Below are 72,089 nucleotides of genomic sequence, written 5' to 3'. Positions count from 1 at the left end.
TGCCGCCGTGGTACCTGTGCGGCAATGAATCATCGAAGCAGCTGACTATCTATTTGCGCATCGATAAGGAGTGAGTGAACATAACACTACCCTCAATCTTATTGGGACGATGCTAATGCGGATTTAAGTAATGCTGAATTAATTTGTTTTTCTTGTGACAGGGCGATTAGCAAGGAGAAGAGGATCTCCGTGCACAGCTAGCGACCTATATCTCGGCGTCCACCAAGTGTCCCCGAGTAGGAGATCTTGTTACGCCTCTTCTTTTGATGTTTATATTGCTTCATCAGCGTAAAAGGAAGGGTGTGTCTGGGGCTTCCTGCTTCAAAGTACTCGCACAAGGACTAAAAGAGACGTTTTGCTGATGGTTCTTGTCAGACGGCCGTAGTGTTGGAGGTGGTCATCTACTTCGGTGGGGAAGGACTACTTAGACCTTTATCTAAAAATGTTGAGGGATTGGATGTATTTTATGTTTACCATGAATTAGTCTATGTAATATGTAACCCAATTCGCCGATTAATGCAACTCTGGATCCTTCACAGTCATACGACTACTAAAACAAAATAAATAAATAGGCATTTTAAGTTTAATGCACATTTAATCAAGCCACATAATGTTGGCGTACTTGTAAGCAATCAGGTTTACTATTGTTGGCATGTGTGGTACAATTTCATGGGGCAATACCCAATCTAGCTTGTTCAATTACATTACATGAAGTAATTAAAATATGGATGCCTAGAATTATTCACTTCCGTACATTGCGATGGCTTATAGCGATTTCTATGACCAATCTACATCACAAATCTAGTTCAAATTTGATCTATTTTTATGAACAAAATTGGAAACTCTACTTGGCATTTTCGTTTACTATGACCAGATTCACATATGTAGTGATTCATTTTCTTTTCAAATCGCCATACCATTTCCTCGTGAACTCTTCATCTTTTTTTTGGTTTTAATGAATTTCCTTTGGTTGCATTCAATTTGCTTCAAATTCACCGGCTTCACCATTCGTACAAATTGTTCATCTTTTCTTTGTATTTTTTCATGCATGAAGCATAACACCTTACCATGGTAAAATCTGCATATTTTCTACCAAAACTCGTGCCGAACTTTAAAGAACATGCAATTTTAAATTGACTAAAATTGGTTAAAACCCAACATAAGTCCACACATATTACAAACTCGAGAAATAATCAACATATATATCACCTAAATGGTCATCTTATGAAGTATGCCATGTTTCGAAATTGTTACCTTGAAAATTTGGCCCTTCTCTCAGGCAGCCACTTCACAATAAAGCTCACATAAAGCTCTTATTTTACACTAATAAAGTAGAATGTATTTTTGTGTGAAATGAAGTTGAATAAAATATATGTAAACGGTAAGATGCACATTGCTGCCAATATTTGGGATAATTATTAGTAAGTTCATACTAATATACAATGCAATCAACATGACCACACATGTGTAAGCAAGAAAATAAATCTTTCTTAAATTACCTTAAGGTTGTAAGTTTGTTATTTTTATAGCAATTTTATCTCATACGATGACTCAAGCTAGCACATTTTTTTTTTGAATTTGCTTCAATATTCTAGGACCCACCACATTCGTAAAATGGTAGTGCCAATTTTACGTATCGTAGTGCACAAAAGACACACACACACACACACACACACACACACACACACACACACGCACGCACACATATGCTCACTTATTTCAATATTTAAACTATATTTTCTTCATTCAAATTTTCCGACCTGGCAATTTGAACATGTAGTTGAATTTTGAGTAAAACCGCTCATACAGCAAACATGAATCCAAATAAGGTACAATTCGAGAAAATCTACACATCACATTTTGGCCAATATACATTGTATAATGCTTGTGAAAATGTAGACTATGAAATAGTCAACGCCACCTTTTTAGGTCATGAATGTCTTGGGCATCGACCAAAGTCTGGTAGGATGGTAAGGCATGAGTTACGAACATCCTTCTTCTCCTCTCACCCCCATTTGAGAGAGAAAGAGTGTGTGTGTGGGGGGGGAGGGGGGTGGGGTAGAAAGCCATGTTAATAAATTAACTCATACATGAAAGCAAGAAATCAAACTTGATTTATATAAATCACTCTTAGGATTGTAGTTTGTTATTTTTATACCATCTATATCTCATATGACGACACAAGCTAGTCCACATTTTTAATTTCATTGAAGTTCTTTTTGTTGCACTCAAATTACTTCAACTTTTAGGACCCACCATCCATACAAGGGTAATGGAAATTTCTATGATCTTAGTGCAAGGCTTCACACAGAGACACTCAAAGTATTTCAATATTTTAAAATTCATTTTCTTCCCTCAAAATTGCCGACCGTCCATTCGTAACATGTAGTTCAATTTTGAGTAACATCACACATATGTCAAACATCAATCTATTTTTTTTGATATTTCGAGAAAATCTTCATATCCCATTTTGGCCATCATATAAGGTGTACTGCGTGTGAAAACATAGACAGTGAAACTTTCAGCGTCACCTTTTTTAGGGCCCTTTTGTTGTGGTTTTTTTTTTGGCTTTTTGGCTTTGGCAAAAGCCAAAGCACCCAAAAAAGCACCTAAATAGGTGCTTTTTTGGATTTTGGATTTTGGAAGCCAAAAACAAAGATCCTATTTTTTTGGCTTCCAAAATCCAAAAGCCAAAAAAGCACCTAGCTTTTGCCAAAGCCAAAAAGCCAAAAAAAGCCACAACAAAGCTGGTGGGACGGTGAGGCCCGAATTAATAAAGCCACCACCATCCTTCTTCTCCACTCGCCCCTCCCCTCCCCTCCCCATCAATATCCTCTTCAAAGCAGATTAAAGAGGATGGAGTGCCCCCACGACGGGGGCGGGAGCGTGGTCGCCTACAACGAGCTCCACGACCACGAGCTCGCGTGCCCGCACGGCCCGTGCGACTGCACAGAGGCCGGCTGCGACTTCTCCGCCTCGCCAGCAGCGCTCATCGCCCACCTCAGAGAAATCCATTCGATTTGTGTGGACATGATCCCGTACGGCACCGCGATGGCGTTCATCACGGTGCTGGCACCGCCAGAGCCAAGACGTCCGGTCATCTTCTACGGGAACGATGGTACCGTGTTCGTCTGGCACACATATACGCAAGTCCAGCCGAAAAATGGATGCGTGCTGGCCAGCCTATCCGTTGAGTGCGTTAGGTCGGCGGCGTGCGTGTGGCCGGAGTACAAGGTGAGTATGTCGTCGCACGGCAAGCCATTACTTAATCGCTCTGAGATTGGTTTAATGCTCCCCAACTATACGGCCACTATTCTGGCGAACAGCACGACCACGCCGGGCGCCGCCAAATGGTCGAAACTAGAGCGGTCGTTGCAATGGTATCAACCGTGCACGGAGCTGACTATCTGGGTTCGCATCGACAGGTGATACATGCGCCTATCTTAATCTTCGTGTTTATCTAATTGAAATTGCGGTTTATGCAGTACTGAATTAATTAATTTTTGTTGTCAGAAAGTTCTCGTCGGACGGAAGTTCCTATTCGGAGCGGCGGGTTTAGGTTGCCAACTATGGGCTTTTTTCATTCAGAGGATTCACCAGGGCGGCCCTAACGACGATATATGATCTTATTTGGCGGAGAGGGACTTGCTTGCGTTTCCTATCTTGATTAGGGCCCTTTATGTAAACACTAAGCGCTTGATTGTATTCTGTTTTTATGTTCACATACTATATGGTTTAAATTACTATGGAATCCCATGTCCGATTAAATGCACCTCTCGGACCCCGCCAGGCATTTCCCTTGTTATCTTTTCTTTTTACACATATCGTAACCATTGTTCAACGCGCAGTCCATCGGCTTGGGTGCTAGATGCTTCCTCGGTAAGTAACCCTATCTTGCCAATTTTAGAACACACGTCCCTATAATTGCTCGAAGCCCCGCGAGGGCACGATGGTCTTTTACGGGTGTATGTAAGATTTTAGCCTTGACCAGCCCTCCGCCCTTCTTCTCTTTCTCGTTCTCCGTGGTAGCTAGTAACTAGCCTACACCAGCCCTCCACCCTACCTACCGATTAGTAAAGTACTACGTACCTCGCAAGCCATGGCTCCATTGAGCCGGGCGGCCCGGCGGCAGGATATCCTAGGGAAGACGATGAGGACTAGGACCGCCGAGAAAAACTCATCTAGCCAGCTAGCGCGTCGTTGTATGGCCACTTATGATCGCCTGAGCATTCTCGCAGAGCAGTCTATCCTCTATTCGATGGAGAGCGAGCCAGTGGGCGAGGGTTCGTCCGGGTAGGTTTCTAGTGGCGTGTCCTCCAGTTCATTCTTATTTTCTAATAACTATTTTTTCCATTTATTTACATCTCACAGGGCCGGCGGTTCAAACGTCTACCCGGTAACCCCCACGACGGTGGCGCCCCAAGTCTGGTCGTCGGAAGCTGAGTTCGGCCCCGTTTCACGGCCAAGCCAGTTAGGCTGTATGCCTCTATCCACTTTTTTTTTTATACTCCCTCCAATCCATTTTAATAGACTCAGATTTAGTACTCCCTCCGATCCATTTTATTTGACTCAAATTTAGTACAACTTTGTACTAAATCCGAGTCAACTAAAAGGGATCATAGGGAGAATACAACTTTACTAAATCCGTTTTACTACTACTACTAAAAGGGATAGGATGGAGTAGTTTATGTAATCACGGCTTTCCTTTTAATTATGTGTTGATGAACACTGTGATATTTGTGGAGCGTCCAAGTGATGTCCATTCCTGTATCAAGATCTGTGCTAGAAATTAGTAGTACTCCTATTTTTTTGCGTGTAATTACTCATATATGAATTGGTTGGATTCTTTTTTGTTCCATACAATGATCGTGCCAGCAAATGGAGGTGAACATGGCCCACATAGGCAGCCAGCTAGGGAATGAACTCTCCCTCACCCCAGAGTTTGAGCCTGTTCACGTAGATTTGGCGTCCGAGAACAAGATCTACCATAATCTTCAGCAAGGCATCAATACCTTTACTGCCGAGCTCGACAGGCTTAATGAGCAGAACCGCGTTTGTGTGGAACTGCATAACCAGAGCGTCACATTGATGAATGATGATGATGCAAACACCACCATCAAGGGCGAGGGTTCGTCCGGGTAAGTTTCTAGCGGGGTGTCCTTCAGTTGATTCTTATTTTCTAACCGTTTTTACATTTATTTACATCTCATAGGGCCGGCGGTTCAAATGTCTCCCCGGTAACCACAACGACGGTGGCGCCCCAAGTCCGGCCGTCCGAAGCTAAGTTCGGCCCCGTTTCCCGGCCAAGCCAGGTAGGCTGTATGCCTCTGTCCACTTGTTTTTTTTATAGTTTATGTAATCACTGCTTTCCGATTATTATGTGTTGATGAACCCTGTGGTATTTGTGGAGCGTCCGAGTGTTGTCCATTCCTTTATCAATATCCATGCTAGAAATTAGTAGTCCTATTGTTTGCGGGTAATTAATACTCATATATGAATGGGTTGATTTCTTTTTTTTCATACAATGATTGTTGTAGCAAAAGGAGGAGAACAAGGCCCACATAGGCAGCCAGCTGGAGAATGAACACTCCCTCACCCTGGAGTGTGATCGTCTTCACAGAGTTTTGGCGTTTGAGAAGGAGATCTCCTTTCATCTTGCGCAATGCGTCGACATGCTTAAGCAGCAGAACGCCTACTGGGTGGAACTGAACAACAAGAGCGTCACATGGATGGATACTGGAAGCAACCTCATCAAGTATCTCATGGAACAGAAGTTGAAATTAAAGCTCAAGAGGCAGATCTCGAGGGTGCTAATGTGCGGACAAACCGCCGTCCTTAAGGCGATTATCAAGGAGAAGGAGGATCTCCGTGCACAGCTAGCGACCTATATCTCGGCGTCCACCAAGAGCATCCCTGAGTAGGAGATCTTGTTCTGCTAGTTAACTGCTTCATCACCTTAATATCGCCATGTGCTCGTAAAACTGCTAGTTAACTTTCTGTTGGTATGTTGCACATTTGATCTGAACTTTGTGTTTTGCAATGCACAATTGATCAACTACTAGTAAGTGTATATTAAAATGGCGGGATACTCTTTTTAGCGGCGAAAATTTTCCATTTGTTGCTATTGTAGCGAATCTAAGCCCTTCAGAATCTTCCCTATCGTCAAGAAAACTTTCCAAAAACATAAGCATTTTGGAGGGAAACCTTGATGATATAGGCTATGAGGATGATCCTGGGTTGTGGTTCTTAGCATGATCTGTAGATGGCAATATGCTTCTTGTTCATACCTGAGGCTTTACTGAGGCTGCAAGATGTTCTCTAAGGACACTGTCAGTTATGTTCAGATAAGCTAGGGAAGAGATTACTGGTCTTGGAGCATATTGTCTTTTCATGGGATTGAATTATCCGCTCACATTGCAGTAAATCATGCATATTTCGATTTATATTTTGGTGGAGTTTCATTCGATTTGAATCATAGGTTTGTGAGAAAATATATATTTAGTTTAAACTAGTGCTCGAATACGTAAGAAGCTATTTAATCACAAGCTAGTCATCCGAATGGGATGAAATATGCATAGATTTTAAAACAAGGCATCTACATATTACTGGATTTTTTTCAAAATTTTCTGAATAGTTTTTTCTTTTTTAGCTTCGAAATAACAGATAGTTTGGAACGTTGGATCTCGAATGATGGTAGATGGTGGCACCTAGTCACAATGAGACTTGGAAGCATCAAGTCACTGAAGCTCCGTCCGGTTTCCAAACCAAGCTAGGAAAGGCATTGAAAATGAAGTTCTGCTCTAAAACATCTCTCATTTCATTTTGGTGCTCGTGCGGTTGCATGCTGCCCACGTGTTAAGGTACGTGTCTCTGGCATAGAGTACTACGATTATCGGCGAAAAATATATCGTAATGGAAACTATAAAAAAAAACCCTCTCTGCTCAAGCTGATGTGACGAGACATCACTGCACCAAACGTCGTCGCAAATTTATAGATGGGTGGCGTGCTAGTCTACCATCTACCAACTGTCAAATCGGCGCCCAGTCGCAGCAGCAGCAGCCTAGAGTACTGCCTAGGTTTTGCCCCTTGCATGTCTATCATCTTTTTCTTCACCCTCCCAGAATCACGCGCACGCGCAGGATCTCGATCCCCACCACGCCACATCGTTCCTTCCATAGCGCTCGCCCTCTCCTCCGAAAACCCCAAGCGCAGTTGCATCCGCCATCCACCTAAATCCATCTTCACGTGATGGAATATTCTAGGCTTTGCCGGGGCGGCGGGGACGGCCACTTGGAGGCTCTCACCGGCGACAACATCGACCTCATCGCTGCGCATCTGGACGTTACCTACACCGTCCGACTTGCCGCATGTTCCAGGGAGCTCTACGACCGGATCAGCAAGGATGAAGGTAAGATGCACCATTGGGGTGAACCCTGCCTCGCCGATGCCTCCGCCTGCTTATTGGTTCGATGAACACTGGGATTGGGCGACAGCATCTCGTCTGCATGATACCGTGTACGACCTGGTGCCCCTCGACCATCCTAGCCGTTCTGTCGCCCTGCCGTTCATGCACGACAGAAAATGGCTTGGCGCGAACGGCGACTGGATCGCCGCCGCCGATCATCATGGGTACCAGTGGTGCCTCGTGAACGTCTACACCGAGCGACATATCCCCCTTCCATCCCTACCTGCTTCGAAGATCGATCATAGTAGTTTTTCATATCAACATGCATACTCTTTTAACTGGGGTCCAGCAATTGATTTGTTGAAGATTGTAATCTGCCAAGTGCCCACAAAAGGTGGGAGGTACGCAGATTACAAGCTCATCGCCTTGTTCGACAAAACGATTTTCTACCTTGAAGGGGGTGGCGATCGGAGAATGCCCATGCCGGAGGCCCTTACACCTGCACCTGATTATCCAAATTACTGTGATGCCATTGAACTCGGTGGCCACGTTTTTGCGGTGGACGAAACTGACGGCTCCACGTACTTCTGGGACATCGCAAATGGTATTTTTTCAGTCCTTTTGCATTGCATGATACACTGCCTTAACCAATGAAGTTATTAATGAACTACCTTGTTTATATTTTACCTTTCTTAAATGACTTAATGATCACACCCCCTTTTGCTGAATATGAATGAACCGTTGCTTGCAATGAATTAGTAGTACTAATTAGCCACCAACAAACATAGTATGCTCAGTATGTGATTGCATTCCTGAATTAGTAACTCTACGCCAATGCAGAATATGGATGTAATTAACCAGTATCTCAAAAGATAACGCAGCACTATGAAGGCACCCTTTTTGATAACCTTTTACACCCATTGTTTCATATATAATCGATTGATTTTGCCTCCAAAAGGAGGACGAGAGACCTCGCCATCTGCATCAGAGAGATGCATAAGGGCTTTCATAAGTATATGACTTAACGATCACATCCTTTATCTGAATATGAATTGACCGTTGCTTGCAATGAATTAGTACTAGTCAGTCATCAGCAAACATAGTATACTCCGTATGTGAATGCATTCCTGAATTAGTAACTCTATGCAACTGCAGAATATGGATGTAATTAACAAGTATCTCAAATGTTAACGTAGAAACAGAAAAATAGAAGAAAATCGTTTGTAATTACATGCGTAGCTTATATTTTCTAGAGATCGGGGAAAAAGCGTTGATTGGATGTACCTACATGCAGATCAAACAGTTCTTTGTTTATATCGGTGAACAATCTGCAAAATGGTATAATTAATTTTGTGTTTGATACATTATTTCTCCCATTTTCTTGAATAGATTTCAGTTTCCCACAATTATCTTTGATTAGTGATTGTGACGTCCCCTCATTCAAAATAACTCAGGTTATCTTTTTCCTAATCAAGTGTTATTTAAGTTTGAGTAAGTTTACGACTAATATCTACAACCTCATATATATATAATATTTAGCACCTGCAGGCCTAGCAAAGTTAGCTGCCTGTAGTCCCCTGTATAGTTCTTTCTTTTTGCTTTCTCAGTTTTTCGTAGCCTTGCTACAACCCTGTATGCTCTAATATATAATGATGCACGACTAGGCATGTGTTCGAGAAAAGAAAATCTAAATATCTTTTGTAATATTTGAGCCTATATTGATGTTTTAGATGTTGGTAGTATAACTTTCGATAAACTTGAACAGACTTAAATCAGTTTAACTTAGCACAACCATATGGCGTACCTTTTTTAGAACGCGAAAATGAGGTAAAGAAATATCCTGTGTACCCTTAACTATCAATAGTAGAGAAGAGATTATGAACCTTCAACTCTAAAATGCAAATTCTTCTACTGAATGGATAGCTGCATCTGATACCTATTTTGCAAATGTTACCAGACTTGGGGTTAGCTATAAAAAGGCATTTCTTTCTTGTCAAGCTTAATGCACTACCAACACAACCAAAAGTCCGAACTGATCGCAAGGGCGGCAATTTTAGGATAAATTGCGAAAGCCAGGACTCGAATTCGAGACCCTGGCTCTGACACCATGTCAAGCTTCATCGACTAGCCAACGCAACCAAAAGTCCGAACTGATGGAAAGGTCTAGGCAATCCACTTATACAGTTAAACATTTCTTACCCTTCGGGTGGTCACAGGGAAGCTCTCTAATAGATCACTTAAGACAAAGGGAATTAACTACAACACAGGACTTAAACTTAAGATGATATATATTTGTCAAAATTTGAATCTATCTATATGCTTTCACTGTCTAGATACATCTGAATTTGGACAAATCTCAGACACTTTCGGTGGGATAGAGGTAGTATATAACTCGTGTATACACTAACTAGTGTCTAGTTTTGGCATCAATAATAACCTAGATGACACAAATGCTAAAACCGCAAGAATGCTCGATGTCGATCACGAAACATTATTGCAGTAACACTTTAGTATGTAAACATCAGTCGAAGTAACAGAAAGACTCAAATAGAGTTAGCTACTGAATTCATTCTTATCCTGATGTAGAGTTATTTTCTATATATTATTGAGACGTTTCTGATGCTTAGTTTCCTGTTGGGCTTTTCATCTGGACAAATCATTAGCTGAAATGGGCAGCTACTATTTTTAGATTATATCAACTAAGGCAGCTGTTACTTTTCTCTGTTCTTACTAATTACTGTTCATGAAACTATAGTTCATATTACATGTGTCAAGGTGAGACGATTGCTAAAGTAGAATTATCTGCATTTACTTTGCCGTGCTTTCCCTGAAAATAGTCTGTTGATTTTGGCTACTAATTCATACGCTCACATCTTCACATGTTAAATATGGATGTACACTAGACCAGCTTAGATGAGGCAATTGTCCACTTTTGTTGGTGTAGCAATTTTAGTATTTCATCTTACACTCAATTACTTCAGGGTAGCCGTCTTTTGTTTTCAGATGTCTTTTAATAGATCAAATTCTGAGAAGGATGCAATTACCTTCCCACGGTCAGTTTCCTACATGGGGTAGCTAGCTGAGCATTTGGCTAAGTATATGAACTTTTACTTTCACAACTGGAGACATGAACCATCAGTATTAGTAGATGGCCTAGCAATTTAACCGATACTGCACAAGATACACACCAAGGAGTGATAACAAATGGCATCACAAAATTGTGTTCTGTAAAAAATAATCCTGAAGTTGTGTTGTGATCTATTTATGAGTTGCAGCAATATGTGCAACGGATTCGTTCTCTACACATCAGGATTAGACAGTTTTGTTAAATTAAATGTTGATCTCTTCACAGTTGAGATTGTTTCAGACTTCCGGATAGCATGATGTTTGATTGCGTTGTCTCAGGGCTTAGGGAAAGTGGGTATGTGCCTAATATCAGCTCCCTTAACGTTGTAAGGGCAGTTTGAGAATCGGTGAGTTTGAGCATCATTTATTCAAAAAAAAATTATGCTACAACTGCTAAACTTCACTTCATGTTGTGCCATCATCATTGCTGATGAAAAGCCCATAAATATTTACAACTGCTAAACATTTACTCCATCTCATAGCTTAAGGTGTAAATAAATTGGCGCTACAGTAGGATTAAGTAGGGTTGGCGTGGAAATTAGCTTCCATACTTGCCCCTCATAAATCTCTAATAACTCACTCCTTTTACTACTACTCCGTATTTCTCTCTCTTCCCTAAAGTAGCCGCATCAGACTCCTCGTTAACTACCATCTCATGCATGCACCGTATACAACCAATGAGGCACCGGTTTTAGAGGAGATTGACTGGAGGAGCAGTTAATTCAGCGTGAATACCGTGTGCATGCCATAGCTGGGTCAATCGTCTCCCTGTTTTTAGCAAACGAGAAACGGCTGAGAGGGGCATCTTCGATTGAAATAGGATAGAGTTCACCCTACGCCTTATGCTTTGATCAAAAATCGAATTTATTTTTACGCCTTAAGCTCTGAGATAGAGGGAGTATATTAGTTAGACATGCCGCGCCGATCATTGCTAGTGCCTTACTATATGACATAAGAAGACCATGTGAAGGAGACATGCATCACCTTTTTTGGTGATGTAACTAGTCGTCCTGTAGCCCTTGTCAAGTTCCTCTGATACTGATGGGAGGGCCTGCTCACCCTATACGCTAGTACAGTAGTAGTAGTTGCATTTTTTGGGCTCACACCGGCGAAGGGCGCGAATCGGGCGCGTCGGCGCCTCGCGGCACGACGGTTTTCGCGTGTGGGGCCGCCTTGTCAGCGGGAGGACGCGACTGTTCGCATCAAAGGCGACGCGGGAAGGTTGGTAGTCCCCGGCGTTTAATGGTCTCCCGCGCCTAAACCTAGGCGGCCACGAGGGCAGCGGCCGGACACGCGGCGTCCAGTCGCCTACCCCGCCGTAAATGAGGGTAGTTGCCTACCACCAGCATAAAGTACCTACTACGCCGTCCACCACCGCGGTGCTATCCTCTCATTTCCACCACCGCTTACGCTCCATTCTCTCCTCTCCACCTCAAAAATGCCGCGCCATCGGAAAACGAGGTTCTGTAGGCTTGGCCTCAAAGTCCGCGCGCAGCCTCCACCACCATCGCAGCCGCAGCCGGAGCCAGAGCCGCAGTCCGACGCGGAGTACAGCTCCGATAACGACGAGGACCCACGGTTGAAGGAGGAGTACAGCGAGCACGACCTCCGGATCTTGGAGGCTTCCCAACGGAAGTTCTGCGAGGACAGGGCTCATCACCATTATGAGGCGTTCGCCCGCCAGCAAGCGATACTCTTCTTCCGGAAGGAGATTTCTCGGCTAAGGACTGAACCGCTGGGACAGCGCCGCCGGCAAGGTCTTTTGACGGCGTCCGCCATGCTCGACCGCCTGAAGCGCGAACAGTGGCTGCGCCAGTGTTGAAGTGCTGGGTATTCATTTTCAACCTGTGTATTCATTTTGCCAAAATCCTCATGTATTTGCCAAAATTTTCCCTGATTTATGAGGAAATTCTAAGGTTTTGTCAAAATCTTGGGTATTCAGCTGCATACGCAAGAATACCCCTGGGGCAGCCCCTATCGCGAAGCATGGGACCAGAAGCGGGCACGGACGTAGGCGGCATAGGCGAAGAACGAGGACGAGGCAGACCCGTCGCGCGCCCCAACCGACGTCCATTAGATTAGGATTAAGTTTAAGTTTTATTTAGGCCTCCCCAACCGACGGCATCACTTGTGTTCATGTAGTATTATTATGGTGGTGTACTTGTGTTCATGTACTTGCTTCAGACATGTACTGCTGTGTTTGTTGAAGGAGACATGCATCACCCTTTCTTGGTGATGTCTTCCTGTAGCCCTTGTCAAATTAAATTCCTCTGATACTGATGGGAGGGCTTGCTCACCACACACGTCAGGATGAAGTGGAGTGAAACTACTCGTTCCTTGTTGGACACAGACCATTGGAAACTTATTTTCATTATCAATCCTACGTACTCCCTCCGGTTCATATTAATTGACTCTAATATGGATGTATCTAGACATATTTTAGTTCTAAATACATCCATATTGGAGTCAATTAATATGAATCGGAGGGAGTATTATTTTTGTGGCATATATCTTATATTACACCTTGTCAGTGCCCATGAGTCAGCAGCTTACTCAACGTTTACAAGGCAGCAGGGGATCAAAAGAAAATCAGAGGGTGAAAAAAATCCAAGAAAAGAAAGTTTTATAGTACATAGAGGATGACATGCGGGTCCCATGAGCCAGCAGGTTGCTCAACGTATCAAAGGTGGCATGAGATCGAAAGAAAAAGGCAAGTGACCAAATATCAGGAGCCAAAAATAATAATCCAAGAAAAGTAATTTTTATTGTACATAGAGGATGACATGTGGGTCAAAGGCCGCAGGGGATCAAAAGAAAAAAAGGGCAAATAGCCAGAAATTAGGGGTAAAAAATAAATCCAACAAAGGAAAGGTTTGTTGTTCATAGAGGCTGACATGTGGGACCCATGAGCCAGCGGCGACCTCAATTTCAAAGGCGGCATATGATCGAAAAGAAAAAGGCAAGTTAGCAAAAATCAGGGGGTAAAAAAATCTAAGAAAAGAAACTTTATTGTACATACAGGATGACATGCGGGTCCCATGAGCCAGCACCTTACTCAACGTTTCAGAGGCGGCATGAGATCAAAAGAAAAAGGAAACTGACCAAATATCAGGAGCAAAAAATAATCCAAGAAAAGAAACTTTTATTGTACATAGAGGATGACATATGGGTCCCATTTATACAAGCTCTTTCGCTCCAAGATCTTGCAAGTTGATTGTACATAGAGGATGACATGCGGGGCCCTTGTGTCAGCAGCTTAATCAACGTTTCCAAGGCGGCAGGGGATCAAAAGAAAAAGGAAATAGCCAAAAATAAGAGGGTGAAAAAAATCCAAGAAAAGAAACTTTTATAGTATAGAGGATGACATGTGGGTCCCATGAGCCAGCAGCTTCCTCAACGTTTCAGAGGCTGCATGAGATCGAAAGAAAAAGGCAAGTGACCAAAAATAAGTGGGTAAAAAAAATCCAAGAAAAGAGACTTGATTGTACATTGAGGATGACATGCGGGTCCCATCAGTCAGCAGCTTACTCAACGTTTCCAAGGCGGCAGGGGATCAAAAGAAAATGGAAATAGCCAAAGATCAGAGGGTGAAAAAAATCCAAGAAAAGAAACTTTTGTAGTACATAGAGGATGACATGCGGGTCCCATGGGCCAGCAGGTTCCTCAACGTTTTCAAGGGCGGCATGAGATCGAAAGAAAAAGGCAAGTGACCAAAAATCAGAGGGTGAAAAATAATCCAAGAAAAGAAACTTTTATTGTACATAGAGGATGACATGCTGTCCCAACGTTTCAAATGCGGCTTGAGATCAAAAGAAAAAGAAAGTAGCGAGAAAATAGGGGGTAAAAAAAAACTCCAAGAAAAGAAAATTGATTGTACATAGAGGATGACATGCGGGTCCCACGAGTTAGCAGCTTACTCAACGTTTCCAAGGCGGCAGGGGATCAAAAGAAAAAGGAAATAGCCAAAAATCAGAGAGTGAAAAAAACCCCTAGAAAATAAACTTTTGTAGTACATAGAGGATGACATGCGGGTCCCATGAGCCAGCAGGTTCCTCAACGTTTCAAACGTGGCATGAGATCGAAAGAAAAAGGCAAGTGACCAAATATCAGGAGCCAAAAATAATCCAAGAAAAGAAACTTGATTGTACATAGAGGATGACATGCGGGTCCCATTGTGCGGCAGTGGTCCCAACGTTTCAAATGCGGCTTGAGATCAAAAGAAAATGAAAGTAGCCAGAAATTAGGGGGTCAAAAAAAAACTCCAAGAAAGGAAAGCTTTATCGTTCATACAGGCTGACATGTGGGACCTATGAGCCAGCAGCTTACTAAACGTTTCAAAGGCGGCAGGGGATCAAAAGAAAAAGGAAATAGCCAAAAATCAGAGGGTGAAAAAATCCAAGAAATCAAACTTTTATTGTACATAGAGGATGACATGCGGGTCCCATGAGTCCAGATTCCTCAACGTTTCAAACGTGGCATGAGATCGAAAGAAAAAGACAAGTGACCAAATATCGGAGCCAATAATAATCAAACAACAGAAACTTTATTGTACATAGAGGATGACATGCGGGTCCCATTTGGCAGCAGCGGTCTCAACGTTTCCAAGGCGGCACAGGACCAAAAGAAAAATGAAGTAGCCAGAAATCAGGGGGTGAAAACAATCCAAGAAAAGAAAGATTTCAATTGGGCTGCATCTGGACATCTGGGCCTTCGAACTATCCTTCTGGGCCTTTTGACTCGTACAATTTCAGCCCACTCCAGAACATGAAAGTTCGGATTTTTCTCAAAAAAAAAAAACAGGAAAGTCCTATGCTTCGCCAAAACAAAAAACAAGGAGATTCAAGATATAAGTTGTAAAAATAAAGATTTAATTTATCCGTTTGCAATAGCTCAGAGCGAAATACACTGTTTATTGTCTCCAAAATAATCAAGATATCACATGTTTCTTGTACGGGGAGGCTGACATCAGGGACCCATGAGCCAGCAGCGTCGTCAACGTTTCAAAGGCGGCAGGGGATCGAAAATAAAAATAAACCAAATATCAGTTGGTAAAAAATCCAAGAAAAGAAAACATTTATCGTTCTGAGAGGATGACATGCGGGACCGATGAGGCAGCAGCATCCTCAACGTTTCCAAGGCGGCAGGGGATCAAAGAAAAAAAGGAAATAGCCATAAATTAATTAGGGGTTCAAAATAAATCCATCAAAGGAAAGTTTTATTGTTCATAGAGGATGACATGTGGGACCGACCTGCCAACAGCGTCCTCATCGTTTCAAAGGGGGCAGGAGATCAAAAGAAAAAGGCAAATAGCCAGAAATTAGGGGTAAAAAATAACTCCAATAAAGGAAACTTTTATTGTTCGTAGAGGATGACATGCGGGACCCATGAGCCAGCAGCTTACTTAACGTTTCAAAGGCGGCATGAGATCGAAAGAAAAAGGCAAGTGACAAAATATCAGGAGCCCAAGATAATCCAAGAAAAGAAACTTTATTTACATAGAGGATGACATGCGGGTCCCATTTTGCAGCAGCGGTCCCAACGTTTCAAATGCGGCTTGAGATCAAAAGAAAAAGAAAGTAGCCAGAAATTAGGGGGTCAAAAAAAATCCAAGAAAATAAAGTTGATGGACATAGAGGATGACATGCGGGTCCCATGAGCTAGCAGCTTACTCAACGTTTCCAAGGCGGCAGGGGATCAAAAGAAAAAGGAAATAGCCAAAAATCAGAGGGTAAAAAAACAAAGAAAATGAACTTTTATAGTACATAGAGGATGACATGCGGGTCCCATGAGCCAGCAGGTTCCTCAACGTTTCAAACGTGGCATGAGATCGAAAGAAAAAGGCAAGTGACCAAATATCAGGAGCCAAAAATAATTCAAGAAAAGAAACTTGATTGTACATAGAGGATGACATGCGGGTCCCAATTAGCAGCAGCGGTATCACCGTTTGAGAGGCTGCACGGGATCGAAAGAAAAAGGCAAGTGACCAAATATCAGGAGCCAAAAATAATCCAAGAAAAGAAATTTTATTGTACGTAGAGGATGACATGCGGGTCCCATTTTGCAGCAGCGGTCTCAACGTTTCCAAGGCGGCACAGAACCAAAAGAAAAATGAAGTAGCCAGAAATCAGGGGTGAAAAAATCCAAGAAGAAAGATTTCAATTGGGCTGCATCTCGGACATCCGGGCCTTCGAACTATCCCGCTTGGCCTTTTGACTCGTACAATTTCAGCCCACTCCAAAACAGGAAAGTTCGAATTTTCTAAAAACAGGAAAGTCCTATGCTTCGCAAAGACAAAAAAACAAGGAGATTCAACATATAAGTTTGTTTATGTAAAAATAAAGATTTAATTATCCGTTTGAAATAGCTCAGAGCGCAATACATTGTTTATTGTCTGCAAAATAATCAAGATATCATATGTTTCTTGTACGGGGAGGCTGACATCGGGGACCCATGAGCCAACAACGTCGTCAACGTTTTAAAGGCGGCAGGGGATGGAAAGAAAAAATAAACCATAAATCTGTTGGTAAAAAAATCCAAGAAAAGAAACATTTTCGTTACGAGAGGATGACATGCGGGACCCATGAGGCAAGAGCATCCTCGGCGTTTATTGTTCATAGAGGTTGACATGTGGGACCCGTGAGCCGACAGCGTCCTCAACGTTTTAAAGGCTGCACGTGATCGAAAGAAAAATAAGCCAAAAATTATTTGGTCAACAAAATCCAAGAAAATAAACATTTACCGTTACGAGAGGATGACATGCGGGACCCATGAGGCGTAGCATCCTCAACGATTCCAAGGCGGCGGGGAAATATCCAGAAATTAATTAGGGGTTCAAAATAAATCCATCAAAGGAAACTTTTATTGTTCATAGAGGATGACATGTGGGACCGACCTGCCAACAGCGTCCTCATCGTTTCAGAGGGGGCAGGAGATCAAAAGAAAAAGGCAAATAGCCAGAAATTAGGGGTAAAAAATAACTCCAAGAAAGGAAACTTTTATTGTTCGTAGAGGATGACATGCGGGACCCATGAGCCAGCAGCTTACTCAACGTTTCAAAGGCGGCATGAGATCGAAAGAAAAAGGCAAGTGACAAAATATCAGGAGCCAAAGATAATCCAAGAAAAGAAACTTTATTGTACGTAGAGGATGACATGCGGGTCCCATTTAGCAGCAGCGGTCTCAACGTTTCAAATGCGGCTTGAGATCAAAAGAAAAAGAAAGTTGATTGTACATAGAGGATGACATGCGGGTCCCATGAGTCAGCAGCTTACCCAACGTTTCCAAGGCGGCAGGGGATCAATAGAAAAAGGAAATAGCCAAAAATCAGAGGGTGAAAAAAAATCCAACAAAGGAAACTTTTATAGCACATAGAGGATGACATGCGGGTCCCATGAGCCAGCAGGTTCCTCAACGTTTCAAACGTGGCATGAGATCGAAAGAAAAAGGCAAGTGAAAAAATATGAGGAGCCAAAAATAATTCAAGAAAAGAAACTTTTATAGCACATAGAGGATGACATGCGGGTCCCATGAGCCAGCAGGTTCCTCAACGTTTCAAACGTGGCATGAGATCGAAAGAAAAAGGCAAGTGCCCAAATATGAGGTGCCAAAAAAACTCCAAGAAAAGAAAGTTGATTGTACATAGAGGATGACATGCGGGTCCCATTAGTCAGCAGCGGCCTCACCGTTTCACAGGCGGCAGGGGATCGAAAGAAAAAGGCAAGTGAACGAATATGAGGTGCCAAAAATAATCCAAGAAAAGAAAGTTTTATAGTACATAGAGGATGACATGCGGGTCCCATTTAGCAGCAGCGGTATCACCGTTTGAGAGGCGGCAGGGGATCAAAAGAAAAAAGAAATTGCCAAAAATCAGAGGGTGAAAAAAAACCAAGAAAATGAACTTTTATAGTACATAGAGGATGACATGCGGGTCCCATGAGCCAGCAGCGTCCTCAACGTTTCAAACGAGGCATGAGATCGAAAGAAAAAGGCAAGTGAAAAAATATCAGGAGCCAAAAATAATTCAAGAAAAGAAAGTTTTATAGTACATAGAGGATGACATGCGGGTCCCATTTAGCAGCAGCGGTATCACCATTTGAGAGGCGGCAGGGGTTCAAAAGAAAAAAGAAATTGCCAAAAATCAGAGGGTGAAAAAAACCAAGAAAATGAACTTTTATAGTACATAGAGGATGACATGCGGGTCCCATGAGCCTGCAGGTTCCTCAACGTTTCAAACGTGGCATGAGATCGAAAGAAAAAGGCAAGTGCACAAATATGAGGTGCCAAAAAAAACTCCAAGAAAAGAAAGTTGATTGCTCATAGAGGATGACATGCGGGTCCCATTTAGCTGCAGCGGTCTCACCGTTTGAGAGGCGGCAGGGGATCGAAAGAAAAAGGCAAGTGACCAAATATCAGGAGCCAAAAATAATTCAAGAAAAGAAAGTTTTATAGTCCATAGAGGATGACATGCGGGTCCCATTTAGCAGCAGCGGTATCACCGTTTGAGAGGCGGCAGGGGATCGAAAGAAAAAGGCAAGTGACCAAATATGAGGTGCCAAAAAAAATCCAAGAAAAGAAACTTTTATAGTACATAGAGGATGACATGCGGGTCCCATTTAGCAGCAGCGGTATCACCGTTTGAGAGGCGGCAGGGGATCGAAAAAAAAAGGCAAGTGACCAAATATGAGGTGCCAAAAAAAACTCCAAGAAAAGAAAGTTGATTGCACATAGAGGATGACATGCGGGTCCCATTTAGCAGCAGCGGTCTCAACGTTTCCAAGGCGGCAAGGGATCAAAAGAAAAAGGAAGTAGCCAGAAATCAGGGGGTCAAAAAAATCCAAGAATAGAAAGAATTTTGGTTCATAGAGGATGACATGCGGGACCCATGATCCTGCATCGTAAACGGCTCGATCGGAGAACGTTGAACGAGATGGCGCGATCGAGAAAAAAAACAATGCCAGAGAGGCTGCCATCTGGGCCCTACATCCCTCGGCGGTGCGGATTTGCGTTGACTCGGCCGGCGAACCCGAGATTTCGAGATGCACCACGTCCCGGGCCACCATACGCGACGTTTTGGCCGCTTTCGTCGGGCTAGGTGGCCTCAAAAACGAGAAAAAAAAAGTTTTGACATGCACCACGGTGGGACCCAAAATCGTCGGCCATGGTACACCAGCAACCACGGCGTGACTTCAACTTCGTCGGCCATGGCAACTTTTCTTGTAGTGATGCTAAAATTTGGTTTGCATATTTGGTCTCTCTAAGGTCTAGATAATTTCTAGTATTGAGTTTGAACAACAAGGAAGACGGTGTAGAGTCTTATAATGTTTTCAATATGTCTTTTATGTGAGTTTTGCTGCACCGGTTCATCCTTGTGTTTGTTTCAAATAACCTTGCTAGCCTAATCCTTGTATCGAGAGGGAATACTTCTCATGCATCCAAAATCCTTGAGCCAACCACTATGCCATTTGTGTCCACCATACCTACCTACTACATGGTATTTCTCCGCCATTCCAAAGTAAATTGCTTGAGTGCTACCTTTAAAATTCCATCATTCACCTTTGCAATATATAGCTCATGGGACAAATAGCTTAAAAACTATTGTGGTATTGAATATGTACTTATGCACTTTATCTCTTATTAAGTTGCTTGTTGTGCGATAACCATGTTCACTGGGGACGCCATCAACTACTCTTTGTTGAATTTCATGTGAGTTGCTATGCATGTTCGTCTTGTCTGAAGTAAGAGCGATCTACCACCTTATGGTTAAGCATGCATATTGTTAGAGAAGAACATTGGGCCGCTAACTAAAGCCATGATCCATGGTGGAAGTTTTAGTTTTGGACATATATCCTCAATCTCATATGAGAAAATTATTAATTGTTGTTACATGCTTATGCATAAAAGAGGAGTCCATTATCTGTTGTCTATGTTGTCCCGGTATGGATGTCTAAGTTGAGAATAATCAATAGCGAGAAATCCAATGCGAGCTTTCTCCTTAGACCTTTGTACAGGCGGCATAGAGGTACCCCTTTGTGACACTTGGTTAAAACATGTGCATTGCGATGATCCGGTAGTCCAAGCTAATTAGGACAAGGTGCGGGCACTATTAGTATACTATGCATGAGGCTTGCAACTTGTAAGATATAATTTACATGATACATATGCTTTATTACTACCGTTGACAAAATTGTTTCATGTTTTCAAAATCAAAGCTCTAGCACAAATATAGCAATCGATGCTTTTCCTCTATGGAGGACCATTCTTTTACTTTCATTGTTGAGTCAGTTCACCTATTTCTCTCCACCTCAAGAAGCAAACACTTGTGTGAACTGTGCATTGATTCCTACATACTTGCATATTGCACTTATTATATTACTCTATGTTGACAATATCCATGAGATATACATGTTACAAGTTGAAAGCAACCGCTGAAACTTAATCTTCCTTTGTGTTGCTTCAATGCTTTTACTATGAATTATTGCTTTATGAGTTAACTCTTATGCAAGACTTATTGATGCTTGTCTTGAAGTACTATTCATGAAAAGTCTTTGCTTTATGATTCACTTGTTTACTCATGTCATATACATTGTTTTGATCGCTGCATTCACTACATATGCTTTACAAATAGTATGATCAAGGTTATGATGGCATGTCACTCCAGAAATTATCTTTGTTATCATTTTACCTGCTCGGGACGAGCAGAACTAAGCTTGGGGATGCTGATACGTCTCCGACGTATCGATAATTTCTTGTGTTCCATGCCACATTATTGATGATATCTACATGTTTTATGCACACTTTATGTCATATTCATGCATTTTCTGGAACTAACCTATTAACAAGATGCCGAAGTGCCAGTTGCTGTTTTCTGCTATTTTTGGTTTCAGAAATCCTAGTAACGAAATATTCTCGGAATTGGACGAAATCAATGCCCAGGGTCCTATTTTGCCACGAAGCTTCCAGAAGACCGAAGAGGAGACGAAGTGGGGCCACGAGGCAGCCAAACCCTAGGGCGGCGCGGCCCCTGCCCTGGCCGCGCGGCCCTATGGTGTGGGCCCCTCGTGTGGCCCCCTGACCTGCCCTTCCGCCTACTTAAAGCCTCCATCGCGAAACCCCCAGTACGGAGAGCCACGATACAGAAAACCTTACTGAGACGCCGCCGCTGCCAATCCCATCTCGGGGGATTCAGGAGATCGCCTCCGGCACCCTGCCGGAGAGGGGAATCATCTCCCGGAGGACTCTACGCCACCATGGTCGCCTCCGGAGTGATGTGTGAGTAGTCTACCCCTGGACTATGGGTCCATAGCAGTAGCTAGATGGTTGTCTTCTCCCCATTGTGCTTCATTGTTGGATCTTGTGAGCTGCCTAACATGATCAAGATCATCTATCTGTAATTCTATGTGTTGCATTTGTTGGGATCCGATGAATAGAGAATACTTGTTATGTTGATTATCAAAGTTATGTCTATGTGTTGTTTATGATCTTGCATGCTCTCCGTTACTAGTAGATGCTCTGGCCAAGTAGATGCTTGTAACTCCAAGAGGGAGTATTTATGCTCGATAGTGGGTTCATGTCTCCGTGAATCTGGGGAAGTGACAGAAATCTCTAAGATTATGGATGTGCTGTTGCCACTAGGGATAAAACATTGGTGCTATGTTCGAGGACGTAGTTACTGATTACATTACGCGCAATACTTAATGCAATTGTCTGTTGTTAGCAACTTAATACTGGAGGGGGTTTGGATGATAACCTGAAGGTGGACTTTTTAGGCATAGATGCATGCTGGATAGCGGTCTATGTACTTTGTCGTAATGCCCAATTAAATCTCACAATACTCATCATAATATGTATGTGCATGGTCATGCCCTCTTTATTTGTCAATTGCCCAACTGCAATTTGTTCACCCAACATGCTGTTTATCTTATGGGAGAGACACCTTTAGTGAACTGTGGACCCCGGTCCAATTCTCTATACTGAAATACAATCTACTGCAATACTGTTCTACTATTTTTCTGCAAACAATCATCATCCACACTATACATCTAATCCTTTGTTACAGCAAGCCGGTGAGATTGACAACCTCACTGTTTCGTTGGGGCAAAGTACTTTGGTTGTGTTGTGCAGGTTCCACGTTGGCGCCGGAATCTCTGGTGTTGCGCCGCACTACATCCCGCCGCCATCAACCTTCAACGTGCTTCTTGGATCCTACTGGTTCGATAAACCTTGGTTTCATACTGAGGGAAAACTTGCCGCTGTACGCATCACACCTTCCTCTTGGGGTTCCCAACGGACGCGTGTTGTACGCGTATCAGTCACAAAGGGGTACCTCTATGCCGCCTGTACAAAGGTCTAAGGAGAAAGCTCGCATTGGATTTCTCGCTTTTGATTCTCAACTTAGACATCCATACCCGGACAACATAGACAACAGATAATGGACTCCTCTTTAATGCATAAGCATTCAACAACAGATAATATTCTCGTAAGAGATTGAGGATTGTTGTCCAAACTGAAACTTCCACCATGGATCATGGCTTTAGTTAGCGGCCCAATGTTCTTCTCTAACAATATGCATACTCAAACCATTCAACACATGATAAATCACCCTTACTTCAGACAAGACGAACATGCATAGCAACTCGCATGATATTCAACAAAGGTGAAATAGTTGATGGCGTCCCCAGGAACATGGTTACCGCTCAACAAGCAACCTATTAAGAAATAAGATACATAAGTACATATTCAATACCACAATAGTTTTTAAGCTATTTTTCCCATGAGCTATATATTGCAAAGACAAAGGAATGAAATTTTAAAGGTAGCACTCAAGAAATTTACTTTGGAATGGCGGAGAAATACCATGTAGTAGGTAAGTATGGTGGACACAAATGGCATAATTTTTGGCTCAAGGATTTGGATGCACGAGAAGTAATCCATCTCAATACAAGGCTTAGGCTAGCAAGGTTGTTTGAAGCAAACACAAGTATGAACCGGTACAACAAAACTTACATAAGAACATATTGCAAGCATTATAAGACTCTACACTGTCTTCCTTGTTGTTCAAACCCTCACCAGAAAATATCTAGACTTTAGAGAGACCAATCATGCAAACCAAATGTTAACAAGCTCTACAGTATTTCTTCACTAATAGGTGCAAAGTACATGATGCAAGAGCTTAAACATGATCTATATGAGCACAACAATTGCCAAGTATCAAATTATTCAAGACATTATACCAATTACCACATGTAGCATTTTCTGTTTCCAACCATATAACAATTAACGAAGCAGTTTCAACCTTCGCCATGAACATTAAGAATAAAGCTAAGAACATATGTGTTCATATGCAACAGCGGAGCGTGTCTTTCTCCCACACAATGAATGCTAGGATCCAATTTTATTAAAACAAAATAAAAAACAAGAACATAAAGTCGCTCCAAGTAAAGCACATAAGATGTGACGGAATAAAAATATAGTTTCACTAGAGGTGACCTGATAAGTTGTCGATAAAGAAGGGGATGCCTTGGGCATCCCCAAGCTTAGATGCTTGAGTCTTCTTGAAATATGCAGGGATGAACCATGGGGGCATCCCCAAGCTTAGAGCTTTCACTATCCTTGATCATATTGTATCATCCTCCTCTCTTGATCCTTGAAAACTTCCTCCACACCAAACTCAAAACAAACTCATTAGAGGGTTAATGCATAATCAAAAATTCACATGTTCAGAGGTGAAATAATCATTCTTAACACTTCTGGACATTCCACAAAGCTACTGAAAGTTAATGGAATAAAGAAGTCCATCAAACATAGCAAAACAGGCAATGCGAAATAAAAGGCAGAATCTGTCAAAATAGAACATTCCGTAAAGACGAATTTTTCTGGGGCACTTAACTTGCTCAGATGAAAATGCTCAAATTGAATGAAAGTTGCATACATATCTGAGGATTACTCACGTAAATTGGCAGATTTTTCTGAGTTACCTACAGAGAATACTACTCAAATTCGTGACAGCAAGAAATCTGTTTCTGCGCAGTAATCCAAATCTAGTATTATCTTTACTATCAAAGACTTTACGTGGCACAACAATGCAACAAAATAAAGATAAGGAGAGGTTGCTACATTAGTAACAACTTCCAAGACTCAAATATAAAACAAAAGTGCAGAAGTAAAATCATGGGTTGTCTCCCATAAGCGCTTTTCTTTAACGCCTTTCAGCTAGGCGCAGAAAGTGTTAATCAAGTAACATCAAGAGATGAAGCATCAACATCATAATTTGTTCTAATGATAGAATCAAAAGGTAACTTCATTCTTTTTCTAGGGAAGTGTTCCATACCTTTCTTGAGAGGAAATTGATATTTAATATTACCTTCCTTCATATCAATAATAGCACCAACTGTTCGAAGAAAAGGTCTTCCCAATATAATGGGACAAGATGCATTGCATTCAATATCCAAGACAACAAAATCAACGGGGACAAGGTTATTGTTAACCGTAATGCGAACATTATCAATCCTCCCCAAAGGTTTCTTTGTAGAAGTATCAGCAAGATTAACATCCAAATAACAATTTTTCAATGGTGGCAAGTCAAGCATATTATAGATTTTTTTAGGCATAACGGAAATACTTGCACCAAGATCACATAAATCGTTACAATCAAAATCATTGACCTTCATCATATTGATGGGCTCCCAATCATCTTCTAACTTCCTAGGAATAGGAGTTTCAAGTTTTAGTTTCTCTTCTCTAGCTTTTATGAGAGCATTTGTAATATGTTTTATAAAGGCCAAATTTATAGCACTAGCATTGGGACTTCTAGCAAGTTTTTGTAAGAACTTTATAACTTCAGAGATGTGACAATCATCAAAATCTAAACCATTATGATCTAAGGCAGTGGGATCATTATCCCCAATATTTTGAAAAAATTCAGCAGTTTTATCACAAGCAGTTTCAACAGTTTTAGCAGTTTCAGGCAGTTTTGCACACTTTGCATTAGGAGTAGAAACATTGCCAACACCAATTATTTTACCATTAATAGTAGGAGGTGTAGCAACATGTGAAGAATTAGCATTACTAGTGGTGGTAATAGTCCAAACTTTAGCTACATTATTCTCTTTAGCATTTTCTTCTTTTTCCCACCTAGCACGCAATTCGGCCATCAATCTAATATTCTCATTAATTCTAACTTGGATGGCCTTTGCTGTAGCAAATGAATTAATATCTTTAGTTTCATTAGGCATAACTTTCAATTTTAAAAGATCAACATCAGCAGCAAGACTATCAACTTTAGAAGCAAGTATATCAATTTTACCAAGCTTTTCTTCAACAGATTTGTTAAAAGCGGTTTGTGTACTAATAAATTCTTTAAGCACGGCTTCAAGACCAGGGGGTATGACTGTCTACAACTGGCGCGTGGTTGACGTGGGAGGAAATATCTGTGGTGTAGCTTTTCGTTCCCCGGCAACGGCGCCAGAAAATAGCTTGCTGTCTACTGTTGGCTTCTTTTCCTGTAGACAGTGTTGGGCCTCCAAGAGCAGAGGTTTGTAGAACAGCAGCAAGTTTTCCCTTAAGTGAATCACCCAAGGTTTATCGAACTCAGGGAGGAAGAGGTCAAAGATATCCCTCTCAAGCAACCCTACAATCACGATACAAGAAGTCTCTTGTGTCCCCAACACACCTAATACACTTGTCAGATGTATAGGTGCACTAGTTCGGCGAATAGATAGTAAAATGCAAGTAATATGAGTGGATATGAGTGGTAATAGCAATCTGAAATAAATATGGCAGCGAGTAAACATGCAGTGGAACAGTAAATAAACGGAGATTCGATGTGTGAAAACAAGGCCTAGGGATCATACTTTCACTAGTGGACACTCTCAACATTGATCACATAATAAAACCACTCTACACTCTCTTGTTGGATGACAAACACCATTAATTGTGTAGGGCTACAAGAGAACCTCAAAGCCGGAGTTAACAAGCTCCACAACATTCGATGTTCATATTTAAGTAACCTTAGAGTGCATGATAGACCAACGCAATTATACCGAGTACTAACATAGCATGCACACCGTCACCGACAGACTATGAAAGGGGGAATAGATCACATCAATACTATCATAGTAATAGTTAACTTCATAATCTACAAGAGATCACAATCATAGCTTATACCAAGTACTACATGATGCACACACTGTCAACATTACATCATGGAGGAGGAATAGACTACTTTAATAACATCACTAGAGTAGCACATACATGATATTCAACTAGATCACAAAGAGAGAGATGAACCACATAGCTACGGTAGAACCCTCAGCCTCGGGTGAAAATTACTCCCTCCTCATCATGGGAGACAGCGATGGCGATGAAGATGGCGGTGGAGTCGATGAAGATGCCTTCCAGGGGCACTTCCCCGTCCCGGCAGGGTGCCGGAACAGAGACTTCTGTCCCCCCGAATTGGAGTTTCACGATGGTGGCGGCTCTGGAAGGTTTTCTGGTGTTTCGTCAATCCGTGTCTGTCGTGGTATCGTCACGGCATATGCCATAGGGTGGCTAATCGAAGTGGTTCCTGAGGGATCTCACGGCGGTATCCGGATGCGGGTATGGGCATGAGCGACACGGCGACGTACCCAGGTTCGAGGCCCTCAGATGGAGGTAAAACCTCTACTCCTGCTATGAGTGTATATGATGATCACACAATACAATGGTGCTCCTAGAGCTGTGTCCGGCTGCTCCTGAGAGGCTAAGGGAGACGATGGTCTCTCTCACAGGGCAGCTCTGTAGGTGGGTGAAAGCAATAAATGATCGATCCCCTGCACGAGAGGGGGTAGTGCGGCTTATATAGGCACCGGCACTTTACATATAAGACCCTATAGTTTACTGGCCGGCTTGGCCGGCTCCGGCTCCCGCTCCTTCCCGAGGCGGTGACGTCAGGAGTGGTTGAGGCATCGTGGCCTGTCCCATCCGGCTGCCACGGTCAGCGGTATGGAGAGAAGGTGTCCCTGTCTCTGTCAGCCACTGTAACCAGTACGGATCGTCGTAAGCCCTGACGGCCTGTCCGGCGCGTGGCACTATTGCTCCACAGTGCCCCGCGCTTTACGGAAGATGAAGTCAGCGTGGACTTTGGGAACCCGGATCACCAACCCGGTTCCTTCCAGTGCAAGACTCGCCAGCCTCGAGTCGGTCTGAGGTACAAACCCCAGTCGGATATGGCTTGTAGAAGCCGGCCCAGCTACAGCATTGGTGGCCGTAGCCAGGCCGACTAGGACCTAGAGCCTGCCGGCTTTCGTACCAGCCGGCCACGGTGCCAGCCGGCTGCTCCTCAGCCGGCCTTTGCCGCGAGCCGGCCAGTGGCCAGCCGGCAGCTCCTCGTCCATTGCCCTACCCGGGGTCTTCCCCCCGACATTAGCCCCCGAAGCTGGCAAGGTCCTGCATTTAGAAGGACCTAGGCAGGTTTTCCTGGCTCCTCGAATATATTAGACGGCACTTGGAGGGGCCGACTGAGAATTTCCATTCAGCCGGCTGCGCCCTCATCCGGCTCGTTCCTGCCGGCTGCTTCTAGCCGGCCACTTTTTACACTTGTACAGTTTTTGCTTTCTCGCAAGATCTGATGGCGCCTCCACCTTGCTGATGAATTTTGGCTCGAGTGGAACTTATCGTCCGGCTCCGGCTTGCGGCGCGCCGGAGTCTCCGCCGCCTCGGGCCTTGCGCCCGACTTGACCGGTCTGACGCCTGGCCTGGCGGTCGGTTCGTCTGGTCACATCAATGTCCCTCCGGATCCGGTGCGGTAGTGGGCGACGTGGTGTGGCCGTTTCTGGTAACGGTAGCGGTCGTGGGAGGAGTTACGGCGCAATAAATCCGGAGACGTGGCCCACGTCGGCCACTTGGAGGCCAACCGCCCGCGGTCGGCTATAAATGCCGCGGGGGTGGTACCGAGGCGGCACTTGCCCCTTTCTTCCTCCTCGCGCTCCTGCCTCGCTCCTCCTCTTCACCCGAGCTCTTCGCTGCTCCGCCGCCGTTCCTCTTCCGTTCTTCTGGCGAACCTCAGTGAGCGGTTGCCCCGACGATCCTCCGCCGAGCCGCCGCCGCAAACCCGCCAATCCGGCGCCACGGGGCCACGCGCATCGACGGCGCGCCCTTCTCCACCGCGATCTCCTCCGGCGAGGAGCGGCTCTTCTTCGCCCTTCCGCCTCTCCTGGACCTCCTCTTCTGCTTCATCCTCGATGGCCCAGCCGAGCGGCTCCTGGAAGGGTTCCTACATGCAGGACGACGACATTGCCCGGCTCGTGCGCCTCCGCCGCATCCCGGCGGGGGTAATTACCAGAGCGCCAGGCGCGGAGAAGGAGCCTCTGCCGGAGCCCGGCGAACGCGTGGTCTTCGGCGCGCATCTCGACCGCGGATTGGGTCTGCCGGCTTCCAACTTCTTCCGCCGGTTCCTCGACCACTTCGGCCTGCAGCCGCACCACCTGCCGGCCAACGCCATGATCCTCCTCAGCTGCTACGTGGCCTTCATGGAAGGCTACGCCGGCTTGTGGCCGGACGTGGAGTTTTGGAGCCGGCTCTTCTACATCAAGGCGCAGACGACCGAAGGCCGCCTGAGGACCTGTGGCGCCGCCTCCATCTATCCTCGCACGGGTACGTCCTTCCCGCGGATTCCGACTGTCGATTCTGTAAAGAATTGGCAGATGTCTTTCTTTTATGTGCGGAACGAGAGCCCGGCCTTCGACCATCTCAACCTGCCGGAATACAACCCGGCTCCGCCAGTCGGCCGGATCAACTGGGGCTTCAACGCCAAGTCCTCGGACCCGGACGCGGAGGTGAACCTCCTGTGGGACTTCCTGGGCCAGTGCGTCGCGGAGGGCCGGCTGAGTGCCGAGGACCTCCTCTGCACCTACATCTCGCGCCGGGTCATACCGCTCCAGTGGCGCGTCCACAAGATCGGCCATATGTCCGGCCGGCTCGACCCGACACGGACGTCGAAGGTGGAGCTCTCCAAGTCCCAGGTGGCTCACCGGGTGAACAACATCACCAAGGCCAACATGCCGGACAAGCCGGAATTGGGGCTGCCGCCTTACAGCCGGGAGCAGCCGCCCGAATCGGTAAGTTTAACGTTTTTGCCGTCTTCCGGCTTGCGGCTGCGTGGCCGACTTGATATTTATCTTGTTGTTTTCAGCTTTTCACCCGCCAAGGCATCGAGGATGGCGACTTGGCGACGAAGGTCTGGACGCCGGATCACATCGACCCGGCTGACCTAGCCGGCGACCAAGCCGGCGACGACGATCTGCCGGTGGTGCAGGATCAGGGCGGCCAGGGGGAGCATAACCCGCCGCCCTCGCCTGAGCATGAGCAGGAGCAGGAGCAGGAGCAGGAGCAGGAGCCGGCCCAATCTGGCACGGGGCCCATCCCGGCGGTGCCTCTGCGCGCGGCGCCGCCTACGAGCACGGCGACTTCTGCGCCGAAGGGGAGGAAGCGGGCCGGCGTCGGGTCTACGGCCGCTTCGGAGGCGAGGGCCAAGAAACAGCGCCGGCTGGCGCCCAAGAAGGTCCCGGAGAAAGCCGGGTGAGTTCTTTTTCCTTTGTTGTTTGATTCCTTTTCTTTCCTTCCTCTCTGTACTTATCTTTTCTTGCTTGTTCAACTAGGGCCGCGATTAAGTTTACCCAAGGAGGCGGCTCTCGGCAGGCTCCTCCCGTCAGAGGAGGGAGCCAACCCCGCAACCTTCGGCACGCGCGCGCACGCCGCCGGCTGCTAACGTGCCGCCTGCGGCCACGCCGCCTTCTGCGGGGGCGTCTTCTTCTGCCGCGCCTGGCGGCGGAGACCAGGGTCGGTCGGCGCGCCGGCCGACCCTAGACGACATGTTCCCGCGCCGCGCCCCGTTTGTGGAGCAGGCGGCCGGAGCTGGCAGGGGAATGCCTTCTGCGGCTGGAGCTGGAGCTGGTGGGGCTGCGCCGCCTTCGACCGGAGTCGGCGGGCCCGCGCCCAACGTCGTGGTGCTGGAGAGCTCTCCGGAAGGAGCGCCTCAAGCGCCGGACGCGACGGCTCCCACCGGGCCGACTGCTTCGACCGCGCCGCCTCCAGCTTCGGAGCCGACGAGGAGGGAGCCGACCGGGAAGGAGCCGGCGAGGGAGGAGCCAGCGCGCTCGAAGGACGCCGACTCCCGGGCGCTGGTGAGGACGAAGGGCCCGCCGGGCCCAACTGAGGGCCTTCATGTGGCCAAGGGGGCCCGGCTGCTGCATGTGCCGTCTGCCTCTGACTCCAGCCTTGGCTCGGCTGGAACCATGGAGGCTGCGTGGCACAAGGCGGATACTTGCGAGGTGTTCAGCCGGGAGGGACAGCCTGGTGCGGCGCCCATGAAGGTGGTCTTCTCCGGCTACCGGGCCAGCCTTAAGAACAAGGCCGCCGAGGCCCTTGCCCAGCTAGCAACGCTGGAGGATGCTGACAAGGTAGGTGTCTTCTTGTTTTTGCAATTTTGTTATTATCCTGGTAGCCCTCCGAGGCATGGTCCGGCTGCTTGGAGCTGGTCCGGGTTTCGTCTGGATATCTGATTGTTTCTTTCAGGCGGTTACGGAGCGACGCACCGTCTTGTACAACAAGGTGGTGACTAGCTACCACAAGGCCAAGATCGAGCGAGCCGGCTTGGCTCGCGAGCTGGAGGCTGTCAAGGGTGAGGCCTTCTCTCTTTTGACTTGCTTTTCCTGTGAGTTTCTTTTTTACTGACGGCCCATTTTTTGCCGGCTTGCAGCTGAGGCCGCCCGGATCCCACAGCTGGAGTCGGACCTCCGGGTTGCCCGCGCTCAATGCGCCACAAGTGAGGAGGCGAACCGGGCTGCTGCCGCCAAGCTGAAGGTGGCTGACGGGGAGCTGAAACGGCTGCGCCTTTTTGAGGCTAACCATCTCAAGGAACTTGCCGCCCTCAAGAAGGAGCAGGAGGAAAAGCTGGAGGGTCTGAGCAAGCGGTTGGAGGAGGTGGAGCGGCAACGGCTTTCGCTCCAGCAGGAGGTGACCACCAAGTCCAACGAGCTGTCGGCCACCGCCAAGCGGTGGTTGGGGGAACTTAGCGCGCTCGACCGCGGCTTGGCGGGTGAGTTTTGTCTTATGCCTTCCCTTTTGCCGGCTTTCGGCCGTCGGCTGCCGGCTTAGGTTGGCAGCCGGCGGCAGAAACTTGATTTTTTCGATATCTCCATCTTCGGGCTGGGGGCAGTCGGATCTTGCCGGCTGCCGCCAGGCTTACTTTAGGACTTCGAAAATTTGCATTTTTCTGCTTATTTCGGCTTTGATGGCTTCTGACATGCTTTTCTTCTTTGCAGCGGCCTTCCCTGAGGCGCAGGAGGAGGCGTTAGCGGCTGTTGGCAGGGCGCGGGAGGATCGCCGGCAGGCCACTGGGGAGCAGAGCTCCGACTGCTTCACCATGGACGACTATCTGGCGTCCATCGCCGCCCGCGTGGAGCCGGTCACCAAGCTTGGCTGGGAGCTGCGGAAGGCGGCGGAGGAGCTGATCCGACTGCTGTGGCCGACGGAGACGCTGCCGGAAGATCTCTCCAATCTCATCGCTTGGCTGGAGAGGGCTCCCGACCGCTTCTTGGACTGGAAGGAGTCGGCCACGCGCGCCGGAGCCGATATGGCGCTATCTTTTGTGCTCTCCTGGTATAACGAGGTTAGCCTCGACCAGCTGGAGTGCCGGTGCGCCGGCGTGGAGGACAAGCTCCCGGCGGAGAACAAGGCTGCTCGGCTTGCCCGCGCCTGCGCCATTGCCGACTTCGTCGACAAGTCCGTCTTCATCGTGGACCCGAATCCGCCGTCTGACGACGAGGAGGAGGAGGCTGAGGACGAAGAGGCGGACGACGTGCCCGAGGATGACCCGGCAGCCGGCTCCGCTGATGCCCCTCCGGCTTAGATTTCCTGCTTTCCAGTTGTTCTTTTGCCAAGACAATTTATTAAATCCCCGGGATGCCGGGTGCAGATGTATGAATATTATCGCCCTTTAATTATGTCACACTTTAATGTGTTTGTTAGTCATTTGTGTGCCGAGTTGCTTTCTTTCGACTCGTTCGCTTTTTCCCATCCGCCCCACTCTTTGGCTGTGCTCTTGCCGGTCGTACGTCCGACTTGCGATCCGTCGCCGGATCAAGAGCGGGCCGCTGGGTGAGGCCGACAGTATTTCAGTCGAACGGGCTGAATTCGGCAATCCGGCACTTTTATGAAAAGTTGCAAGTCAACTCGCTTTTACTCTTTCCCTTAGTCGTTTTTCGCGTGCCGGCTCCCTAGGCCTTACTCCCGCCAGCCAGACAGCCGGGTTGCGGTCTGTAGCTGGATCGGAAGCCGGCTGTCGGAAACCGGATCACGTTACTGAGCCGACCGCGTGAGAGGGTTCAAGCCAATTGGCGAAACAAGGTAAAGTACGCGAAAAACTTGTCGGAAACGGCGCTCTTGGCGCAAGCTTTTTCATAACTCACAAAAGGGATACAAGGGATACATACATTCCTGCTCTCATGTGTAAAATGGGCGGAGTAACCTGACATTCCAGGGACGTTTAGTCTCCTCGTCAGCCTTGTCCGGCTTGTTTTCTCTAGCCTCTTGGGAATCTATGAGATAGTAGGAATCATTGCCTACTGCCTTGCTCACGATGAAGGGACCCTCCCATGGGGATGACAGTTTATGCTGTCCGGCTGTCCGCTGGATCAGCCGGAGCACTAGGTCTCCTTCTCGGAATGCTAAGGGCTGGACCTTCCGGCTGTGATAGCGTCGGAGGCTTTGCTGGTAGATAGTAGATCTAGACTCAGCCAGCAGCCGGGCCTCTTCGACCAGGTCAACTCCATCTTCGCGAGCTTCTTTGGCTTCGGCTTCTGTGTATAGCTTTATCCTTGGCGCATCATGCTCGATATCAGTCGGCAGGACGGCTTCGGCCCCGTATACGAGGAAAAATGGTGTGAAGCCGACTGAGCGGTTTGTCGTTGTGCGCAGGCTCCACAGCACATTGGGCAGTTCTTCGATCCAGCAGCCGGCTGCTCGCTCGAGCGGCTCCACCAGCCGGGGCCGGATGCCGGCTAGGACTAAGCCGTTAGCCTTCTCCACTTGTCCGTTGGACTCTGGGTGTGCCACAGAAGATAGGGCCATCCGGATCCCCATTTCCCCGCAATAGCGAGAGAAGATGCCTTGCGAGAAGTTGGTGTCGTTGTCGGTGATGATGGTGTGGGGGTAGCCGAATCTCACAATGATTTCCTTGAGGAATGTGACGGCTGTGGACCCGTCCAGTTTCTTGATTGGCTTGGCTTCGATCCACTTGGTGAATTTGTCAATCATCACCAAGAGATGTGTCATGCCGCCTCGCGCTGTTCTGAATGGGCCTACCATATCCAAGCCCCATACGGCAAATGGCCATGTGATGGGGATGGTTTTCAAGGCGGAAGCCGGCTGGTGTCTCTCGTTTATGCGAAGCGCTGACAGCCGTTGCACTTCTTCACCAAATCTTCTGCGTCTCGAGCGCAATCGGCGCAAGAAACCGTGCCGGAAGGCTTTGGCCACTATGGCTCTGGATGAGGCGTGATGTCCGCACTCTCCTTGATGGATTTCCCGTAGGAGTTCAATCCCTTCAGCCGGCTCGACGCACCGCTGGAACACCCCACTTACGCTGCGTTTGTACAGCTGGTGGTTGATGATGGTATAGGCCTTGGCCCTTCTCTCAATCTGCCTGGCCTGGACTCTATCATCAGGCAGCACACCATTGGTGAGGTAGGAGAGGAATTCTTGTGCCCATGAAGGTACGCATCTTATCTCGAATACGCTAACCAACAGGGCCTCCTGCGTGGGAGCTTCCGGGTTCGACTGCATGGTCGCCGGGTTCGGCTTGCTAGCCGGCGGGTTCGGCTTGCTAGCCCCCGAGTTTGGCGATGAAGCCCCCGAGTTGGACTGAGAAGTCCCCGGGTTCGGCATGCTAGCCGGCGGGTTTGGCTTGTTAGCCCCCGACTTGGGCGATGAAGCCCCCGGGTTCGGCTGAGCAGCCCCCGGGTCAGCCGGCACGAATATTGAATCCGAGTCCGGTGACGGTATGATGGACGGCTTCTTGAGAACCGCCAAGGCGACACCCGGCGGAATAGCTTGCCGGGTTGAGCCAATCTTGGATAAGGCATCAGCCGCCTCGTTGTTTGCTCGTGGCACGTGGTGGAATTCGCAGCCGTCGAAGAAGCCGGATAACTGTTGGACATGGAAGCGGTATGAGGCCATGTTGGCGTCCTTCGCGTCCCAGTCGCCAGATGCTTGCTGTATGACCAAGTCGGAGTCGCCGAAGCAGAGTATGCGACGCACGCCAATCTCCTTGGCCAGCTTCAGCCCATGAATGAGCGCTTCATACTCCGCCACATTGTTGGATGCGGCGAAGTGGATCTGCAGGACGTAGTCCAGCCGGTCTCCCTTGGGAGAGGTGATGACGATGCCGGCTCCCAAGCCATTGCGCATCTTCGAGCCGTCGAAGTGCATCTTCCAGTGTGTGGAATCCGGCACAGGCGGCAGGTACTGCATCTCAGCCCAGTCGACGAAGAAGTCGGCTAGGATCTGCGACTTGATGGCTGTGCGTGGCTCGTAGAGGATGGTGTGGGCGGCTAGCTCCAGGGCCCACTTGGCAACCCGGCCGTTGGCATCCTTGCTGCCGATGATTTCCGCCAAAGGCGCTGTGGCAACCACCCTGATGGGGTGCTCTTGGAAGTAGTGCTTGAGCTTCTTGGCCGCCATGTACACGCCGTAGGTGACCTTCTGGTAGTGGGGGTAGTTTTGCTTCGACTGGGAGAGCACTTCGCTGAGGTAATAGACTGGGCGCTGGACCAGCTGCTCTCTGTTTTCGGCTTCTTTGCGCTCCACCACCAGGACGACGCTAACCACTCGGTTGGTGGCTGCGATGTACAACAGCATCGGCTCCATTGAAGCCGGCGTTGCAAGGATTGGCGCGGTTGAGAGCACGCGCTTCAAGTCACGGAAAGCTTCATCCGCCTGCGGTGACCAGACGAATTTGTCCGCCTTCCTCATCAATTGATACAGGGCGGTGCCTTCTCCCCAGCCCGGCCGACGAAGCGGCTCAAGGAAGCTGTGCAGCCAGCAAACTTCTGGACGTCCTTGAGGCACTGCGGCAGTTCCATCTTCTCCAGGGCACTGATCTTGTCCGGGTTGGCTTCGATCCCTCGCTGAGAGACGAGGTAGCCAAGGAGCTGGCCAGACGGCACGCCGAATGTGCACTTGGCCGGGTTGAGCTTCATCCGGAATCTTCTCAGATTGGTGAAGGTTTCTCTCAGGTCATCAAGGAGGGTAGTCGTCTCCTTGGTCTTTACAACGACATCATCCACATACGCGTGAACGTTTCTGCCGATTTGATCCTGCAAGCATTTTTGCATGCACCTTTGGTAGGTGGCACCTGCATTTTTCAAGCCGAACGGCATAGTCGTGTAGCAGTAAGCCCCGTACGGGGTAATGAACGAAGTCTTTATTTGATCAGCCGGATTCAAAGGAATCTGGTGGTAGCCTGAATAGGCATCTAGGAAAGACAATAGTTCACAGCCGGCAGTCGAGTCTATAACTTGATCTATGCGCGGCAAGGGAAAGGGATCCTTTGGGCACGCCTTGTTCAGGCTGGTGTAGTCGATACACATGCGCCAGGAGCCGTTCTTTTTCAAAACCAGGACCGGGTTCGCCAACCAGTCCGGGTGCAGCACTTCCATGATGAAGCCGGCAGCTAGGAGCCGGGCGATTTCTTCACCGATGGCCTTCCTTCGTTCTTCGGCGAAGCGCCTGAGAGGCTGCTTCACCGGCTTGGCTTCAGGCCGGACGTGGAGGTGGTGCTCAGCCAACTCCCTCGCACACCCGGCATGTCTCTTGGAGTCCATGCGAAGATGTCCCGATTCTCACGGAGGAAGCTGGTGAGCTCGCTTTCCTATTTCTTGTTCAAGCCGGCACCGATGGTGACGAACTTGTCCGGCTGCGCCGGGTCCAGCAGGATCTTCTTGGTGTTGTCGGCCGGCTGGAAGTGAGTCGTCCCAGCCGGCTGCCCGCAGCCGGCATGTCCGTCTCGCGCGGCTTTGGCGAGGGCGACGGCGTCGTGGATGAGCTGCTTCTCGGTGGCGATGACCAGCGTCTGGGCCATCTTGGAGCTCTGCGTGGCGCAGTCCATGGAGCGGCGATAGTCGCCGGCTACGGTGATGACCCCCTTGGGGCCAGGCAGCTTCATCTTCAGGTACCCATAGTGGGGCACCGCCATGAACTTGGTCAGGGCCGGCCTGCCCAGGAGCGTGTGGTAGGGACTCACGAGGTCCACCACCTCGAACTCGATTCTCTCTGTGCGGAAGTGGTCCGGCTGCCCGAACATCACCTCCAGCGTGATCCGGCCGATCGGCTGGCAGCAATGGCCTGGCACGATGCCATGGAAGACGGTGGGGGTGGGGCGCAACTCGGCCTCCTGGATGCCCAGCTTGCGGGCGGTGTCGCGGTAGAGGATGTTGATGCTGCTGCCGCCGTCGATGAGGACGCGCGAAAAACGCACGCTGCGCCGGGTTGTGCCGATGGTGGGGTCGAGGACCATGGCGTAGCTGCCCGGCTTCGGCAGGACAGCCGGTGTGTCGCGGCGATCAAAAGTGATGGCCTGCTCTGACCAGTTTAGGTACTGGGGGACCGGCGGTATGACCGCGTTGACCTCGAGGGAACGGCGCTCTTGGCTCGTCCTGTCCTCGGGCTCGGAGGTGAAGATGATGTAGGTGGCGTCTTCGGCCAGATATCGGCCGCCATGGTGCACTTGGTTAGCCTCGTGGTGCTCGAGGTTGGCATTCTCTGCGCCGGCTTGGCCACCCGGCCCGCCGGCTGGTGGGGGCGGGGGGGGGAGGCGGTAGAGGTTCACCGCTTGTCAGCCGCTTCATGAAGTGGCAGTCGCGGGTGGTGTGGTTGGAGGGGTTCTTGCCGCTGTGGTATTTGCACGGCGAGTCGAGCATTTGCTTAAAGGTGTACTTCGGCTTCCACTACCGGTCTTGCTTCTGGCGGCGGCTGCCGCCTGCCGCGTTGTCTGCCACGGCGGCTACGTGGGCGGAGCCGTACCGGCGGTCCGGCTGGTCGCTGTGACGCTTGCCGCGGTAGTTGTCCCGCCGGCTGCCATGCGAGCCGCCCTCGGCCGGCTTGTGCTCAGCCGGCCTGTTGTTGTCCCGCCTTGCTGGAGCCGGTGAAATATCAGCCGGCGCCTTGCCGGCTTCCTCTGCCAGCGCGTACTTGTCGGCGATGGCCATCAAGGCGGCCATCGACTTGGGGTCACTGCGGCGCAACTTGTGCCACAGCATGGTGTTGGGCCGACAGCCTCCCATGAAGAAGCTGATGGCCTGCATCTCGTGCACGCCCTCGCAAGAGTTGCGCATCTCGCACCAACGCGCTGCACGCGCGATCCGTCTCGTCGGGCCCGCTTGCACATCTCGAGCTGTCGGGCGACCCGGCCGGCGATAAGTGCCGGTGAAGTTGCTGATGAAGGCGGCTTCAAGTCCAGCCAGCCGTTTATGCTGCCGGCTGGCAGGGTGTTGCGCCACGTGCGGGCGGCGCCGCCTAGCATCAGGGGGGAGGAGCGCACAGCCCACCGCTTGGTGCCTGTGGCGATGCCGACTGCGGTGGAGTAGTCCTGCAGCCAGTCCTCCGGCTTGGCGGTGCCGTCGTACTTGGGGGTGTCGCGCGGGAGCTGGAAGCCGTCGACCATGGGCTCGTTGAGGATCCGCGGCCCGAAGCACTTTGGGCCGGCTGGCCCCTCTTCTTCCGCGATGCGGGATTGAACCAGCCGGTCGAGGCGGTCCCGGCGTCGGTGGGCTCGATGCGCGGGCCCAGCCGGGAGTGTGCCGGCTGGCGCGCGCCGCTTGCTTCGGAGCCGGCCGGTGATGACGGCGGGGCCCGGAGTCTTGCTCCTGGTTCCGGCTTGGAGGGGCCCGGGCTGCGGCCGGCCGCCGCTCGGCTGGTGGCTTGGCCGGCCCGAGCTGTGCGTGGCCCGGGAGTCATGGCGCCGGCTTGGTGTTGGGGAGGCGGATTCGGCCGTGTCCCCGGCGCCTTCCCCGTCGTTGCTCGCGGCTCCACGAGCGTGAGAAGCTCTGGGGGCATTGACATACCTGGGGTCGGCGATCTGTCTGTTGGCTGCGTTGAGCAGCTCAGTCACCCGCTTGGTCTGGCGGCGTAACTCTTCGCCTTCGAGGCGGTTCAGCTCTTCCGCGGCGGCTTCTGCCGCGCGCACGTTCTTGTCGGGGGTGTTGTAGACGGGGAGCTCCGCGGACGGAGCCGGCGAAGGAGCGCCGTCGCGGGCGATCTCAGCGCCAAGGTCGCGGCCCCTGCGGCGGATATGGCCGGCTCGGCTTGGCTCGTCGCCGCCTGGAGTGAGGCCGTGGGCGCGGTTGTATTCGCGCTGGGTGATCTCCATCTGGCGCTTAGCAGCAGCCAGTTCTTCGGTTTGCTTGAGGAGGAGCTGGCGGTGCGCCTCCAAGTCCGCCTCGATGGCGGTGGGGTCTGCACCAGGCGTGAGCGGGGTGCTCAGTTTTGCCCGGACTGCATCCAGCCGGGACGGTGGTGGTGGCGCTTTCGGGCCCGAGCCGGAGGCGTTGGGGTCGATGTTGCGCTCCAGGTCGGGGCCGCGCATGCGCGGGTTCTTGGTGGGGAGCTCGTCGCCAGCCATCATGACTTGCACGACGGCGGGGCTGGCGGAAGCGCTGCTGCCGACTCGCGGAGGAGGGCTAGCGCAGCGCAGCACCTGCCGCGGGTAGCGTGGCGGTGCGACGGTGGCGACGTAGACGTCGAAGCCGCCGAAGGAGATGACGCTGCCGCCGGCTGGGAAGGGGCGGTCAGCGAAGCAGCCAGCGTTGTCGGCGACGCAGCTTGAGGGAGCCGAATCTCCAGATCAAGCCCGGGCGACTCGCTCGCCGGTGGTGATGGTGAGGCCCGTCCGGATGAAGACACCGGCCGAGGATGCTGAAGGCCCCACGGTGGGCGCCAAATGTCGTGGTATCGTCACGGCATATGCCATAGGGTGGCTAATCGAAGTGGTTCCTGAGGGATCTCACGGCGGTATCCGGATGCGGGTATGGGCACGAGCGACACGGCGACGTACCCAGGTTCGAGGCCCTCAGATGGAGGTAAAACCTCCTCCTGCTATGAGTGTATATGATGATCACACAATACAATGGTGCTCCTAGAGCTGTGTCCGGCTGCTCCTGAGAGGCTAAGGGAGACGATGGTCTCTCTCACAGGGCAGCTCTGTAGGTGGGTGAAAGCAATAAATGATCGATCCCCTGCACGAGAGGGGGTAGTGCGGCTTATATAGGCACCGGCACTTTACATATAAGACCCTATAGTTTACTGGCCGGCTTGGCCGGCTCCGGCTCCCGCTCCTTCCCGAGGCGGTGACGTCAGGAGTGGTTGAGGCATCGTGGCCTGTCCCATCCGGCTGCCACGGTCAGCGGTATGGAGAGAAGGTGTCCCTGTCTCTGTCAGCCACTGTAACCAGTACGGATCGTCGTAAGCCCTGACGGCCTGTCCGGCGCGTGGCACTATTGCTCCACAGTGCCCCGCGCTTTACGGAAGATGAAGTCAGCGTGGACTTTGGGAACCCGGATCACCAACCCGGTTCCTTCCAGTGCAAGACTCGCCAGCCTCGAGTCGGTCTGAGGTACAAACCCCAGTCGGATATGGCTTGTAGAAGCCGGCCCAGCTACAGCATTGGTGGCCGTAGCCAGGCCGACTAGGACCTAGAGCCTGCCGGCTTTCGTACCAGCCGGCCACGGCGCTAGCCGGCTGCTCCTCAGCCGGCCTTTGCCGCGAGCCGGCCAGTGGCCAGCCGGCAGCTCCTCGTCCATTGCCCTACCCGGGGTCTTCCCCCCGACAGTGTCGATGTTTTAGGTCAGGGAGGCTTAAATTGGCGAAGAGGCGGAGTCGGAGGGGCCACGGGGCCTCCTCACACTAGGGGGGGGGGCGCCCCCTTGGGCCGCGCCGCCCACACGTGTGGGGCCCCAGGGCTCCCCTCTGGTCCCTCTCTGACTCTCTGGAAGGTTCCGGGAAAAATAAGATGTTGGGCATTGATTTCGTCCGATTCCGAGAATATTTCCTTTGTAGGATTTCTGAAACCAAAAACAGCAGAAAACAGCAACTGGCACTTCGGCATCTCGTCAATAGGTTAGTTCTGGAAAACGCATAAAATCATCATAAAGTGTGAACAAAACATGTAAGTATTGTCATAAAACAAGCATGGAACACCAGAAATTATAGATACGTTGGAGACGTATCAGCATCCCCAAGCTTAGTTCCTACTCGTTCTTGAGTAGGTAAACGATAAAAAAGAATAATTTCTGTAGTGACATGCTACTAACATAATCTTGATCATACTATTGTAAAGCACATGAGATGAATGAAGTGATTCAAAGCAATAATAAAGACAATGATTAAACAACTAAATCATATAGCAAAGACTTTTCATGAATAGTACTTTCAAGACAAGCATCAATAAGTCTTGCATAAGAGTTAACTCATAAAGCAATAGATTCAAAGTAAAGGCATTGAAGCAACACAAAGGAAGATTAAGTTTCAGCAATTGCTTTCAACTTGTAACATACATATCTCATGGATGATTGTCAATGCAAAGTAATATGATGAATGCAAATATGCAAGCATGTAAGAATCAATGCACAGTTGACACAAGTGTTTGCTTTTAAGATAGAAGGAAATAGGTAAACTGACTCAATATAAAAGTAGAAGAATGGCCCTTCGAAGAGGGAAGCATGGATTGCTATATTTGTGCTAGAGCTTTTATTTTGAAAACAAGAAACAATTTTGTCAACGGTAGTAATAAAGCATATGTATTATGTATAAGATATCCTACAAGTTGCAAGCCTCATGCATAGTATACCAATAGTGCCTGCACCTTGTCCTAACTAGCTCGGATTTACATGGATTATCATCGCAATACATATGTTTTAACCAAGTATCACAAAGGGGTACCTCTATACCGCATGTACAAATGTCTAAGGAGAAAGCTCGCATTGGATTTCTCGCTTTTGATTATTCTCAACTTAGACATCCATACCGGGACAACATAGACAACATATAATGGACTCCTCTTTAATGCATAAACATTCAACAACAAATAATATTCTCATAAGAGATTGAGGATTGTTGTCCAAAACTGAAACTTCCACCATGGATCATGGCTTTAGTTAGCGGCCCAATGTTCTTCTCTAACAATATGCACGCTCAAACCATTCAACTCATGATAAATCACCCTTACTTCAGACAATACGAACATGCATAGCAACTCACATGATATTCAACAAGGATAGTTGATGGCGTCCCCAGGAACATGGTTATCGCTCAACAAGCAACTTAATAAGAAATAAGATACATAAGTACATATTCAATACCACAATAGTTTTTAAGCTATTTTTCCCATGAACTATATATTGCAAAGACAAAGGATAGAATTTTAAAGGTAGCACTCAAGCAATTTACTTTGGAATGGCAGAGAAATACCATGTAGTAGGTAGGTATGGTGGACACAAATGGCATAGTTTTTGGCTTAAGGATTTTGGATGCACGAGAAGTAATCCCTCTCAATACAAGGCTTAGGCTAGCAAGGTTGTTTGAAGCAAACAGAAGTATGAACCAGTACAGCAAAACTTACATAAGAACATATTGCAAGCATTATAAGACTCTACATTGTCTTCCTTGTTGTTCAAACACTTTACCAAAAAATATCTAGACTCTAGAGAGACCAATCATGCAAACCAAATTTTAGCAAGCTCTATGTATTTCTTCACTAATAGGTGCAAAGTATATGATGCAAGAGCTTAAACATGATCCATATGAGCACAAAAATTGCCAAGTATCAAATTATTCAAGACATTATACCATTTACCACATGTAGCATTTTCTGTTTCCAACCATATAACAATTAACGAAGAGTCTCAACCTTCGCCATTAACATTAAGAATAAAGCTAAGAACATATGTGTTCATATGCAACAGCGGCGCGTGTCTCTCTCCCACACAATGAATGCTAGGATCCAATTTATTCAAACAAAAACAAAAATAAAACAAACAGACGCTCCAAGTAAAGCACATAAGATGTGACGGAATAAAAATATAGTTTCACTAGAGGTGACCTGATAAGTTGTCGATGAAGAAGGGGATGCCTTGGGCATCCCCAAGCTTAGATGCTTGAGTGTTCTTGAAATTTGCAGGGATGAACCACGGGGCATCCCCAAGCTTAGAGTTTCACTATCCTTGATTATATTGTATCATCCTCCTCTCTTGACCCTTGAAAACTTCCTCCACACCAAACTCAAAACAAACTCATTAGAGGGTTAGTGCATAATCAAAAATTCACATGTTCAGAGGTGACACAATCATTCTTAACACTTCTGGACATTGCTCAAAGCTACTGGAAGTTAATGGAACAAAGAAATCCATCCAACACAGCAAAAGAAGCAATGCGAAATAAAAGGCAGAATCTGTCAAAACAGAATAGTCCGTAAAGACGAATTTTTTAGAGGCACTGGACTTGCTCAGATGAAAATGCTCAAACTGAATGAAAGTTGCGTACATATCGGAGGATCACGTACGTAAATTGGAAGATTTTTCTGAGTTACCTACAGAGAATACTACTCAAATTCGTGACAGACAGAAATCTGTTTCTGCGCAGAAATCCAAATCTAGTATCAACCTTGCTATCAAAGATTTTACTTGGCACCTGCAATAAAGTAAGATAAGGAGAGGTTGCTACAGTAGTAACAACTTCCAAGACTCAAATATAAAATAAAAGTGCTGTAGTAAAATAAAAACATGGGTTATCTCCCAAGAAGTGCTTTCTTTATAGCCATTAAGATGGGCTCAGTAATTTCAATGATGCACTCCCAAGAAATAAGAGTTGAAGCAAAAGAGAGCATCAAAAAGCAAGCATGAAACACTTTTAAGTCTAACCCACTTCCTATGAAAAGGAATCTTGTAAATAAACAAGTTCATGAAGAGCAAAGTGACAAGCATAGGAAGATAAAACAAGTGCAACTTCAAGTTTTTCAGCAAAAAGAGAGGCATTTTAGTAACATGAAAATTTCTACAACCATATTTTACTCTCTCATAAAGATTTTCAGTAGCATCATGAACAAACTCAATAATATAACTATCGCATAAAGAATTCTTATCATGAGCTACATGCATAAAAGTATCATTACTCTCCACATAAGCATAATCATTCTTATTAATTGTAGTGAGAGCAAATTCAACAAAGTAGCTATCATTATTATTCTCATCAAGTGTAGGAGGCATAGTATAATCATAATAAAATTTACTCTCCATAGTAGGCGGCACCAAAAGACCACTATCATTATAATCATCATAAATAGGAGGCAAAGTATCATCAAAGAAAATTTTCTCCTCAATGCTTGGGGGACTAAAAATATCATCCTCATCAAAACCAGCTTCCCCAAGCTTAGAATTTTCCATATCATTAGCAACAATGGTGTTCAAAGCGTTCATACTAATATCATTGCTACTAGCATGCAAATAAGGTTCAATAGGTTTTTTAATTTTCGCATCAAACAGTCCATGTCTTAACTCAGGAAATAGCTTCAAAAGCTCACTGTTACTTTCCATTATGCCTAACTAGTGAAATAAAAACAAGAAACAAAAAGATGCAATTGCAGGATCTAAAGGAAATAGCTTCGAGCACTTACAATGACACCAGAAAATAACTTAGTTACCTCGGACCGAAGTGTGAGTGCCTTTTACCTTTCCTCCCCGACAACGGCGCCAGAAAATACTTGACTGTCTACAACTGGCGCGTGGTTGATGTGGGAGGAAATCTCTGTGGTGTAGCTTTTCGTTCCCCGGCAACGGCGCCAGAAAATAGCTTGCTGTTTACTGTTGGCTTCTTTTCCTGTAGACAGTGTTGGGCCTCCAAGAGCAGAGGTTTGTAGAACAGCATCAAGTTTTCCCTCAAGTGAATCACCCAAGGTTTATCGAACTCAGGGAGGAAGAGGTCAAAGATATCCCTCTCAAGCAACCCTGCAATCACGATACAAGAAGTCTCTTGTGTCCCCAACACACCTAATACACTTGTCAGATGTATAGGTGCACTAGTTCGGCGAAGAGATAGTAAAATGCAAGTAATATGAGTGGATATGAGTGGTAATAGCAATCTGAAATAAATATGGCAGCGAGTAAACATGCAGTGGAACAGTAAATAAACGGAGATTCGATGTGTGAAAACAAGGCCTAGGGATCATACTTTCACTAGTGGACACTCTCAACATTGATCACATAATAAAACCACTCTACACTCTCTTGTTGGATGACAAACACCATTAATTGTGTAGGGCTACAAGAGCACCTCAATGCCGGAGTTAACAAGCTCCACAACATTCGATGTTCATATCTAAGTAACCTTAGAGTGTATGATAGACCAACACAATTATACCGAGTACTAACATAGCATGCACACCGTCACCGACAGACTATGAAAGGGGGAATAGATCACATCAATACTATCATAGTAATAGTTAACTTCATAATCTACAAGAGATCACAATCATAGCTTATACCAAGTACTACATGATGCACACACTGTCAACATTACATCATGGAGGAGGAATAGACTACTTTAATAACATCACTAGAGTAGCACATAGATGATATTCAACTAGATCACAAAGAGAGAGAGATGAACCACATAGCTACGGTAGAACCCTCAGCCTCGGGGGAGAACTACTCCCTCCTCATCATGGGAGACAGCGATGGCGATGAAGATGGCGGTGGAGTCGATGAAGATGCCTTCCGGGGGCACTTCCCCATCCCGACAGGGTGCCGAAACAGAGACTTCTGTCCCCCCGAATTAAAGTTTCGCGATGGCGGCGGCTCTGGAAGGTTTTCTGGTGTTTCATCAATCCGTGTCGATGTTTTAGGTCAGGGAGGTTTAAATAGGCGAAGAGGCGGAGTCAGAGGGGCCACTGGGCCTCCTCACACTAGGGGGGCGCGCCCCCCTTGGGCCGCGCCGCCCACATGTGTGGGGCCCCCAGGGCTCCCCTCTGGTCCCTCTCTGACTCTCTGGAAGGTTCCGGGAAAAATAAGATGTTGGGCATTGATTTTGTCCGATTCCGAGAATATTTCCTTTGTAGGATTTCTGAAACCAAAAACAGCAGAAACAGCAACTGGCACTTCGGCATCTCTTCAATAGGTTAGTTCCGGAAAACGAATAAAATCATCATAAAGTGTGAACAAAACATGTAGGTATTGTCATAAAACAAGCATGGAACATCAGAAATTATAGATACATTGGAGACGTATCAGGGTACATTCCTATTATTGTTGTAAGAATTCCCATAAGAATTACCATAACCGTTACTATTATTAGAAGGATATGGCCTATAGTTTGTTACCAGAATTATTCCTATAAGCATTGTTGTTGAAATTATTATTTTTAATGAAGTTCACATCAACATGCTCTTCTTGAGCAACAAATGAAGCTAAAGGAACAATATTAGGATCAACATTAGTCCAACCATTCATAAGCATAGACATAATAGCATCAATCTTATCACTCAAGGAGGAGGTTTCTTCAACAGAATTTACCTTTTTACCTTGTGCCATTCAGAGTAATTAATCATCAGATCATCAAGAAGTTTTGTTGCGGCGCCTAGAGTGATGGACATAAAAGTACCTCCAGCAGCTAAATCCAATAGGTTCCGCGAAGAAAAATTCAATCCTGCATAAAAGGTTTGGATGATCATCCAAGTAGTCAGTCCATGCGTAGGGCAATTTTTTTACCAAAGATTTCATTCTTTCCCATGCTTGGGCAACATGCTCATTATCCAATTGCTTAAAATTCATTATGCTACTTCTCAAAGATATAATTTTAGCAGGAGGATAATATCTACCATTGAAAGCATCCTTACATTTAGTCCATGAATCAATACTATTCTTAGGCAAAGATAGCAACCAATCTTTATCTCTTCCTCTTAATGAGAAAGGAAACAATTTTAATTTTATAATGTCACCATCTACATCCTTATACTTTTGCATTTCACAAAGTTCAACAAAATTATTAAGATGGGCAGCAGCATCATCAGAACTAACACCAGAAAATTGCTCTCTCATAACAAGATTCAGTAAAGCAGGTTTAATTTCAAAAAATTCTGCTGTAGTAGCAGGTTGAGCAATAGGTGTGCATAAGAAATCATTATTATTTGTGCTAGTGAAGTCACACAACTTAGTATTCTCAGGAGTACCCATTTTAGCAATAGTAAATAAAGCAAACTAGATAAAATAAATGCAAGTAACTAATTTTTTGTGTTTTTAATATGGAGAACGCAAACAAGATAGTAAATAAAGTAAAGCAAGTAACTATTTTTTTTGTATTTTGATATAACGAGCAAACAAAGCAGTAAATAAAGTAAAGTAAAGCAAGACAAAAACAAAGTAAAGAGATTGGAAGTGGGAGAGTACCCTTGCAGCGTGTCTTGATCTCCCCGGCAACGGCGCCAGAAAAAGAGCTTGATACGCGTACATCACTAGTCCGTTGGGAACCCCAAGAGGAAGGTGTGATGCGTACAACAGCAAGTTTCCCTCAGTAAGAAACCAAGGTTATCAAACCAGTAGGAGTCAAGAAGCACGTGAAGGTTGTTGGTGGCGGAGTGTAGTGCGGCGCAACACCAGGGATTCCGGCGCCAACGTGGAACCTGCACAACACAATCAAAGTACTTTGCCCCAACGTAACAGTGATGTTGTCAATCTCACCGGCTTGCTGTAACAAAGGATTAAATGTATAGTGTGGAAGATGATGTTTGCGAAGAACAGTAAGAACAAGTATTGCAGTAGATCGTATTCGATGTAAAAGAATGGACCTGGGTCCACAATTCACTAGTGGTGTCTCTCCAATAAGAAATAGCATGTTGGGTGAACAAATTACAGTTGGGCAACTGACAAATAAAGAGGGCATAACAATGCACATACATATTATGATGAGTAGTGTGAAATTCAATTGGGCATTACGACAAAGTACATAGACCGCTATCCAGCATGCATCTATGCCTAAAAAGTCCACCTTCGGGTTAGCATCCGCACCCCTTCCAGTATTAAGTTGCAAACAACAGACAATTGCATTAAATATGGTGTGTAATGTAATCAACACAAATATCCTTAGACAAAGCATTGATGTTTTATCCCTAGTGGCAACAACACATCCACAACCTTAGAACTTTCTGTCACTGTCCCAGATTAAATGGAGGCATGAACCCACTATCGAGCATAAATACTCCCTCTTGGAGTTACAAGTATCAACTTGGCCAGAGCCTCTACTAGCAATGGAGAGCATGCAAGATCATAAACAACACATAGATGATAGATTGATAATCAACATAACATAGTATTCCATATTCATCGGATCCCAACAAACGCAACATGTAGCATTACAAATAGATGTTCTTGATCATGATAGGCAGCTCACAAGATCTAACAATGATAGCACATGAGGAGAAGACAACCATCTAGCTACTGCTATGGACCCATAGTCCAGGGGTGAACTACTCATACATCACTCCGGATGTCGTGGATATGACCACGGCAGATGCTACAGGGGGTAGTACTTTGTTGATGCGAGGGCAAGGGAACATCGCCATCTACGGGTCGAGGTGCAAGGGACGCAAGGTTTTACCCAGGTTCAGCCCCTCCGGAGAGTAAAAGGCCTACGTCCTGCTAGATCTTATTGCTCAGTGGAGAATTACAATGGGAGGGGGCTCAGTCGGCGCGGAGCCAAGAGCTTACAGGGGAGATCAGATCTCAGATGTTCTGTCCTCTAGGGTTTAGCCCGGGGGTTTATATATCCACCCCCGGTCTAGGGTTACAAGGGGATAACTCCGAATCGTATCAGTTGCTACTAATCCGGGATACAACACCCTTCTACAAGCAATCTTCTTATCCAGCCGAGCAGATCTCCTCTTTGGGTCTTCGGCCCAGTCGCCTTCGGGTCCAGTCGGCTAGGCAACTGGCGGACTTCCTGGGCCTTCGTCCTTGTGGTGAGTGGAACTGGCGACCCACCCCCTATGGCATATCCCCATCAGTAGTCCCCGAGCGCGGTGGTGACGAAGCGTGGATCCGGCACGGGTCGCGAAGAGGCATGGGGGCGGATTGAGGTGAATCGCCACCGGGCTCCCCAAAGGAGGAACCGTCAGCTGGCCGCCAGTCTCCAATCGCTTGAACTTGATTAGCCAGTCGGCGCATGACAGTCGGCGTAAGCCAGTCGTCGTCTGACAGTCGGCGTGTGCCAGTCGTCGCAGGCCGGTCGGCGTAGGTCCAGTGAGCGGACACATGGAGGAGCCAACGGCTAGATTTCACGTTGACCGAGGCGCGAGCCGTTTGCACGAAGTTGACCGTTGGGCCTGATGTGACCGTTAACGGCTAGCTTAACGCCCGTTCCATCGATCTCGTCATCAATCTCGGCCGTTAATCACGGGGCGACATTCTCGCGGCGAATCAACGGAAGGATCTGATGCTTATCTTGAGCGAGTGTGGTGATATAAAAGGTCGAGCCCGGGGGTTAGGGCTTATCACTTCGCCGCATTCTTCCCCTCTTCTCGTTCCATCTGCTTCCTGCCGAGACCTCCAAGCGCAATCGTGGCGGCGAGAGGCTGGGGTAAGTCCAAGGTCACGCGCGAGTATCTCCTCCCGTACGTCACCTCCGGGGTCATTCCCAATTCAAGCAAGAGCGTTGGCGGGTCCCGGCGCCGAACGAGGTGGAGCCGCTCCCGAGGCCGGGCGAGTTCGTGCTCTTCCTCAGCTTCTTGGACCGCAGATTCGCGCTCCCCTCCTCCGACTTCATCCGGCAGCTGCTGGCCTTCTACGACATCAAGATATGCGACCTTGGGCCGCACAGCGTGCAGCAAATCTCTTTGTTCGTGGCACTGTGCGAGTGCTACTTGGGTTGCCCGCCTTACTTTCCGCTGTGGGTATCAATCTTCCACGAGCGGGCGACCCGGGCCAGCAAGAGCAGCGAGGCGCTCATCCCGAACAACGGGATCACCTTCCAGGTGAAGTCCGGGGAAAGCTTCATCGACATGGCGCTCCCCAAGAAGGCTCAATCGCAATGGCGCCGATTCTGGTTCTACGCTAAGGAGTACACTCCCCCCGGCGAGGTCTGCATCCGTCAATACGATCCTGAGCCCAGCGTCCCGCGGCATCTCAACGTTCGGTCGCTTCCGTGCGAGCAGGAGGAGGTGGTGAAGGGGATGCGCCAGGCGATCCAGGCTCTGAAGGACAACGGCTTGACGGCGGCCAACATGTACAACTGCTGGCTCGGCCGCCGATTGATCCCCCTGCGGTGTCGATCCCACTCTATGTGGGAGTACCGGGGGCAGAACGACTACACCCGGTCGACGGCAACCGAGTGGGACGAGGACGAGTACCGGAAGGCGCTTGCCAAGATCACCACGGCCGCCTTTACTTCCTTCGAGGACGGCCTGCAGCCCTTCTCCGAAGACAACCCGGCGCCCCAGGTATAGATTTGTTTGCTGCCGCGACCCCAGACGCCTAGGTTGCGCTTCTCCCTTTCTAACTCATTTACTTGGTCCGAATGCAGCGGTGGCAGAAGATCGCCGATCATCTTCCCCCCCTCGCTGGGAAAGAGCCCCCAGAAATGACCGAAGGCGAAGAAGAAGAGGTCGACGACGAGGGGGAGCGCACCGAGTCGGACTCCGAAGCGAGGGACTTCGTCCGACAACCGCGCGGGGCGAAGAGGGGCGCGACGTCTTCGTCACAGGGCGCGACAAGGCCGCCGGAGGGCGACGGGGACGAAGAGGCGACCTCGCACCCGGAGGAAGGGGAGCCCTCGAGGGGAGAGGCCGAGCCGCAGCCCAAGCGGCTGCGCCCGACTATCCTTGAGGGTTCCATAAAGCTCCAGCGCCCTCTGAAGGACGCCATCGATGCTGGGGTCCAAGCCGGTCCTGGCGTGAAGGCGATCCCCACAGTGAAGTAAGTGTCTCTCGTCATGCTCCGCTTCCTTGAGAGCGGGATTTATGAATGACCTGTCTCGGCTCTCCGCAGGTCCAAGAGGAAGGTCTTGGCATGACCCGCCTCAATTGGGGCGGCGGCTACGAGGGCGGCCGACCTGAAGAAGGCGGCAGAAGCCAAGAAGGCGCCCTCTGACCTTGTAGACACGGGGTCGGCTCGGGAAGAGCCTGTCGTTGCGAGCAAGGTGGGGGATGCGAGCGCCGACCGCATCGAGCCCATTGTCGAAATCTTCCCCTTGGCAAGCGTGGGCCGCGGGGGCGCGGCGAGCGCGACGACGGGACCAGGCGCCGCTCCCCCCGTGGTAGAGAAGGATTCGGCAGGCGTCGGGTCGACTGAATCCCAGGGGGCCGATGTCGTGGCGCCCGAGGTCGAAGAAGACACCTCCGAGGAGGGCGGTCTTTCGGCGCCGATGAAGGAGCGCCGGTCCAAGGCCGCTAGGGACCGGGTCCGTCCCATCGACCTCGAGACGCGAACGGGAGGAGCGCCGTCGACCGAAGCGGTGATGCAGGCGGGTGAAGCGGTCGAGTCGCGCCGTCCTCCGCCTTCGGCTCTGACTTTTACTGAGCTCCACACGGCGCTCGGTGAAGTGCATGTGGTAAGCATCCCTGTACTCGCAGTCCGGTCCTCCCCCAGTCCCCGAGGGTCGACTTGGCCTGGAGGGGCGAGTCGAGGCTCTGTTTTGTGACTGGACTGCTGTTGCTGACCTTCGTGCCGTTCGTTTCGTAGGCGAAGGTGTGATACGTCTCCAACGTATCTATAATTTCTGATGTTCCATGCTTGTTTTATGACAATACCGACATGTTTTGTTCACATTTTATGTCATATTTATGCGTTTTCCGGAACTAACCTATTGACGAGATGCCGAAAGGCCAGTTGCTGTTTTCTGCTATTTTTGGTTTCAGAAATCCTAGTAAGGAAATATTTTCGGAATTGGACGAAATCAACGCCCAGGTTCCTATTTTGCCCGGAAGCATCCACAACACACGAGAACCGCCAGAGAGGGGGCACAGGGCCACCAAACCCTAGGCCGGCACGGCCAAGGGGGGGCCCGCGCCCCCCTATAGTGTGGGCCCCCCAGAAGTCCACCGACCTTGCCCTTCCGCCTATTTAAAGCCTCCGTCGCGAAAACCCTGATACGTTCGACGAAACCAGAGAAAACCTTCCAGAGCCGCCGCCATCGCGAAGCCAAGATCTGGGGGACAGGAGTCTCTGTTCCGGCACGCCGCCGGGACGGGGAAGTGCCCCCGGAAGGCTTCTCCATCGACACCACCGCCATCTTCATCAACGCTACTGTCTCCCATGAGGAGGGAGTAGTTCTCCATCGAGGCTCGGGGCTGTACCGGTAGCTATGTGGTTCATCTCTCTCCTATGTACTTCAATACAATAATCTCATGAGCTGCCTTACATGATTGAGATTCATATGATGATGCTTGTAATCTAGATGTCATTATGCTAGTCAAGTGAATTTTACTTATGTGATCTCCGGAGACTCCTTGTCCCACGTGTGTAAAGGTGACAGTGTGTGCACCGTGTGGGTCTCTTAGGCTATATTTCACAGAATACTTATTCGCTGTTATGAGTGGCATAGTGAAGTGCTTATTTATATCTCTTTATGATTGCAATGTGTTTTGTATCACAATTTATCTATGTGCTACTCTAGTAATATTATTAAAGTAGTTCTATTCCTCCTGCACGGTGTAATGGTGACAGTGTGTGCATCCGTGTTAGTACTTGGCGTAGGCTATGATTATGATCTCTTGTAGATTATGAAGTTAACTATTGCTATGATAGTATTGATATTATCTATGCCTCCTTTCTTAGCATGAAGGTGACAGTGTGCATGCTATGTTAGTACTTGGTTTAGTCGTATTGATCTATCTTACACTCTAAGGTTATTTAAATATGAACATTGAATTGTGGAGCTTGTGAGGGTTCGTGTAATCCTACGCAATGTGTTCATCATCCAACAAGAGAGTGTAGAGTATGCATTTATCTATTCTGTTATGTGATCAAAGTTGAGAGTGTCCACTAGTGAAAGTCTAATCCCTAGGCCTTATTCCTAGATACTGCTATCGCTGCTTGTTTATCGTTTCTTGCGTTACTACTGCTTGTTTACTGTCCTGGGCAAAGCACTTTTCTGGTGCCGTTGCCACTGCTCATATATATTCATACCACCTGTATTTCACTATCTCTTCGCCGAACTAGTACACCTATTAGGTGTGTTGGGGACACAAGAGACTTCTTGCTTTGTGGTTGCAGGGTTGCATGAGAGGGATATCTTTGACCTCTTCCTCCCTGAGTTCGATAAACCTTGGGTGATCCACTTAAGGGAAAACTTGCTGCTGTCCTACAAACCTCTGCTCTTGGAGACCCAACACTGTCTACAGGAAAAGGAGGGGGCATAGACATCAAGCTATTTTCTGGCGCCGTTGCCGGGGAGGAAAGGTAAAAGGTACTCACACTCCGGATCTCGGCTACTAAGCTATTTTCCGCCGTTGTAAGTACTTGAAGCTATTTCCTTTAGATCCTGCAATTGCATCTTTTTGTTTCTTGTTTACACTAGTAAGGCATAATGGAAAACAACAAAAATATGAGAGATCTTTATGAACTTTATCTTGAATTAGGACATGATGTGTTTGAAGAGAAAATTAAAAAACCCATGGAACTTTATATGCATGCTAATGGGAATGTTATTGATATAAATGCTTTGAACACTATTGTTGCTAATGCTATGGAAAATTCTAAGCTTGGGGAAGCTGGCTTTGATGAGCATGATATTTTTAGTCCCCCGGGCATTGAGGAGAAAATTTTCTTTGATGATACTTTGCCTCCTATTTATGATGATTATAATGATGATAGTCTTTTGTTACCACCTGTTATGGAGGATGAAGTTGATTATGAATACAATATGCCTCCTATATTTGATGATAGCTACTTTGTTGAATTTGCTCCCACTATTACTAATAAAATTGACTATGCTTATGTGGAGAGTAATAATTTTATGCATGAGACTCATGATAAGAATGCTTTATGTGATAGTTATATTGTTGAGTTTGCTCATGTTGCTACTGAAAGTTATTATGAGAGAGGAAAATATGGTTGTAGAAATTTTCATGTTACTAAAACACTTCTCTATGTGCTGAAATTTTTGAAGCTACACTTGTTTTATCTTCCTATGCTTGTTACTTTGCTCTTCATGAACTTGTTTATTTACAAGATTCCTATGCATAGGAAGCATGTTAGACTTAAATGTGTTTTGAATTTGCCTCTGGATGCTCTCTTTCGCTTCAACTACTATTTCTTATGAGTGCATCATTAAAACTGCTGAGCCCATCTTAATGGCTATAAAGAAAGAACTTCTTGGGAGATAACCCATGTGTTATTTTGCTACAGTACTTTGTTTTATATTTGTGTCTTGGAAGTTGTTTACTACTGTAGCAACCTCTCCTTATCTTAGTCTTGTGTTTTGTTGTGCCAAGTGAAGCCTCTAATCGAAGGTTGATACTAGATTTGGATTTCTGCGCAGAAACAGATTTCTATCTGTCACGAATCTGGGCTGTTTTCTCTGTAGGTAACTCAGAAAAATATGCCAATTTACGTGCGTGTTCCTCAGATATGTTCGCAACTTTCATTAGTTTTGAGTTTTCTGATCTGAGCAACGGAAGTATTTATTAAAAATTCGTCTTTACGGACTGTTCTGTTTTGACAGATTCTGCCTTTTATTTCGCATTGCTTCTTTCGCTGTGTTGGGTGGATTTCTTTGTTCCATTACCTTCCAGTAGCTTTGGGAAATGTCCAGAAGTGTTAAGAATGATTGTGTCACCTCTGAACATGTGAGTTTTTGATTATGTACTAACCCCTCTAATGAAGTTTATGAGAAGTTTGGTGTGAAGGAAGTTTTCAAGGGTCAAGAGAGGAGGATGATATACTATGATCAAGAAGAGTGAAAGCTCTAAGCTTGGGGATGCCCCGGTGGTTCACCCCTGCATATATCAAGAAGACTCAAGCGTCTAAGCTTGGGGATGGCCAAGGCATCCCCTTCTTCATCGACAACATTATCAGGTTCCTCCCCTGAAACTATATTTTTATTCCATCATAGCATATGTGCTTTGCTTGGAGCATCGGTTTGTTTTTGTTTTTGTTTTGTTTGAATAAAATGGATCCTAGCATTCTTTGTGTGGGAGAGAGACACGCTCCGCTGTTGCATATGGACAAGTATGTCCTTAGTTTCTACTCATAGTATTCATGGCGAAGTTTCTTCTTCGTTAAATTGTTATATGGTTGGAATTGGAAAATGATACATGTAGTATTTGAATAAATGTCTTGGATAATGTGATACTTGGCAATTGTTGTGCTCATGTTTAAGCTCTTGCATCATATGCTTTGCACCCATTAATGAAGAAATACATAGAGCATGCTAAAATTTGGTTTGCATATTTGGTCTCTCTAGAGTCTAGATAATTTCTAGTATTGAGTTTGAACAACAAGGAAGACGGTGTAGAGTCTTATAATGTTTTCAATATGTCTTTTATGTAAGTTTTGCTGCACCGGTTCATCCTTGTGTTTGTTTCAAATAACTTTGCTAGCCTAAACCTTGTATCGAGAGGGAATACTTCTCATGCATCCAAATCCTTGAGCCAAACAACACTATGCCATTTGTGTCCACCATACCTACCTACTACATGGTATTTCCTGCCATTCCAAAGTAAATTGCTTGAGTGCTACCTTTAAACAATTCAAAATTTATCACCTCTGATTTGTGTCAATGTTTTATAGCTCATGAGGAAGTATGTGGTGTTTATCTTTCAATCTTGTTGGGCAACTTTCACCAATGGACTAGTGGCTTCATCCTCTTATCCAATAATTTTGCAAAAAGAGCTGGCAATGGGATTCCCAGTCCCAAATTAATTAACAAAAATAGACACTCCTCCATGGTATGTGATTGTTGGACGGCACCCGAAGGATTCGGTTAGCCATGGCTTGTGTAAGCAAAGGTTGGAGGAGTGTCATCATAATAAAACTAAAATAAAAAGGCACTCCTTCATGGTATGAGATTGTTGGCAGGCACCCGAGGATTCGGTTAGCCATGGTTTGTGAAAGAAAGGTTGGAAGGAGTGCCACCCAAAAATAAAATAAAATGGGAGCCGCTCTTTGAAGGTTTGTCTGGAAAGGGGGTTAGAGTACCCGCTACCATTCGTTGACAACAACATACACCTCTCAAAACTTTATTTTTATGCTCTCTTTATGTTTTCAAAATAAAAGCTCTAGCACAAATATAGCAATCGATGCTTTCCTCTTTGAAGGACCATTCTTTTACTTTTATTGTTGAGTCAGTTCACCTATTTCTCTCCATCTCAAGAAGCAAACACTTGTGTGAACTGTGCATTGATTCCTACATATTTGCATATTGCATTTGTTATATTGCTTTGCATTGACAATTGTCCATGAGATATACATGTTACAAGTTGAAAGCAACCGCTGAAACTTAATCTTCCATTGTGTTGCTTCAATGTCTTTACTTTGAATTTATTGCTTTATGAGTTAACTCTTATGCAAGACTTATTGATGCTTGTCTTGAAAGTACTATTCATGAAAAGTCTTTGCTATATGATTCAATTGTTTACTCATTGCATTTACATTGCTTCGAATCGCTGCATTCATCTCATAAGCTTTACAATAGTATGATTAAGATTATGTTGGTAGCATGTCACTTCAGAAATTATCTTTTATCGTTTACCTACTCGAGGACGAGTAGGAACTAAGCTTGGGGATGCTGATACGTCTCCAACGTATCTATAATTTCTGATGTTCCATGCTTGTTTTATGACAATACCGACATGTTTTGTTCACATTTTATGTCATATTTATGCGTTTCCTAACTAACCTATTGACGAGATGCCGAAAGGCCGCTTGTCGTTCTGCTGTTTTTGGTTTCAGAAATCCTAGTAAGGAAATATTTTCGGAATTGGACGAAATCAACGCCCAGGTTCCTATTTTGCCCGGAAGCATCCAGAACACACGAGAACCGCCAGAGAGGGGGCACAGGGCCACCAAACCCTAGGCCGGCGCGGCCAAGGGGGGGCCCGCGCCCCCCTATGTGTGGGCCCCCCAGAAGTCCACCGACCTTGCCCTTCCGCCTATTTAAAGCCTCCGTCGCGAAAACCCTGATACGTTCGACGAAACCAGAGAAAACCTTCCAGAGCCGCCGCCATCGCGAAGCCAAGATCTGGGGGACAGGAGTCTCTATTCCGGCACGCCGCCGGGACGGGGAAGTGCCCCCGGAAGGCTTCTCCATCGACACCACCGCCATCTTCATCAACGCTGCTGTCTCCCATGAGGAGGGAGTAGTTCTCCATCGAGGCTCGGGGCTGTACCGGTAGCTATGTGGTTCATCTCTCTCCTATGTACTTCAATACAATAATCTCATGAGCTGCCTTACACGATTGAGATTCATATGATGATGCTTGTAATCTAGATGTCGTTATGCTAGTCAAGTGAATTTTACTTATGTGATCTCCGGAGACTCCTTGTCCCACGTGTGTAAAGGTGACAGTGTGTGCACCGTGTGGGTCTCTTAGGCTATATTTCACTGAATACTTATTCGCTGTTATGAGTGGCATAGTGAAGTGCTTATTTATATCTCTTTATGATTGCAATGTTTTTTGTATCACAATTTATCTATGTGCTACTCTAGTAATGTTATTAAAGTCACTAGTGGAGAAGAGGCCTTTGGTCCCAAGCAAATGTCCCAGTGCTGAACCAAACCGGGTCCAATGGGGGCATTGGTCCCGGTTCGTTTCTGCCCAGGACGACCCCACCCGCTGGCGCATGTCCTGTAGTGGCCTTTGGACCCGGTTTGTAATACAAACTGGGACTAAAGGGTCCACCGCAGGGCGCCGCAGGCCGTGTCAGTCGTTGGGAACCCTTTAGTCCCAGTTTGTAATACACACCGGGTCCAAAGGCCCCGCCTCTGGCTATATAACCTTGCCCCTGCCCAAGTGTGAGCCACACTTGGCCATTTTTTCACTATCTTCACAAGAGGGGTGTATTGCTTTCCTCTCTTCTTCACATGCACAAGAGGTGTTCGATGAAATGCTTAAGAGGATTTGCCACTTGAGTTTACACAAATCAAACCACACTTAACTTGCTTTTTTCTTCTTCATCGAGGTTAACAACTTTATCCTTTTCATCTGCAATTGATAAAATGCATGTGTATATATACATCGTGATGTTTTGTAATGGTTTTGATCAGCTTAATTATATCATGCAGATGAATCGGCAATGGATGTACATTGACCGACGGTTTGACGAGTTCACTGCGGGCCTGGATAATTTTATGGCCGTGGCGGAGGCAAACAAACATGGTGGCTTCATGTATTGTCCATGTGTGGACTGCAAGAATACCGTAAATTACGCTCACTCGAGTCTCATTCACAGCCACCTTCTGCGATCCGGTTTCATGCCCAGTTACTATTGTTGGACCAAGCACGGAGAAAGAGGGGTTATGATGGAAGACAATGACGAAGAGGAAGACGATGATGACGGTTATCCCAATTTCCCTGAATACGATGATACTGCAGAAGGCAATGAAGACAATGAAGTAGAAGATCAAGAGTCACCAGATGAGCCTGCTGATGATGATCTTGGCCGGGCCATTGCTGATGCAAGGAGAGAATGTGAAACTGAAAAGGAAAGGTTGGCCTTCGACAAGATGATAGAAGATCACAACAAATTGTTATACCCAACTTGCGAAGATGGCCATAAAAAGCTAGGCAAAGACACTGGAATTGTTGCAATGGAAGGCAGAACGGTGTCACCGACTCGGGATTTGGAAAGTTGTCGACAATAATTAAGAGGAAGCTTCCAAGGGGTAACGAATTGCCCGCCAAAGACGCATTTAAGCGAAGAAGATTGTCTGCCCTCTAGGATTAGATGTGCAAAAGATACATGCATGCATTAATGATCCGCATCCTCTACCGCGATGAGTACGAGAATTTGGATGCATGTCCGGTGTGCACTGCATTGCGGTATAAGATCAGACGAGATGACCCTGGTGATGTTGAGGGCGAGCGCCCCAGGAAGAGGGTTCCTGCCAAGGTTATGTGGTATGCTCCTATAATACCACGGCTGAAACGCTTGTTCAGAAATAAAGAGCATGCTAGGTTGTTGCGATGGCACAAAGAAGACCGTAAGAAAGATGTGATGTTGAGGCACCCTGCTGATGGCTCCCAATGGAGAAAAATCGATAGAGAGTTCCCAAACTTTGCACAGGATGCAAGGAACTTACGGTTTGGTCTAAGTACAGATGGCATGAATCCTTTTGGAGAGCAGAGCTGCAGCCATAGCACCTGGCATGTGACTCTTTGTATATATAACCTTCCTCCTTGGTTGTGCATGAAGTGGAAGTTCATTATGATGCCAGTGCTCATACAAGGCCCGAAGCAACCTGGGAACGACATTGATGTGTACCTGAAGCCATTAGTCCAAGAACTTCTACAGCTGTGGTCCCTAGCAGGTGTACGTGTGTGGGACGAGCACAAGCAGGAGGAATTTGACCTAAGAGCGATGCTTTTCGTAACCATCAATGACTGGCCTGCTCTTGGTAACATTTCAGGACAGTCAAACAAGGGATACAATGCATGCACACACTGTTTACATGAGCTCGAAGGTGATTATTTGGAAAAAGGTCAGAAGGTCATGTACCTGGGGCATCGTCGATTTCTTAGGATTACCCATCCCGTAAGAAAGAAAGGCAAGCATTACAACGGTGAGGCTGATCACCGGAGGAAGCCTCCCCATCGTGATGGTGTTGATATATTTGGTATGGTCAAGGATCTAGATGTAATATTTGGAAAGGGTCCTGGCGGACGGTCTGTTCCGAATGACGATGCCGGACACGCGCCCATGTGGAAGAAGAAATCTATATTTTGGGATCTACCCTATTGGGAAGTCTTAGAGGTCCGCTCTTCAATCGATGTGATGCACGTGACGAAGAATCTTTGCGTGAACCTGCTAGGCTTTCTGGGTGTGTACGGGAAGACAAAAGATACACCAGAAGCACGGGACGACCAGCAACGTTGGAAAGACCCCAAAAAGCTGCATGAGAGAGTTAAAGGACATCATTTATCCAGCTACGCTCTTACAAAAGCAGAGAAGGAAATATTTTTTGAATGTCTTAGCAGTATCAAGGTCCCGTCTGGCTTCTCCTCCAATATAAAGGGAATAATAAATATGGAGAAGAAAACATTCCTGAACCTGAAGTCTCATGACTGTCACGTGATAATGACACAGTTGCTTCCGATTGCATTGAGGGGGCTTCTACTGGAAAATGTTCGACTGCCCATTGTGAAGCTATGTGCATTCCTCAATTCAATTTCTCAGAAGGTAATAAATACAGAAATTCTACCGAGGTTGCGGAATGATGTGGTCCAATGTCTCGTTAGTTTTGAGCTGGTGTTCCCACCATCCTTCTTCAATATTATGACACATCTCCTCGTTCACCTGGTCGATGAGATTTCGATTCTCGGTCCTGTGTTTCTACACAATATGTTCCCCTTCGAGAGGTTCATGGGAGTCTTGAAGAAATATGTTCATAACCGTGCTAGGCCAGAAGGAAGCATCTCCAAGGGCTATGGAACAGAGGAGGTCATTGAATTCTGTGTTGACTTTATTCCTGACCTTAAGCCGATTGGTGTTCCTGAATCGCGGCATGAAGGGAGACAAAGTGGAAAAGGCACGCTAGGAAGGAAATCAATGATATGTAGGGACGAGATTTCTTTGACTCAAGCACACTACACAGTTCTACAAAGTTCCACCTTGGTGGCTCCGTATATCGGTGACCACAAGAACTTTCTACGCTCCGTAACCCGGGGCTTCGAACGATTGGATTAGACGTGAACACATGTCGACTTTCGGCGGTTGGTTACAAAAACATCTCTGAATAACAAAGATATTGAAGATCAGTTGTACTTGCTGGCCCGTACACCATCTTCGATCGTAGTGACTTTCCAAGGGTACGAGATAAATGGGAATACATTTTACACGATCGCCCAAGATAAAAAGAGCACCAACCAAAACAGTGGTGTCTGGTTTGATGCAATAATGAATGAAGGCCCAAATGACACATATTATGGTTACATAGAGGATATATGGGAACTTGACTATGGACCTTCTTTTAAGGTCCCTTTGTTTAGGTGCAAATGGGTCAACAAAACAGGAGGCGGGGTTCAGGTAGACAAGTTGTATGGAATGACAATAGTGGATCTCAACAATCTTGGGTATAGAGACGAACCATTCGTCCTAGCCAAGGATGTGGCCCAGGTTTTCTATGTGAAGGATATGTCTACCAAACCAAGAAAAAGGAAACATAAGGAAACAAATACATCAAACGATGAGCCAAAGCGCCACATAGTTCTTTCTGGAAAAAGAAACATCGTGGGAGTGGAGGACAAGACAGACATGTCAGAAGATTATAATCAGTTTGATGAAATTCCACCCTTCAGAGTGAACATTGATCCAAGCATCAAGTTAAATGATGAAGATGCTCCATGGTTACGGCCGAAGAAGATTAATTAAATGATGAAGATGCTCCATCATCAAGTTAATTGAAGAATGTTCATGGCACAAATGAGTATCTCAACATGGCAATCAATTTCCCATTTATTTTTGTGTAATCATGTAACTGTATGTAAGATATTAAAAGTGGAGATGCGCCACGGGAGATTTCCCAACCCTTTCCCCAACACTGTTAGATGAGATGTAGTCGTTTAGGGGCTTGCAGGAAAAAATTCCAAGGCGCAGTTTCTGAAGATGCCGTAGGGCGTGTGCACCAACGACATCTTCGAGAAACTGCGCCACGGGAGATTTCCCAACCCTTTCCCCAACACTGTTAGATGAGATGTAGTCTCCGCGGAGATCAAGCAATTGTGCCGCCAGGCTGCCGAAATCGCCGCCGGCCGCCGCTTCGTCATCGCCGCCGCCCTCCCGCGCGCCGTCGCCGTCGCCTCGCGCCACCGCCTCCGCCGCCGTCTCCGCCGCTACCGGGCGCCACCGCTCCGCCACCGCGCCACGCCGACCGCGCGCCGCCCGAGCCCGCGCGCCCACCGCCCGCCACCGCGTCGCCGCGCGCCGTCCGCCACCGCGCCGTCGCCACCGCGTCGCTGCGCCCGCCACCGCCCGCGGCCGCCTCCTCGCCGTCCGCTGCGCTTCGCCACTGCTGCCGGCTGCCGGCCACGCCCACCTCCGCTATGGCGCCGCCATCTTCTCTTTTTTTTTATTTGTTAGATTAGTTAATTTGTTAAGTTAATTATATAGAAACAATAGTTAGAAAAAAAGTTAGTACAATTAGTTAGAAATTTAGTTAGAAAAAAAGTTAGTAAAATTAGTTAGAAATTTAGTTAGAAAATTAGTTAAAACAATAGTTAGAAAAAAAGTTAGTAAAATTAGTTAGTAAAATAGTTAGAAATTTAGTTAAAACAATAGTTAGAAATTTAGTTAAAATAGTTAGAAATTTAGAAAAAAAAGTTAGTAAAATTTAGTTAAAATAGTTAGAAATTTAGTTAGTGTTACTGTTACAAAAATAGTTATGAGGGCCGCTACCGGTAACCGCTACGCCGCGATGGCGCCCCCAAATACGGTAGTGCCGACGCCCCTGCCGGCGCCCCCAAAATAGAGTATGTAGTGCCGGCGCGCCGGTAACCGCTACGCTCGCGATGGCGCCCCCCAAATACGGTAGTGCCGACGCCCCTGCCGGCGCCGGTAACCGCTACGCTCGCGATGGCGCCCCCCAAATACGGTAGTGCCGGCGCCCCTGCCGGCGCCCCCAAAATAGAGTATGTAGTGCCGGCGCCCCCCAAATGATAGTGCCGGCGCCGACTAACTTAAAAGTAGTGAAGTTATTTTTTAATTTATGTTAACGTTGGTACATATATATATGATTTGTTTTCGTAGCTACGATGCCGCGACAGCCGCCGCGCCGTGGTCTGACTCTTCTAGAGGAGATGGAGCAGATGGGGGAGGTCCGGGACTGGGCTCCGCCGGGGTGGCACTGGGAGGTCTTAGCTTCCGGGTCGCGCACCTTGGTGCGGAATCCGGGTCCCGTTGTCGACCCGAATATTCTTTGGTGGAGGTCTTATGGGCCACGGTCGTTTCAGAGGGAGCCGGCCCCGCCGGAGGAGGTAGCTCAGCGCATTGAAGCGGAGGACCAGCACGTTCACCGTTACATGTACGCGTTAGACAACATGTATAGGACCGGATGGAGCGTTATGCGGGGATCTCATGTTAGCTATGCTCCCGTTGTTGTTCCGTGGCTTTGGGGGTACACCCAGCGCGGCTCAGGACCCGGTCGGCGCCCTCTAGGACCCGGTCTGCGCGGTTGAGTGGTTGTAGTAGTGATTGATATGTATTAGGGTTAAATAAACATGAACCCGATCTATGTATGCATGTAACTGCAGTATCTGCTTTCAGCACTATATTATCGATCCTTAGTTAAGAACTACATATGTAACTCCATTTTCAGTTTTCTGCATTATCCTTAATTTGATCATATGATGGTTCCTATGTATAGCTTGCAGGTCGTTGTAGAAAGCATGGACAGAGATGAAATTCAAGAAAATTTCATGGAGGAACTCATAGCAAATGGTACTCTGGATGATCGCGACGATGATGTTATTCCAGATGATGGCGGTGACGATGTCACCGCAACTTATTTGAATGACTCCGGTGAGGGAGCGGAGAATATTGAGGAAGAAGATCCTAGTGGCGCCGGTGTGGAACAAGATCATCATAATGGCTCCCGAACTGTAGTTATCACCGAGGTATATAAATTAATTAAGCCGATGTTGATCGACTAGATGCATTAACTAATTAAATTGTACTGACTATGAACTATTTCTTTTTTAGCCCTCCGGATCGAGCACTTCTTCTGTAAAGTCGAGGAAGCGAGGCCCGGCCAAAAAGTTGGATGACGGTGTTAGGCACGACATCACCCACATCGAAAAGGATGGTAAACCGATTGCTCCAGAGAAAGGTGCAAAGGTATTTATAGCTCAATGCGGAGTGCTTGTTAGGGACCACGTCCCGATCACCGTTCGAGAATGGCACAAGCCGAAGGGACTAGTGCTGTCTGCAGAGGAAGAAGCTCAAGGTCTTTATATCGATGATGTAGCCAAAAACAGCATTATGAACAAGCTCATGTCACATTTCAACATAGTACCCGAAGAGGGGGGTGACGCTGAAAAGGCCAAGATGGAGCAGGCCCTCCGCGAGTTTGGCAAGAAGAAGATGGCCGAACTATTCAAGAGCCACAAGAAAAGATTGCGCCGCCTTATCAAGTTAAAGAAGACTCCGGACAGTGAGAAGGTAAAAATCACTGGGACGAATTCGTGAAGTACCAGCACGGAGTCGAAGAATTTAAGAGAAGGTCGGAAATAAATAAGGCAAATGCTGCGTTGAAGCTATATCACCAAATTCTGGGTCCAGGTGGATACAGGCTAACCGTCCTAAGTGGCAGGCAGCTAAGGCGGAACTGACTCGATAAAGGGATCAGATTAGGGACACACGGTTGGATCGAACGGTGCAAAGAGTGGTTCTACGGGATTGGGGGAACGTTGGATCCAGAAACAGGGAAGTGCATCTATAAGAAAGCTCATCTGAAGGTTCCCATTGATGCCCTGGAACAAGCACATAGGGACGTGGAGGCGGGGTTGTTCTAGCCCGAAAGAGAGAACGATGAGCTGACACGCGCCCTTGGGAACAAAGAACACGGCGGACGAACACGAGGCACAGAAGGCTCCGTTCCGTGGAAGTATGGCTTTCCTGCGGAAAGGAAGAGATTTCCTGATAAAAGCCATGAGAGGAGGAAGGCAAGGGAAACAGACCGCCTGGCTAACTTAGAGGAGGGTATGAGCACCATGAAAGCCCAATTAACCATGGTAACCCAAGTACTTACATCTCAGATGGCTCGGGGGCAGGCTGTAGATCCTGCACTGCTCAATGCCCTCGCCCCGCTGCAATCTCAACCACACCGGAAAAGCAGCGTGGCTTCCTCTCAGCAGGTGGATAATGATGATGATGATGACCAGGTGGTCGAGCCTCCTCGCTACCCCCCCGTGGATGATCTCACTGAGAGCCGTCCTTGTGAGCTGCATGTTAAAGTTTTCAACCTATCCTTCAAGGCGGCGGTCGGCATCCTCTTACCTACAAGGTCTTACCATTGCCGTCCGGTCCAAGACGACTTTGCTGTTGTGATGGTGGATGAAGTGTTGAGAGAGTATGAGGGGTTGGTGCTTGAGCACCCTGCAGGTGAAGATGGGGAAATCAAAGAACTGGGAGAAGCCCGTAGAACCACCGTGCAATGGCGGAAGGAGAACATTGTGTTTCTAGGTGAGAAGCCAACAAGCAGGCCACCTCCGCCTCCTCCGCCACCTGTGCAGTCTCCTCCGTGTGATGATTCTCCTCTGCGCGATGATGATTCCCCTATCCATGACCAGTCTCCTCCGCGTGAAAATACTCCGCCGCCTCCTCCTCCTCGTCAGGAGACTCCGCCGCCTCCACCTAAGCAAAAGAGGAAGCAGTCCGCGGCACCTCCTACAGCTCCGAAGAGATCATCAACTCCAATGAGGGCACAGACTCCAGAGTTGTTACCACATGAGCAGACTGAAGAGCAAAAGGCGTTTCTTGCGCCGAAGAAGATGTTTATTCCACTGCAGACAGTGAAGCACTTTGCCGAGATGAGAATGAAGAGACCTGAGCTGAGAGCTGATTATGACCGCTCTCTTGGACAGTCCTCTAGAGCGAGCAAAGAAGCAAGAAAAGTCGCCCAGCTTGGACAGCAGGACATTCAGGCCGTACCCCACTTCATCGTGGAGCCCTATCATGATCCAGAGACGGCATCGATGATCGAACGGGCGGCTAGAGCTCAGGGAGCATCAGTTGAGTACGAAGATTACTATCCAACGGCTCAAGTGGTAAACAAGTATAGATACGGATCTGATCTCGTCAAACCTGGTGAGCTCGCACGTCTAGGGACTCAGATGCGAAGGTTGCATGACTGGTACCTGAAAGCCTGTCGAAGAGGTGATGCCTACCTCACGGTGTATCTTAGAGATGAGCATTACTTCTGGGGGAAAGACGAGATAAACCTTGAGTTAGAAGAACTGTTTCAGTTATTCAATCAAGATGCCCTCGACAAAGCTGTCATCAGTTGCTACTGCCTGTAAGTGATTTATTTGTGTAATTAAGTTTGTAGCTCATTCATTTGCACTAACAATTATCCTCATTATATTCTTTGTGTACGCTATACATTTAATTATGCAGAATGAAGAAGCTGGAATACAAAAGAGGCAAGCTCCTACCGCTGGGGTTCATAGACCCAAACACAGTTCATGAAGTTATGGTTCGAGACTTCACCAAGGACACAGAGGACAACATCGTAATATTTTTAGAGAAGCAAGCAGACAAAGAGGATATATTCTTTCCCTACAACTTCAAGTGAGTGTTATATATAACATACATTATGCTTGTGCACCTTCCACTTTATTCTCGTAATCATTGAGCTATGCTTGTGCAGTTTCCACTTTATTCTCCTAATCATTGATCTTCACCTTGGAGTCGTAAAAGTCATGGACTCGAAACGTAAAGAATATGCGGAATGGGCGGACATGGCTGCCATCCTCCAGAGGTAGTTTCAATCAATTTCGTATTGGCATCTTCATCTGCTCTAATTCGAAGATATCATCAACTAATCAATTACTCATTTACTCATTATTTTTTGCCGGGCAGGGCTTGGAAACGGTTCATAATACTGTTCCGGGTAAATGGAAACCGGAGCTTACATTTGAAGATTACCCTGTAAGTAGTACTATATATATAGCTATGTCCGTGAAACTTTATATATGATATTTACTTTCAATACGATGCTTGATTATTAGTTTGATCGAACTATTTTTTCGTAAAGTGTACGAGGCAGGAACAAGGGAATAACTTATGTGGATACTACGTCTGCACCTTCATGCGTGACATGGTCTGTCCCAAGGGTGGGGATGCCCAAATACACCACACTCGTGTACGATAACAAATTTTCACAATTAATCTTAATTAGTACCATCTATTGTATTGAGTTCCATTCATATATTGATCTCCTTTTTTAAATATAGATGACACGCCTGCGGGACACTCTCATAACAGCGGATCAAATAAAAGCAATTCAAGAGGAAATCGCGGGATTCTTTATTACCGAGGTCCTTACCCCAGGTGGAGAGCACTATCGGAAGATCGTGACGGCGGAGGATATTCGTCGTGGAGATGTTGTATTGTAAATATGCATGCATTACGTGTACTGTGTTGATTATGTCGTGTACTGTTGATGATGTCTATATATATTCATGACGATTTTTTGTGGTTTCTTGAATGATATATATGCATTGCTGAAACTCTGCCGCGGCAGAGAAACGCCCTGTTTCTTTGCCGCGGCAGAGAAACGCTGGTACAGCCTAAATCTGTGCCGCGGCAGAGAAATAGCAATTCTCTGCCGCGGCAGAGAAACCTAGGCCCGGTTCGTACCACGAACCGGGACCAAAGGCCTTCCACCGCGAGCTCCCTGGCCGCACCACGTGTTGAGGCCTTTAGGCCCGGTTGATCTTTGAACCGGGACTAAAGGGTACCCCCTTTAGTCCCGCCTAATTGGTCCCGGTTCGGGAACCGGGTCTGAAGGCCCAAATGGACCGGGCCAATTGCCCCTTTTTCTACTAGTGAGTAGTTCTATTCCTCCTGCACGGTGTAATGGTGACAGTGTGTGCATCCGTGTTAGTACTTGGCGTAGGCTATGATTATGATCTCTTGTAGATTATGAAGTTAACTATTGCTATGATAGTATTGATATTATCTATGCCTCCTTTCTTAGCATGAATGTGACAGTGTGCATGCTATGTTAGTACTTGGTTTAGTCATATTGATCTATCTTACACTCTAAGGTTATTTAAATATGAACATTGAATTGTGGAGCTTGTTAACTCCGGCATTGAGGGTTCGTGTAATCCTACGCAATGTGTTCATCATCCAACAAGAGAGTGTAGAGTATGCATTTATCTATTCTGTTATGTGATCAAAGTTGAGAGTGTCCACTAGTGAAAGTCTAATCCCTAGGCCTTATTCCTAGATACTGCTATCGCTGCTTGTTTACTGTTTTACTGCGTTACTACTGCTGCGTTACTACTGCTTGTTTACTGTCCTGGGCAAAGCACTTTTCTGGTGCCGTTGCCACTGCTCATATATATTCATACCACCTGTATTTCACTATCTCTTTGCCGAACTAGTACACCTATTAGGTGTGTTGGGGACACAAGAGACTTCTTGCTTTGTGGTTGCAGGGTTGCATGAGAGGGATATCTTTGACCTCTTCCTCCCTGAGTTCGATAAACCTTGGGTGATCCACTTAAGGGAAAACTTGCTGCTGTCCTACAAACCTCTGCTCTTGGAGGCCCAACACTGTCTACAGGAAAAGGAGGGGGCGTAGACATCAAGCTATTTTCTGGCGCCGTTGCCGGGGAGGAAAGGTAAAAGGTACTCACACTCCGGATCTCGGCTACTAAGCTATTTTCCGCCGTTGTAAGTACTCGAAGCTATTTCCTTTAGATCCAGCAATTGCATCTTTTTGTTTCTTGTTTACACTAGTAAGGCATAATGGAAAACAACAAAAATATGAGAGATCTTTATGAACTTTATCTTGAATTAGGACATGATGTGTTTGAAGAGAAAATTAAAAAACCCATGGAACTTTATATGCATGCTAATGGGAATGTTATTGATATAAATGCTTTGAACACTATTGTTGCTAATGCTATGGAAAATTCTAAGCTTGGGGAAGCTGGCTTTGATGAGCATGATATTTTTAGTCCCCCGGGCATTGAGGAGAAAATTTTCTTTGATGATACTTTGCCTCCTATTTATGATGATTATAATGATGATAGTCTTTTGTTACCACCTGTTATGGTGGATGAAGTTGATTATGAATACAATATGCCTCCTATATTTGATGATAGCTACTTTGTTGAATTTGCTCCCACTATTACTAATAAAATTGACTATGCTTATGTGGAGAGTAATAATTTTATACATGAGACTCATGATAAGAATGCTTTATGTGAGAGTTATATTGTTGAGTTTGCTCATGTTGCTACTGAAAGTTATTATGAGAGAGGAAAATATGGTTGTAGAAATTTTCATGTTACTAAAACACCTCTCTATGTGCTGAAATTTTTGAAGCTACACTTGTTTTATCTTCCTATGCTTGTTACTTTGCTCTTCATGAACTTGTTTATTTACAAGATTCCTATGCATAGGAAGCATGTTAGACTTAAATGTGTTTTGAATTTGCCTCTGGATGCTCTCTTTCGCTTCAACTACTATTTCTTATGAGTGCATCATTAAAACTGCTGAGCCCATCTTAATGGCTATAAAGAAAGAACTTCTTGGGAGATAACCCATGTGTTATTTTGCTACAGTACTTTGTTTTATATTTGTGTCTTGGAAGTTGTTTACTACTGTAGTAACCTCTCCTTATCTTAGTCTTGTGTTTTGTTGTGCCAAGTGAAGCCTCTAATCGAAGGTTGATACTAGATTTGGATTTCTGCGCAGAAACAGATTTCTATCTGTCACGAATCTGGGCTGTTTTCTCTGTAGGTAACTCATAAAAATATACCAATTTACGTGCGTGTTCCTCACATATGTACGCAACTTTCATTAGTTTTGAGTTTTCTGATCTGAGCAACGGAAGTATTTATTAAAAATTCGTCTTTACGGACTGTTCTGTTTTGACAGATTCTGCCTTTTATTTCGCATTGCTTCTTTCGCTGTGTTGGGTGGATTTCTTTGTTCCATTACCTTCCAGTAGCTTTGGGCAATGTCCAGAAGTGTTAAGAATGATTGTGTCACCTCTGAACATGTGAGTTTTTGACTATGTACTAACCCCTCTAATGAAGTTTATGAGAAGTTTGGTGTGAAGGAAGTTTTCAAGGGTCAAGAGAGGAGGATGATATACTATGATCAAGAAGAGTGAAAGCTCTAAGCTTGGGGATGCCCCGGTGGTTCACCCCTTCATATATCAAGAAGACTCAAGCGTCTAAGCTTGGGGATGGCCAAGGCATCCCCTTCTTCATCGACAACATTATCAGGTTCCTCCCCTGAAACTATATTTTTATTCCATCACAGCTTATGTGCTTTGCTTGGAGCGTCGGTTTGTTTTTCTTTTTATTTTGTTTGAATAAAATGGATCCTAGCATTCTTTGTGTGGGAGAGAGACACGCTCCGCTGTTGCATATGGACAAGTATGTCCTTAGTTTCTACTCATAGTATTCATGGCGAAGTTTCTTCTTCGTTAAATTGTTATATGATTGGAATTGGAAAATGATACATGTAGTATTTGCATAAATGTCTTGGATAATGTGATACTTGGCAATTGTTGTACTCATGTTTAAGCTCTGGCATCATATGCTTTGCACCCATTAATGAAGAAATACATAGAGCATGCTAAAATTTGGTTTGCATATTTGGTCTCTCTAGAGTCTAGATAATTTCTAGTATTGAGTTTGAACAACAAGGAAGACGGTGTAGAGTCTTATAATGTTTTCAATATGTCTTTTATGTAAGTTTTGCTGCACCGGTTCATCCTTGTGTTTGTTTCAAATAACTTTGCTAGCCTAAACCTTGTATCGAGAGGGAATACTTCTCATGCATCCAAATCCTTGAGCCAAACAACACTATGCCATTTGTGTCCACCATACCTACCTACTACATGGTATTTCCTGCCATTCCAAAGTAAATTGCTTGAGTGCTACCTTTAAACAATTCAAAATTTATCACCTCTGATTTGCGTCAATGTTTTATAGCTCATGAGGAAGTATGTGGTGTTTATCTTTCAATCTTGTTGGGCAACTTTCACCAATGGACTAGTGGCTTCATCCGCTTATCCAATAATTTTGCAAAAAGAGCTGGCAATGGGATTCCCAGTTCCAAATTAATTAACAAAAATAGACACTCCTCCATGGTATGTGATTGTTGGACGGCACCCGAAGGATTCGGTTAGCCATGGCTTGTGTAAGCAAAGGTTGGGAGGAGTGTCATCATAATAAAACTAAAATAAAAAGGCACTCCTTCATGGTATGAGATTGTTGGCAGGCACCCGAGGATTCGGGTAGCCATGGTTTGTGAAAGAAAGGTTGGAAGGAGTGCCACCCAAAAATAAAATAAAATGGGAGCCGCTCTTTGAAGGTTTGTCTGGCAAGGGGGTTAGAGTACCCGCTACCATTCGTTGACAACAACATACACCTCTCAAAACTTTATTTTTATGCTCTCTTTATGTTTTCAAAATAAAAGCTCTAGCACAAATATAGCAATCGATGCTTTCCTCTTTGAAGGACCATTCTTTTACTTTTATTGTTGAGTCAGTTCACCTATTTCTCTCCATCTCAAGAAGCAAACACTTGTGTGAACTGTGCATTGATTCCTACATATTTGCATTTGTTATATTGCTTTGCATTGACAATTGTCCATGAGATATACATGTTACAAGTTGAAAGCAACCGCTGAAACTTAATCTTCCATTGTGTTGCTTCAATGTCTTTACTTTGAATTTATTGCTTTATGAGTTAACTCTTATGCAAGACTTATTGATGCTTGTCTTGAAAGTACTATTCATGAAAAGTCTTTGCTATATGATTCAATTGTTTACTCATTGCATTTACATTGCTTCGAATCACTGCATTCATCTCATAAGCTTTACAATAGTATGATTAAGATTATGTTGGTAGCATGTCACTTCAGAAATTATCTTTTATCGTTTACCTACTCGAGGACGAGTAGGAACTAAGCTTGGGGATGCTGATACGTCTCCAACGTATCTATAATTTTTGATGTTCCATGCTTGTTTTATGACAATACCGACATGTTTTGTTCACATTTTATGTCATATTTATGCATTTTCCGGAACTAACCTATTGACGAGATGCCGAAAGGCCAGTTGCTGTTTTCTGCTGTTTTTGGTTTCAGAAATCCTAGTAAGGAAATATTTTCGGAATTGGACGAAATCAACGCCCAGGTTCCTATTTTGCCCGGAAGCATCCACAACACACGAGAACCGCCAGAGAGGGGGCACAGGGCCACCAAACCCTAGGCCGGCGCGGCCAAGGGGGGGCCCGCGCCCCCCTATAGTGTGGGCCCCCCAGAAGTCCACTGACCTTGCCCTTCCGCCTATTTAAAGCCTCCGTCGCAAAAACCCTGATACGTTCGACGAAACCAGAGAAAACCTTCCAGAGCCGCCGCCATCGCGAAGCCAAGATCTGGGGGACAGGAGTCTCTGTTCCGGCACGCCGCCGGGACGGGGAAGTGCCCCCGGAAGGCTTCTCCATCGACACCACCGCCATCTTCATCAACGCTGCTATCTCCCATGAGGAGGGAGTAGTTCTCCATCGAGGCTCGGGGCTGTACCGGTAGCTATGTGGTTCATCTCTCTCCTATGTACTTCAATACAATAATCTCATGAGCT

This window comes from Lolium perenne, chromosome 7, assembly GCF_019359855.2.
Source record: "Lolium perenne isolate Kyuss_39 chromosome 7, Kyuss_2.0, whole genome shotgun sequence".
Classification (NCBI taxonomy): domain Eukaryota; kingdom Viridiplantae; phylum Streptophyta; class Magnoliopsida; order Poales; family Poaceae; genus Lolium; species Lolium perenne.
This window is presented reverse-complemented; position numbering follows the sequence as displayed.